The sequence below is a fragment of the Erythrolamprus reginae genome, chromosome 2 (genome assembly GCF_031021105.1).
Source record: "Erythrolamprus reginae isolate rEryReg1 chromosome 2, rEryReg1.hap1, whole genome shotgun sequence".
In the NCBI taxonomy this organism is placed as follows: Eukaryota; Metazoa; Chordata; class Lepidosauria; order Squamata; family Dipsadidae; genus Erythrolamprus; species Erythrolamprus reginae.
In genome coordinates this window covers 183103001-183154250 of record NC_091951.1, presented here as the reverse complement: position 1 = coordinate 183154250, position 51250 = coordinate 183103001, and the positions used below count along the sequence as shown (strand labels likewise).

General features: G+C 40.9%; 1 protein-coding gene across 1 annotated transcript; it reads right to left on the bottom strand.

Moving 5' to 3' along the window:
- Positions 1-10143: 10143 nt before the first annotated feature.
- Positions 10144-33319, bottom strand: AQP2 (aquaporin 2). The gene is made up of 4 exons (XM_070740698.1): positions 32772-33319; positions 19420-19584; positions 18284-18364; positions 10144-11937 (listed from the first exon to the last, which is right to left on the bottom strand). Exons 1-4 carry the CDS (start codon positions 33132-33134, stop codon positions 11722-11724), a joined length of 825 nt encoding a protein of 274 aa, XP_070596799.1. The 5' UTR covers positions 33135-33319; the 3' UTR covers positions 10144-11721.
- Between the last annotated feature and the right edge of the window lie 17931 nt (positions 33320-51250).

Here is a 51250-nt window from a genome sequence, read left to right as displayed (position 1 = left end):
TGAATGTGGGGGGGAGGGAATAAATCCCAGGTCTCTGCAAATCTGAGATGGTGCTTATTTTCAGGAGGAATTTTGCGGCGAGGGTAGGATTGTCAAGGGAAATTGTCAAGTGCCAGGGAAATTAGGAAATTAAGGCAGTCCAAATGAAAACAACAACATCATCAACATCATCATCAACAACAACAGAGTTGGAAGGGATCTTGGAGGTCTTCTAGTCCAGTGATTTTCAACCTTTTTTGAGCCGCGGCACATTTTTTACATTTACGAAACCCTGGGGCACATTGAGCAGGGAGGGGGCGGCGGCTATAAAAAGTTTGGACAAAAAAATCCTCTCTCTCTCTCTCTTCCTCCCCTTCACTCTATTTCTTTCTCCCTCCCTCTTTCTCTCCCTTCCTTCCTCTTTCTTTCTCTCTCTCTCCATTCCTCGTTCTTTCTCTTCCTTCCTTCCTCTCTTTTTTGCTCTCTTTCTCCCTCCCTACCTCCCTCTATGTCTTTCTCTCTCTCTCCTTCCCTCCCTCTCTCTCTCTCTCTCTCTTTCTTTCTTTCTCTTGTTTTCTCTCTCTCTCTTGTTCTCTTTCTAGCTCTCTCGCGCTCTTTCTCTCTTGCTTTCTTTCTCTCTCTCTCTTGCTTTCTTTCTCTCTTGCTTTCTCTCTCTCTTGCTTTCTTTCTCTCTTTTTTTCTCTCTCTTGCTTTTTTTCTCTCTGAGCTTCGCGGCACACCTAACCATGTCTCGCGGCACACTAGTGTGCCCCGGCACACTGGTTGAAAAACACTGTTCTAGTCCAACCCCCTGCTTAGGCAGGAAACTCTATACCATTTCAGACAAATGGTTATCTAACATCTTCTTATAAACTTCCAGTGTTGGAGAATTCACAACTTCTGGAGGCAAGCTGTTCCATTGATTAATTGTTCTAACTGTCAGGAAATGTCTCCTTAATTCTAAATCGCTTCTCTCCTTGTTTAGTTTCCACCCATTGCTTCTGAGTATACAGTTTTGTATACAAATGAGTACACAGTTGTATTGCAATCTTAAATTCTCTACAAGAATCTGAACTACCAGTGGTCAAGGGAAACAAATAGGGGTTAAGGAATTCAAGGCGGGCTGGATTTAGATTTTTATGGTTAGAGTGCAGCACTGCTAGAGTAGCACTGCTAGAGTAGCACTGTTAGAGTACAGCTAACTGCTAGCTGTAGTTCAGCAGTTCAAATCTCACTACCAGCTCAAGGTTGACTCAACCTTCCATCCTTCCGAGGTGGGTAAAATGAGGACCCAGATTGTTGGGGGCAATAGGCTGATTCTGTAAACCGCTTAGAGAGGGCTGTAAAAGCACTATGAAGCGGTATATAAATCTAAATGTTATTGCTATCGCTATTGGGACTGATTATATGTTTGATCCCTCCTCCCTTGGACTCAGCCTGGTCAACAGAAATACAGTGCATGTGTTTTACATACAGTATGTGTACATAGACTCTGTCTTATATACATGCACAAATGATGGAGCTAGGCATTGACCAAATTTAGGTCACTTGGCTTCTAGACCTGTGTTACCAGGCTGCTTCTCTGAGCAGCCTTCCTGTTAGACCTTGTCAGGAATTTGCTGTCACCCATGAAAAATAGCTTTTGCCCCCTTTCTTGGTAACTCTTCAACAGTCCCTTTGCAGAACTGTGAAACTGCAAAAGACTTTAAAGCAGTGGTGGAATTATAATTTTTTACTACCAGTTCTGTGGCTTGGTGGGCGTGACAGGGGAAGGTTACCCCAAAATCTCCATTTCCTCCCAATCAGCTGGGACTCAGAAGGCATAGGTGGGGGCGGGGTGATATTTACTTGTTCTCTGAACTACTCAAAATTTCTGCCATAGGTTCTACAGAACTGGTCAGGACCTGCTGGATTCCACCTCTGCTTTAAATGTTTTGGCTTCCTCTTTCCTTCCTGAAATATAGTGTTGTTCCTTTCCTTGGGCTGAGCTGCTTTGAAGGCTCTGAGAAGCAAAAATCTGCACTGTCCAATCAATCAACTGAACCGATAAATAAGAAATTGTGAAGTCTAAATAATGTATGCTTTAATGAAAAAGGCACTTTCATTATAAATAAATAATGATTTTAAAAAAAATTTCATTATGTGGTTATTTGATTAGTTGAGCAGTGTAGCCTTCTACTCACCAAGTGGCTTTCAGACAGTCTTCATAAATCTAACACATAAAAACCTGCAGTTTGTACTAGCAGGGCTTGAGCTGAATGAAAGCACACAATGGCCTGCTATAAAATTCAGGACAATGTGATTTGTGCCTCAGATGTATAGCCCTGCTCTTTGTTTTACACAGATGCCACAAGAAACAAATACATATATCACCAACATCAATCACCTGCAAGGGGAGAGATGAAGGATACCACATAGGAGCTCACATCATTATACAAATGACCCATCACATCCTGGACACAAACTCTACCCTCAAAACGTCACTACAAAGCACTGCATACTAAGACAACTAGACACAAGAACAGTTTTTTCCCCAAACGCCATCACTCTACTAAACCAATAATTCCCTCAACACTAAGTCTGCACTTCTATGTCTACTAGCTTTTTCTCATCATTCCTATCATCCTTTTCCTCTCACTTAGGACTGTATGACTGTAACTTGTTGCTTGTATCCTAAGATTTTTATTAATATTGATTGTTTCTTCATTGTTTATTTGACCCCTGTGACAATCATTAAGTGTTGTACCACATGATTCTTGACAAATATATCTTTTTCTATTATGTACCCTGAGAGCATAGGCACTAAGACTAAGTTCCTTGTGTGTCCAATCACACTTGGTCAATAAAGAATTATATTCTATTCTATTCCAAATAAAGTAAGGTGTACTTCCATTAGAAGTCAGGATAAAATTGCTTTTTGTGTGCCTTGGGAAAAACACCCTGGCATCACAGATTGTTAGGGATATCGAGTCTTCGGAGAGTCTTCGGAGAGGGGCGGCATACAAATCTAAGTAATAAATAAATAAAAATAAATAAATAAATATCACTTTATCTTTGAATTTTCCTCTTTCTTTCTCACTGTTATTCCAATGTGTCCTCAGGATTACAGGATCTTTTCCTCAACACTGAAGAGATTAAGTCTCTTAAATGAGCTCAAGTATGATGGATGGTCACTTAACCATAAATAACTGTATATACTGTTTACAAAATGTATCCCAATACCCTACTGTCCATCATTGTGCCTACCATTCTTCTTAATCATGGTGAATAACTTGACCAGCAAATCTTATCAGGATGTTCCCTCCATCATTGTTTCTATTATTTCCTCTCCTTTGTTTGCATTATTCTGTTGATTTAAATTTAATTGTAGATAAGAATTGTATAAAAAACAGCATGGTATGCTGTTGAGGGAGCTGAAGAATGCTGAAGAGGGAGATCACTGTGCTATACTTCTCTGAATTCTAGAATTTAAAAAGAAATATAATTGCCTTTTGTTCTATCAGTGAATTTCCTTAATAGCTTCCATTGTCTTCTTGGCCATCTATTTTTCTTTTATCTTGCCTTTTTCCTATTCATTCCATTGACAACAATACTGCAGTTGCAATTCCAGAGAAACCCTAGGCTATAGAATTTGATTACACTAAACTTTTGATAATGATATGTGGTTTTGGCCTGCTTCTTAGACTGACCAAACTTGTTGCTACACTTATCAAAACTATTAAACACTTGTCAAAACTGTTAACAACTTAATATTTATAAACAATACTAGTATATTAGAGATTTTGCTACCAGTATTAAAGTTAAAAAATGTATTTCTTATCTTTTTAATATTATGAAAACAATTCAGTATACTTTGCTTGGTATTTTTTATTTACATTGTATTTGAGCACCAATTGTACAATTCATTGTAGTAACTGTATAGATTTGTAAACATTATCTTTACCTACCTACCTACCTACCTACCTACCTACCTACCTACCTACCTACCTACCTACCTATCTATCTATCTATCTATCTATCTATCTATCTATCTATCTATCTATCTATCTATCTATGTTTTAAATAAAAAAGGGGGGTGGGGTGGAAACCTGTTAGGCATTTTAACTTCTCTTATCCATTGCTGTTTTTGTTATAATTTAAAAAACCCCACAATAAGCGGTCTTCCAAATTCTTGGTGATGCAATCATACATTAAATCAGTCAGTCAATCAATCAAGTCTTGTCCTTAATACTACTGAAACTCTCCACCCTCTGCCTTCGGGCCTTTTTGGTTGTGGTTCAATTCTCTGGTAACTTGAAAACTCCTGCTTCTGATATTCCTGTTGAATGCTACCATATCTTATCCTTTAGAGCAGGGCTCTCCAACCTTGGCAACTTTAAGACTTGTGGACTTCAACTCCTAGAGTTCTTCAGCCATCTGGCTTAGGAATTCTGGGAGTTGAAGTCCACAAGTCTTAAAGTTGCCAAAATTGGAGAGCCCTGCTCTAAGGGAAAGCATTAACATGTTGGAAAGGCTGCAGGGTGTCAGGAGAGATCCCACAGCATAGCCATGTTTCAAAAATCTGCACTTGAACTTCCAGCCTTCTACTGAAAGTTCTAGTGCAGATTCCTCAAAACTCCCACTGTATATCTGGGGATTCTATTTCCTCAAAAAGGCTTTGAGATGAAGGGAAGGTATTCAAATGAATAACCGGGCTATGACATTTTCTTGATATGCTTGTATTTCAGGGATCATCAAGCTTATTCATTTCTGATCTATGAAGCAATTTCCCTTCAGCACATTTGCGTCTTGTGACAGTCCTCAGCTTTAGACCCAACAACTTCCAATTAGTAGAGTCACCTGTCCTTTGTCATTTGTCAGTTTGAGAGTGACATTTTCAAAGTGGATTTGGCACAAGGTAATTCCACTGGCTTTAAGGTCACCATACCTGTCTTTTGGTTTATTTAATATTACAGAACACAATTGATGGCAGAAGATACAGAAGAATTAAAACTCGAACCACACATTTTCTGAACAGTTTTTATCCCAGAGCTATAATTGCCCTTAATAATGTACTAGGGGGTCACCATCAATGAACTGCTGGACAATACTACTTGGTCTGTTGTATGGATACTGGATGGTTCAGGTGGGAAATTGTGGTGGGTTGAGCATGTTCTTTTGGATTGTTATGTAGGTTGAGATTGGTGTTTGGCATCATAGAAATTTTGTTGCATGGGTATACTCTGTATATACATACAATGACAATAAAGTATTTATTTATTATTTATTATTATTTAAATACCATTAGTCTCACAGATTGTGCAAAGATACAATTACCTCAATGTCTAGGATAATGATAAATGGTTCTTTCAATGTCAGTCCAACTTTGGTGTATCTCAAAGCATCACAAAATCGGACAGTATTTTGGAGATCATTTCTATCCTTCCTGCTAAAGAGAGCAGCTGCAATCCGAACTGAAACTATACCATCTATGGGAGAAATTAACATGAGTTAGCAGATAGCTCTAAATTTTGTGGCATTGCTTTGTTTTCATCCAAACATGGCAGTTCATAGTACTGTATAAGAATGTACATGTGTTACATTCTCAGACTGAAGCATATAGGCTTCAGTCAGGTCCTCCATTCTGGAGGGAAAATACTGGCTGATGATTGGCTAGACTGTCTGGCAGCTCCCTATAAAAGGGCTGACCGTCAGACAGAGCCTTTGCTCGGTTGTAAATAATTGCCAAATAAAGAGCTGTTGGTTTGAAGCCACTTCTGTCTGCCTCTTCCATTCACTCTATCTAACAACATGCCACTAGCTTCTTTATAACTACGTTTAGTATGGGTAGTTCTTGACTTACAACAGTTCATTTAGTGACCTGAAAAAAATGACTTATGACAGTTTTTCACACTTATGACCTTTGTAGCACCTCTGTGATTATATGGTCAATATTCAGATGCTTGGCAAGTAACTCATACTTATGATGGTTGTTGTGTCCCAAGGTTATTTGATCAAGTTTTGCAAATTTTTGATGAGCAAAGTCAATGGGAAAGCCAGATTCACTTAACAACCATGCTACTAATCTTTGCTATGGAATAAAAAGCTTAATCTTCAACATTGATGGGGTGATGCAATCTGGTTTCAACTTGCCTGCCAATGGACCTGCTGGTTGAAGAATAGAAAAAAATTATCTGGTGTATACATGTGGTAGGAACTTGGTTTTACTATAGCAACACAGAGATAGTTGCTATGCCTTCTATATTCTTTCTGGCTCTACAGATTTTTAAATATCAAAGATCTCATTTCATTTAACTGAGGGGAGGGAAAATGAAAGCAATGCTAATAGAGATTTCTGAGGAGATTGCAAGTGGAAAAATAACTTGGGAAGAAATATTCAAAGGAGCTAATTTTAAAGCTAGTTTTAAAACGAAGGGGTGTCATATCCTTTTCTATGCACAGGACAAGCTGTGGCTAGGATGTATTTGCAAATCTACACTATCCACAAAAGCCTTCCTTCCTTCCTTCCTTCCTTCCTTCCTTCCTTCCTTCCTTCCTTCCCTCCCTCCCTCCTTCCTTTCTTCCTCCCTCTCTTCCTCATTCCCTCTTTCTTTTTTCTTCTAGCATCTTTGCTGTTGCTTTGTCTGCAAAAGGCTCAAGGTTCAGTAGTTGCTCTTTGGTATCCAGTGACAGCATCGATTTTATCTACTTGATTCCTTTTAGTGTTTGTGGCCTGGCAGTTAAATCCACCCCTTTCTTTAAGGAAGTCAGGGACCCGGCAGGTTCAGGCCTGAATGGACAGCTCCTAGTCTCCAGGAACAACAGTGGATTGATTGCCTCCAATTCTCATTGCCGGCATCCAGTTGCCTTCTCTGCAGCCATGACTGTGGGACTTCAAGTCATTTTTTGATTCCCCTAACTCAGTGTTTCCCAACCTTGGCAACTTGAAGATATCTGGACTTCAACTCCCAGAATTCCCCAAACAGCGAATGCTGGCTGGGGAATTCTGGGAGTTGAAGTCCAAATATCTTCAAGCTGCCAAGGTTGGGAAACACTGCCCTAACTAACCACTAGACCAGGCTGTCTCTCTTTGCAGTCACAGCAGACTTTAAAGTCTTAGAATGTTAAAGAAATGCAGGACTTGAACTGCAGGATGGAGCAAGAAAAAAAGAGAGCCGAGATTTCCTTTAACAAGGCTGGTCCGGTTCCTTGCCTAGCCAGATCCAAGAAGAGAGTCCAAACCAGGCAACCAAAATGGAGGATTATGGGCTGAGATGGGCTTGATTGATGGACAGAATGCAGTTTGTATTACATGAGGGATAGATAACCAGAGATTATCTAGAAGGTTACCACTTCAACTCCCAACAACCTTTCATCTAAATAATAACCCTTATAGTCCAAAATACCAAGAAGTCATCAGGATGCTCACTGATACATAGCACTATATATACCTATATACTACATACCTATATATAGTATACAATAACTATATATACCACTATCAAATTCATATTTAATGAATAAAAATTAACAATGTTTGTTCTAAGTATGGATGACTTCATGAACACATTACTCAGGGATTTTAATTTTTAATTAACTCTGCCTTGTACTTCCAGTATTTGTTTTCTCTCTCTCTATTCTCTCTTTTTCACTTCTCTCTCTCCCCCCCTCTTTATCCCTCTCCCTCCCATCCTCTCCCACTCTCCCTCCCCTTCTCCCTCTTCATTTCTCTCTCTTTCCCTCTCCCTCCCACCCTCTCCCTCTCCCTCTGCCTACCCTTTCTCCCTACCCTTCCCCCTCTTCATCTCTTCCTCTTTCCTTCTCCATCCCTCCCTCCCTTTCCTCCTCTCCATCTCCTCTCTCCTTCCCCCTCTTCCTCTCCCCTTCTCCCTCTCCCTCCCACCCTCTCCCTCCACCTCTCTCCCTCCTCATCTCTCCCTACCCTTCCCCCTCATCTCTCCCTCTCCCTCTCTCACTCCCACCCTGCCCTTCCCCCCTCTCTCTGTCCCTCTCCCGCCCACCCTCTCCCTCCCTTTCTATTTCTCTCTCTTCTCTCTCTCCTCTGAATAATTACACTCAATTATTTTCACTTTCACTGTTACTCCTTCATCACCTTTTGGGGATCAAAGACAGGTTTAGGAATCTGAAACAATTGGTATTAATTGTTATGGAGATAGGTGTCCGTGAACCTATGCCTCCTATTGTACAGAGAAAAAAATTGTCAACTATGGTAGGACAAAAACAGCTTTTTCTCAAGAAGGGTCTGTCATCTCCTTCACTCTCAGAAAGCAAATTGGCTTTTTATTGAACAAATGAAGTTGTTTAAATACCTGGGCTTTTCCTTTCAACTCCTAGGAGTCTGGAAAAAAACAACCAAGGGCTACATTTGTACAGATCCACAGATTTTCTAATGTCATTTTGTATTACATCAACTCTGAGGGTAGCAATTACCGTATGTGCCCTGAACAATAATACTTTTCAGAGTGAAAGTTATTATCTTTCTGTTAGATAGCACATGGGTTTGCAATCAGTGTAATCCATGCCTGTTTTTAAGAATCTTGCTTTGAATATCCAGGTTTGTTCTCAACTCTTGATGACATTGGACAACAAGACTGTTCTCTATAGAGCATGGAGAACCTATGGCACACATGCTCAAGGTGGCATGCAAAGCCCTTTCAGTGGGCATGTGGCTTATGCAGGACGCCCTGCATTTTCTTTCAACATCTTTCAGTGCAAATTGGGTGCTCCAGGGTGGAGCTCCATTTTCGCTACCCCACTGCGTCCTCCCGCCACCCCTCCATCCAGACAGTAGCCCATCCCTGCTACCCACCCAATTATTATTATTATTATTATTATTATTATTATTATTATTATTATTATTATTTATTGGATTTGTATGCCGCCCCTTTCCATAGACTCAGGGCAGCTAACAACAATGATAAATACAGCATGTGACGATCCAATAATAGAACAACTAAAAACCCTTATTATAAAACCAAACATACACACAAACATACCATGCATAACTTGTAATGGCCTAGGGGGAAGGAATATCTCAACTCCCCCATGCCTGGCAGTATAAATGAGTCTTGAGTAGTTTACGAAAGACAGGGAGGTTGGGGGCAATTCTAATCTCCAGGGGGAGTTGGTTCCAGAGGGCCGGGGCCGCCACAGAGAAGGCTCTTCCCCTGGGGCCCACCAAACGACATTGTTTAGTCGACGGGACCCGGAGAAGGCCAACTCTGTGGGACCTTATCGGTCACTGGGATTCGTGCGGTAGCAGGCAGTTCCGGAGGTAATCTGGTCCAATGCCATGTAGGGCTTTAAAGTTTCATGACCAACACTTTGAATTGTGCCCGGAAACTGATTGGCAGCCAATGCAAGCCACGGAATGTTGAGGAAACGTAGGCGAATCTTGGAAGCCCCACGATGGCTCTCGGGGCTGCGTTCTGCACAATCTGAAGTTTCCGAACACTTTTCAGAGGTAGCCCCATGTAGAGAGCGTTGCAGTCATCGAACCTCGAGAATGTCTGCAGTACTAAGACTACCTTAACAGACCATCAAGGCAGTTTTGAAGGTGATGCAAATAAATAGACAGGTTTATATTTCATCAACTGTGTTGGAAATTATTCTTCCAGATCAGAAAGCTTCGCAAATTCATCTGATTGTGCGCCACACCAAATACTGAAGAGCTGATGCTCTGAGCAAGATGTTGCCCAAGCTTTGAGTTCCCAAGCTTATGAGTTATTGTAGTTTCATCCATCCATCCATCCATCCATCCATCCATCCATCCATCCATCCATCCATCCATCCATCCATCCATTTTTTATTTAGTTTATTTAGTTTGTAAAAATATTATATAGCCATCTATTTTACAGGTAGTTCTTGTTATCATGTATGTATGTATGTATGTATGTATGTATGTATGTATGTATGTATTTTATTTATTTATTTATTTGTAAAACATGTATATAGCCGTCCATCTTTCAACCAACTCTGTTCAGGTTCTAATATTAGAGTGCTGGTGGTGAGGATTAAATATAATGAAAATGGAAAAAAATGCAGCAAGATCTTCTTTATCCTTTGGAATTAATTAGAAAACCCCCCCAAACTATCCTTGGTCCAGAAAATGGCTTGTATAGAAAGAAGCATCTGAAATTAATCGCTCACTTTTTTTCAGGGTAATGCTTTTTACAGTATCAATTTTATTGCACAGCTTCTGAGTCATCCTTCCAATAGCTGCACCTTATCTGCAAGGCATTAGGTGTAAGTCACCTGTATTAGGTAGTTTAATACGGGTTAGTGCATATCAATCCACAGCAACAAAGGTACCTTATACCAAACACATGATGAAGTTTTAAAAAAGGGCAATCATGTGAAAAGCGCTGTAATTTTTTTAAAAGAACTCATTTCCTTAAAGAATGTTATATGAAAACAGGAAAGTGATATTTAGCAATACATTTTGAATGATTCATGCGCCCACAGATACACAAATGCTGCTTTGATTAAAACATACCCACCCTGCTCCCAACTGCGTGGAAAAAACGATCCAAGGTGACATGCTTCAAGCTTTGCAAAATGAATTTCACATATACAGAAATGGGAAACAAATCTTGCCAAATAATTAAACCATTTAAGATGACAATATAATTGGGAAAGGCCTAATTTAGCCAGGGTTTATTTCTTCCCCTTTGATTTTGCAGATACTGGTAGATGCTCTCCCACCATCTGAAAGTATTAGTGAAGTTGTAGTTTAAGAAAGCCTGGAGAACCCCCCTCCCCCACAATGATATATCCGAGGTTTGTTACAAACACCTTTGATTTTTTTTTTAATGAATGTGGGTGCAACAAATAGAGCTGATCTCAAGATCTCTGATCTTTGATCTAAAATTTAGCATAAGCATTACACTGTATTTTAATGAAATATATAAAACCATAGACAAGGAAACCATTGTGTACTCCATGAGAAAGTGGATGAGAAATAAAATGATTCTGGGACCATAGGTTGCTGTTTATGTGATGGGCAGAATAATCCTATGCGTGCTCATTCAATTCCTATTTTATTTCATGGTCTTCACTCTTTAGAGCAATGTTTCCCAACCTTGGCAACTTGAAGATATCTGGACTTCAACTCCCAGAATCCCCCAGCCAGCATTCGCTGGCTGGGGAATTCTGGGAGTTGAAGTCCAGATATCTTCAAGTTGCCAAGGTTGGGAAACACTGTATAGAGAGTATATTTAGGATTACAACCTCAAGCTACTATGTAAGCTTGCACACTTTGAAGTAAATAATGACAGTGCAATCTGTTTACTAGACCTAGGAGAGTATTGTTTCAGTTTCCTACATTTTCCCAGCCATCATTACCTCCAGAACCTGCAACTGTAGTGCCTGGAGGGGACAACATACCCAAATTAGATAGAGAGATGATGGACGGAGGCAGGGAGATAAAGAATTTCTGTAAGATTCTAGAAAACTCATGAGACATTTAGCTAGCTTGAATCTGAGAAGGAAAAAAACCAGTGAATTCTTTCCTCAGCGTATACGAACAGCTTCGATGTGCTCCTTTTGTTCTGAGAGAGAAAAAGGTACATCTTTTACAATTTGAGGAGAAAATGGATACACACTTGGATGCCCATAACCAATGCACAGCTGTTCTGACCCAGGAATAGCTTAATACACACTCTGTATCTGGAGCATGTATGGATGCATATTTGCCTCAGAAGAACAGCTATGACCTGCTCCTTTCACTGGCTCTCAGGCTCTTTACACTTTTTCCATCACTCCCCGAGGCAAAGTCTGGGGAGAGTGCAGCTCCATTGACTGCCTCCTGCGAACGTCACGCTCTTCCCAGTCCTCTTCTGGCTCGTAGCCTTTGAAGATTGCTAGCTGCTCCGTCAGAGTCTTTCTATGAGGGAACAAAGCATAATTGTAGAGCAAGGAAGCCACCACTGCTCCAACCATGGGACCCAGCCAGAAGACCTGCGCATGGAAATGACAAAATGAGAGAGACTCAGAAGTTGGTGGATACAATGCTTAATCTCGGGTAACACAAACAAACAAAATAGCAATAGCATATGTTGCAACGTCCTGCCTGTTGGTGACTACTTCAGCTTCAACCACAACAACACAGGAGCACACAACAGATTTAAACTTAATATTAACCGCTCCAAACTTGACTGTAAAAAATATGACTTCAGTAACCGAGTTGTCGAAGCGTGGAACTCATTACTGGACTCCATAGTGTCATCCCCAAACCCCCAACACTTTACCCTTAGATTATCTACGGTTGACCTATCCAGATTCCTAAGAGGTCAGTAAGGGGCGAGTACAAGTGCACTAGAGTGCCTTCCGTCCCCTGTCCTATTGCTCTCCTATATCTCCTATACCTTTCTTCTATTCCTATATCTCTTCTTCTATTCTTTCATTGATATGTTCTATTACTATTTCTTCTTTTCTATTCTTTCATAGATATATTTTACTATGAGTATCTCCTCTATAACCTTCATCATGTATTTTACTATGTGTATATAGATATATACCCACTAAAACCCCCATTGTGTATTGGACAAAATAAATAAATAAATAAATAAATAAATAAATAAATAAATAAAAATAAATAAATAAATAGCAATAGCAATAGCAATAGCACTTACTTACTATCCCACAGGGCTTTACAGTACTGAGTAGTTTACAATAGCAGCACATTGTCCCCAACAATCTGGCTCCTCATTTAACTGATCCCGGAAGAATGGAAAACTGAATCGGTCAGGACTCAGGATTGAACTCATGGCTGTGGGCAGAGTCAGACTGCAATACTGCATTCTAAGCACTTTGCCACCATGACACCACCAAAGACAATTGGTAGTCATCATCTCATCTACATTATATTCTATAGACAGGAATAATTTCATTAAAGTAAATGTAAAGTAATTTTTTTATGCCCATGTTACACCAACACTCCGCAGTCTGCATTGGTTGACGATCAGTTTCTGGTCACAATTCAAAGTGTTGGTTATGACCTATAAAGCCCTTCATGGCACCGGACCAGATTATCTCCGGGACCGCCTTCTGCTGCACGAATCCCAGCGACCAGTTAGGTCCCACGGAGTGGGTCTTCTCCGGGTCCCGTCGACTAAACAATGCCGCTTGGCGGGACCCAGGGGAAGAACCTTCTCTGTGGCGGCCCCAGCCCTCTGGAACCAACTCCCCCCAGAGATTAGAATTGCCCCCACCCTCCTTGCCTTTTGTAAGCTACTTAAAACCCACCTCTGCCACCAGGCATGGGGGAATTGAGATGCTCTTTCCCCCTAGGCCCTTACAATTTTATGCATGGTATGTCTGTATGTATGTTTGGTTTTTATATTAATGGATTTTTAATCGTTTTTAGTATCGGATTATTATTGTACGCTGTTTTATGATTGCTGTTAGCCACCCCGAGTCTTCGGAGAGGGGCGGCATATAAATCCAATAAATAAATAAATAAATTATTGGAGAAGGCAGGAGAAAAAAATGGTAGGTTGCTTCCTTCCCCATTTTCCCTCCCTATGTATATGTGGATTCTGGCCTCAAGAGTCAATTAATGAATTCAGTGCTTCTACACTCCTCTTTTTCTTCTCCTTTTAATTTTTATTTTGTTTTATTAAATATGTTTGCTGCCCATCTCACCATTTTTGAAGGCCACCTTCTTCTTCTCTTCTATTTATCCAAATCAGTTGTCTTCCTAGGTTTCTCCAGCATTTACAAAACTATATACATATTTTTTTGAAACGCCTGATAACCTTTGATCCTTGCATATGGAATTCCTTCTTCTGTGACCTCCAAACCTTCCTGCTTGTCGTGAGGTGTGATTAACTCGATCAGTAATGGCTGGGGATTATTCTTCTCATAGTTCAGCTCTTGGTAACAATGGGCCACTAAACTAATGATTACTAATTATTCCTTAATATATGGTAATTCTAGAATCGGTATACAACTCCTTATCAAAGTGGTTTTCAATCTGTTTCTAATCCAAGAAGCTTCATACATTTGTTGGACATTTCAAGGAAATCAGATATGAAAGCTGCTCCGCGAAGTATTCATGCAACAGGCAACAGGGTTTATAGTTAAGCCCTACACTTGGAAAGCATCAGTTTGAAGAATGTGGACTATAGAGTGCCAAAGTGCATCCAATGTATTACTGGAAAAACAAACAAGGTATTATTTCCTATTATTCAGATGTTAGTGTTGAGCTATTTCATACCTTCCAACTAAGGCAACATAACTAGGAGGCTAACAGTACTGTACAGTTCATCTGGTGGGGAGTTCATGGACAACTGCCAAATGATTTTGCTTCCTTCATTCTTTCACTTCATTGAATATGAATGTTAAAAGTTTCCAAAAAACACAAAACAAGAAACCAAAGCCACGAGTAATAACATACTGGCCTGAAACTGGTTGAAACAAAAGCCTGAAATGTTCACATACAGGTGGATTGCAAAACCATTGAAACTTCTTCTGACTAAAAATGTGTATGTCAATTGCAGCCCTTCTTGGAAGGGGAGGCTCTGTCCTCAGTCATTCATACCTTAGTTCAGAGGTCTTCAAACTTGGCAACTTTAAGGCTTGTGGACTTCAAGTCCCAGAATTCTCCAGGCAGCATAGTTGTATTCAATAATTCTGGTTCATAGCTGGCTGGAGAATTCTGGGAGTTGAAGTCCACAAGTCTTAAAGTTGCCAAATTTGAGGATCTGTGCCTTAGACCCAGGGATGGGCTACTGCCTGGACAGTGGGGTGGGGGGCAGTGGGGTAGAGAAAATGGAGCTCCATCCCAGAGCACCCAATTGCACTGAAAGATGTTGAAAATAAATGCAGGGCCTCCTCCATAAGCCACACCCATAGTGTGGTAGTAAACATTTTGGTAGCCCTTCACTGCTTAGTCCCTTCCTATTTTGACTATTGTAATGTAACCTAAATGGGGCTGTCCTTGAAGAACATTTAGAGGCTGCAGTTGGTCTAGCAGCTAGCTGTCTAGGCGTAACAGTACCGCACCAATTAGAATGCACCTGGTATTGTCAGGTATCATCTCTGCTTCATAAACTGCACTGATTTCCAATATGCTTCTGGATATGTTCTAAATTGTTAGAGATAACCTGTGCAGTCCTATATGGCATTGAGCCAGATTATTCTCAATTATTTCTGCTCATCCCACTGGATATAATAATAATAATAATAATAATAATAATAATAATAATATATTATTATTATTATTATTATTATTATTATTATTATTATTATTATTTATTAGATTTGTATGCCGCCCCTCTCCGAAGACTCGGGGCGGCTCGCAACAATAATAAAACAGTGTGACAAAGTAAACAAATCTAATATTAAAATAGTGTAGGCATACTCTACATCCATGATGGTGAACCTATGGCACGCATGGAGCCATATCATATGAGACATTTCCCTATGTCAGCTCTAACGTGCGTGCATGCGCTGGCCAGCTGATTTTCAGCCTTGGGGAAAATCATTTCTCCCTCCTGATGCTTCAGGGAAGCTTCCCTGAAGCCCCAGAGTACAAAAAAACCATCCAATGGACAAACTGGAAGTTTGGAAAACTCACCTCTGGTTTGTCTATTGGGCTGTTTTTCACACTGCTGGAGGACCACATGCATGTTTCTTTGACTGAAGGAAAAGTCAAGTCTTCAAGACTTTGCAGATGTCTGCAAAGGCATCAGGAAGCTACCCTGAAACCCTCCGGAGGGCAAAAAAAACCAGCAAAAAGGGCAAACCAGAAGTCTGTTTTTTCTGAACATCTGGTTTTTCCATTTGTCTGTTTTTATTACTGTCCCAGGCTTCAGTGAGGCCTGTGCGCATGCGCAGGGACAGGGTGTGTGTGTGTGTGTGTGCATGCATGGAGAGAAGGGAAGGGGTGTGGGCATGTGCATGCATGCTAGCACACCCATACACACCCTTTTGGTGCACAAATAAAAAAAGCTTCACCATCACTGCTCTAGATCCTTTCTCTGAAACAGCGCCATCTAACGGAATCTAGAGAAAAGTACCTATCAGTTGTGGTGCTTGACACTTCCAAGGTCTGGATGGTCCTGAGACTACTAGACATCTGCAAAGTCCCGAAGACTTGACTTTTCCTTCAGTCAAGGAAACACACATGTGTTATGGTCTGCCAGTGGTTTGTGCTGGCAGCAGAGTCATACAACAAGGAGGCTAGGGAGGACCATGGGCCAGGAGTCTGCAGAAGTCTCTGTGCCAGAGGCAGAGATGGGGCCCAGGCCATCTGGGAGTTCTGTGCTGACTCCTGAGCCTCCAGAGGCTGACATGAGCGAGGCAGAGGAACAGGAGGAGCCTGTTCCCAATGTGCGCATGCAAAGAGCTGCCAGAAGGCAACAACAGTTGAAAAGAAAACTCAGGAGTAAGGCTACTTGGGAGTAAGGTTCAGAGGTGATTGGGCCCTCCCAAAGGGCATAAAAGAGGGGCAAAGGGATGTGCTCGTGGCAGGAAGCAACTTGGTTCAGTTCTGGTCAGTGAAATTCAGCATCTCCGTTCTGATTCCATGTTCTGTTTGGCGTTGCAAAGCTCCTTGCCAATTAGGTCTTTGGCAGTGTGTCAGGAGAAATAAAGGTTGGTGCTTATCAGCCTTCTTTTGAAAAACTGGGGCTGACTTCTGTCAGACTAATTATTTATTAGATTTTTTATGCTGCCCCTCTCCGTAGACTCGGGGCGGTATTTATTTATTTATTTATTAGATTTGTATTAACATGGTGTGTGACTTATTACAGCTGAGAATGAACAGAATTCACAGCCGTTGAAATAAAAAAGAGGTTTTTGGGGCGTTTGTGTTTTATGATTTATCAGGGAGCCTAGGTCAGAAGAACAGTATGGTTCTGGCACTGTTATTATTTCTTCTTTCTATGTTTTATTTTGTGAATAGCTGAGATCACAACAGTGAGATAGGCAGCAATATTGTAAGGTCCTCAAGACATGGTTTTGCCAGGGGACCTGTGGATGGAGCCAGTGAAGGGCTACCAATTTGTTTTCTACCACACTGTGGCCGTGGCTTATGCAGGACGCCCTGCATTTTCTTTCAACACCTTTCAGTGCAAATTGGGTGCTCTGGGGTGGAGCTCCATTTTCGCTACTCCACTGTGCCCCCCTCCCGGTCCGGCCAGCAGCCCGCCCCTGAATGGAGCCCATTAAATGGCTGGTTTGAATGTATGTTGCCAGAAAGAGTGCATGTCAGTAGTGGGCTCCTACTGGAATGATAAAGGATGCTGTACCGGTATTAAAAGTTGAGCTGCGCATGCAGTTTTCAGTGTCCTGAATGCGTGTGCGTGCACCCCAGCATGTTTCTGCTTCTGCGCATGCACAGGAAACAAAATCTCGTGTGTGAGATTTCAGCAATTTTTGCGTCTGTGCATTACTGAAATAACTGAAATCTCTCTCGCGGGCACGTCCCCTCACAATATTTTGCTTCCTGTGCATGTGCAGAAGCAAAACCACACTGGGATATGTGGATATGTAATATGGTAAATGATTTAGCTTTACTAGATAAATGGTCAAAGCAATGGAAACTGCAGTTTAATGTTTCCAAATGTAAAATAATGCACTTGAGGAAAAGGAATCCTCAATCTGAGTATTGTATTGGCAGTTCATCCCCTAACCCCCAGCATTTTACCTTGAGATTATCCACGATTGACCTCTCCAGATTTCTTAGAGGTCAGTAAGAGGCGTGCATAAGTGCACCACTGTGCCTTGTGTCCCCTGTCCTATTTATCTTTCCTATTCATCTTATATATCTCTTATTCCTTATCTATATCTTTTCTTCTATTCTCTCACGATATATTGTATTCCTATATATTTCCCTCTATCCTTCATTGTTTCTTCCTACTATGAGTATATCCTCTGTAACCGTCATCATGTTTTGGACAAAAAAATAATAACAATCATCATTTTAAAGTTCTAACAAAGGACCATGCAACTGCCTGCAGATGGGAGAAATGAATCTCTAATGGGACAAATTATGGACATAAGACCTGAGGAATTTCCTCTCTTAGTAAGCCTATGATATGGAGATACCAGACTATAAATGTAATCTGTCTGATTTACCCATTTGCATGGAGTTTTATCTGTCTGAGAAAAGCATTTCCTAAGCTTGGACCAGAAAAGTTGCAATGAGTAGAAATTGCCATTATTGCAAGTGTGATATTGCCATTATTGCATACAGTATGAAGTTTAAAAAAAATGGGGGTGGGATGCTTTTGTTTTTTAAAATCCAGCTGAATCCCTTCCATAGAACCCAGAAGAGAAAGCTGGTCGAGTATCTTACCCAATGGTCGTCAAATTCACCAAGAACCACAGCAGGGGCAAAAGATCTAGCAGGATTCATGGAACAGCCAGTGTAGTAGATCTAGGTAGAAAAATAGGGTGAAATTATTGATATATAGCATATGACTCAAATTATGAAGGGTGGGGACTGGATGAAGGCTGTTACTGAAGGATACAGAACTTTTAAAACTTTTAAAACTTTTAAAAAATTTAAAATTTAATATTTTTTTAAAAAAAATTCCCCAGGCTGGCCAGACCCATCTCAAGATAGGGATATATGCATTGTTTCCATAGAGGATAAGATCACAAAGTATTTTATGAGCTACAGTCCATTTCTGTTGAAATATTTGTGAGGCTTTTCAGTAGGAAAATACACTACTATGGAACTATTACTCTTTTAAGTTGTGCATATTGTCCTGTTGATCACCCCATTAAAACAATTGTGTATAGAAATGGGAAAGGCAATATGTATTAAAGAAATCCATAAAAGAGAGATGTGACATATACAGAAAATTGATGAGAAAATAATATATATACAGTGGTACCTCGACATACGAGTTTAATTCGTTCCAGACCCGAGCTCGTATGTCGATCAACTCGCATCTCGAACGAATGCCTTTAGACTTTGTTTTTCGCGCCGAGATAACTGGAAGCAAGGAATTCTTGCGCCACCTAGTGGAAGCTCGGCTCGTATCCCGAATTTGAGCTCGGGTGTCGAACAGAAATTTTGTTCGAGTCTCGGCTCGTAACTTGAAATACTCGCATGTGGAGCAGCTCGTATCTAGAGGTACTACTGTATATAGAAGAATCAAGTATAAAATATAATATATTTGAAAATATTTATATCATTAGTATATAAAAATATGTGAACTGATACTGAGCTGTAATCAAAATGGGACTTGGGATTCCTGCCATTGTATGATTGTGAGTTATGCAATGTTTTTTGTGTATATAAAATAAAAACCTTTAAAAAGTAGCTCTAATTTTCAGCCACAAAAAACTTCACCTGAAATGGGCCACTTCTTCAAATCCAAAATTTGTGTTTTATTGTCTATAATTAATCATCCATCCTCCCAACATGATTACATTTCAATTTAACATCCTTGCTTAAGTTTGCACAGCAATCTGGTTACACACCCCAATGAGGTGACCCAGCACCACTGAGAAACCAATGGACAAAGCTGGGGATCCCAGATTGTCGGTTCTATGTTCATCAGTGGAGGCAAAAATACACAGGACCAATTGGAAAGTGAGGAAAATCTCCATGGCGACAGCTTGTCCTGACGTTGTGTTATTTTGCACCTAGAAAAAAGCAGAAGAAAATAAAAGCTCCTTTTCTGAAATTGGTTGCTTTTATGAGAAGGGCGGCATAAAAATCAATCAAACAAACAAACAAACAAATAAATAAATAAATACAGCTGAAACACTTTTTAAACCCCTCTTCATTATTTAGATATGTTGGATTGGCTACTGTGGTCTTTAAAATTGAATTTATTTATTCATTTATGATTTGTTTATTTCTCTAACATATATAAAAACCCATCTCACAATTGTGCTTTTGGATGGCTTACAACATTAAAAAAAAAACCCTACAGAAAACCTTAATTCAAAGCCAAAAAAAGGAGGTGAGGAAGCAAACCAAGATATATCAAGTCATAACCAAATCATGAGCTCTCACTAGCATTCTAACCCACATGCCTAGGATCACATCTCCTAGTCTACGGAGAGGGGAGCCATACAAATCTAATAAATAAAATAAAATAAAATAAAATAAAATAAAATAAAATAAAATAAAATAAAATAAAATAAAATAAAATAAAATAAAATAAAATAAAATAAAATAAAATAAAATAAAATAAAATAAAATAAAATAAAATAAAATAAAATAAAATAAAATAAAATAAAATAAAATAAAATAAAATAAAATAAAATAAAATAAAATAAAATAAAATAAAATAAAATAAAATAAAATAAAATAAAATAAAATAAAATAAAATAAAATAAAATAAAATAAAATAAAATAAAATAAAATAAAATAAATAAACATCCAATTCTTTAGAGCCTTCTGAAAAGCCAGCAATCTAACCTTGGGAGAAATCTGGCTCTGCAACAGAAATGCCCTCCTTCCAGTCCCTACCTGTTCAGAAGCACCTGCACGCCACAATCATGGACAGTATTTCACCCTCTCCACATGTGCAGAAGGCTTTGCGCTTCCGCAGAGGGTTAAAAAAAAAGAAAATGGTGACATCTGGAAGGGTGGACAGAGCCTTGGGCCACTGCCACTCCCGGTTCTCCGAGTAACCACTAGCCACTGCTACCAGTTTGGGATGTTGGATTTATGGGATTTATCTGCCGCCCAACTCCAATCAGACTCTGGGCAGCTTACAATGACAATAAATACCATCAATATAAAATACAATAAAACAGTAAAATACATTATAACCCCCACAAGCCATAGATACACTCGCTCAGGCCCACCGGAAAAGTCAGGTATTGATGGCTTTCCGGAAGACCGGTAGGGTGGAGGCAGTTGGTTCCAAAGTGTCGGAACCACCACAGAGAAGGCTCTTCCCCAATATCCCACCAACTGACATTGTTTGGTGGACTCGACCTGGAGAAGGCCAACTCTGTGGGCCTTTATTGGTCGTCGGGAAGTATGATGTAGAAGGCGGTTCCATAAGTCGTCTGGCTTTAAGCCATGTAGAGCTTTAAAGGTAATAACCAACACCTTGAATTGTGCTCAGAGGCCAACCGGCAACCAATTCTGTCTGCGTAGAGTTGGAGTGAAGCAGGTGTATCTTGGTACACCCACTATGGCTCGCTTGGCGGCATTTTTGAACCAACTGGAGTTTCCAAAGGTTTTTGAAGGGTAGCCCCATGTAGAATGTGTTGCAAAAGTCAAGGCATGAGGTGATGAGGGCATGAGTGACTGTATGAAGAGCCTCCTGGTCTAGGTATGCCCGTACTGGGCTGAACTGGTAGCATTTCACTCCTACCTCCTTCCAAGGTCCCACAAGATGACATCCTTTGACAGGTAGAATCAAGTGTCAACCCCTAACCCCCAACATTTCTCCCTTAGACTCTCCACGATTGACCTCTCCAGGTTCCTAAGAGGCCAGTAAGGGATGTACATAAGTGCACTGGTGTGCCTTTCGTCGCCTGTCCAATTATCTTTCCTTTCTTTCACCTATCATATATATTCTCTTCCTTTCATATATCCTCTCCTCTAAGTTCACTTTACCCTTATATATATTACTACATGTCTATTTTTCTTCCTATGTATTTGTGTATTGGACAAATGAATAAATAAATAAAATAAATAAATGGCAGTTGCATCTCATTGATAAATTTTGCTGAAATGTTAAGATTTTTTTAAACAAACTACAGCTGGAGCCTTTGTTCGCAAATAATTTGAGCATTGTATTTATATATTGTAGATGTTTAAAATGGAATACAAGAGGAGGGAAAGGCATACTGTTTCATTTTCTTTGAGTTCCTTACATTTTCCACTAATGATTCGGATGTTCTATATTAAGAAAGGTAAGTGATTAACCTAAAATGAATGGAATTTGATGTACAACATAGGTACTAAAAATAAATACTTGAAGAACAGAACATCTACTCCCTTCTCTCATAAATGAACAAACAAAATAGATTGTTAAAACCATGGTACTATTCTGAAAATTCAATAGGCTGCCACCTTTTTTCTTGTCTGCTATTGGGGTTGACATTTTATGCCAAGCACCATTTTGGTGGCTGCCATTTTCTATGTCCATAGTTCAGTCATATGGACAATGTTTTGCTAGTAAAGATGGAGATGGTAGAGGACACATGGCCACTACCTTTGGGCTATGGATCAGTGTCAACACATGTGGATATAGCAATAATCAAGAGTTAATTTTTATTCTTTCCTCAAATGTTAATAAGGAATTGATCCAGTGGTGAAATCAATTTTTTTTACTACTGGTTCTGTGGATGTGGCAGGGGAAGGATACTGCAAAATCCCCATCTCCCCCCCACTCCAGGGAAAGGATATTGCAAAATCCCCATTCCCACCCATTCTGGGGCCAGTCAGAGATGGTATTTGCCGGTTCTCCGAACTACTCAAAATTTCCACTACCGGTTCTCCGAACTACTCAAAATTTCAGCTACCAGTTCTCTGAACTACTCAAAATTTCCACTACCGGTTCTCTGAACTGCTCAAAACATCCACTAGCGGTTCTCTGAACTACTCAAAATTTCCACTACCAGTTCTCTGAACTACTCAAAAAATCCACTAGCGGTTCTCTGAACTACTCAAAATTTCCACTACCAGTTCTCTGAACTACTCAAAACATCCACTACCAGTTCTCTGAACTACTCAAAATTTCCACTACCAGTTCTCCGAACTACTCAAAACATCCATTACCAGTTCTCTGAACTACTCAAAATTTCCACTACCAGTTCTCTGAACTACTCAAAAAATCCACTAGCGGTTCTCTGAACTACTCAAAACATCCACTACCAGTTCTATGAACTACTCAAAATTTCCACTACCAGTTCTCCGAACTACTCAAAAAATCCACTACCAGTTCTCCGAACTACTCAAAATTTCCACTACCAGTTCTCCAAACTACTCAAAATTCCCGCTACTGGTTCTCCGGACTACTCAAAATTTCAGCTACTGATTCTCCAGAATCTGTCAGAACCTGCTGAATTTCACCCAAATTGATCCCCATAGACTAGGATTACACAAAATGGGCTGCCATGTATTTGCCTGGTTTTCTATTTCCATTACAGAAATACAGTATCTCACTGACATTGATTCAACACTATATGACTTCCCTGAGGACAAATAATTGAAGGGACTGAACAGATAAGATAGCTATTATTTGCTTCTTGGCCATTCCAATTGCAGTTTGATTACGTTTGAATGAATCTATGCCATTGGGGTAGTAGCATTCCAGTAATAGCAGAGATATTTATCTGTGACACACCCAAGCAACTGAATATATCCCTTGTGATCCTAGAACACTTTGAAGTTTCACATTTGGCACCTCCTGGAAATGATGACTCCATAATGTACCAAAGATGCTGTTCAAAAGGCTTCTTGGTTTGAGAAGGGAAAGTTTTCAAGGCAAAAAACCCAAGTAAGTCCAGTTGCCTTTTGAGACAATTATGACTTGGAAGATTGAGAAACTCCATAGAACTGTCTCCAAAATGCAAGCCCGTAAAATCTATGATCCATCAATCTGAATGCAGCTCATCAAACTACTCTGGGTGCTGTAATATACGTTCCAAGGTCCTGATTTGTAGTGCCCCTGCCCAGCACACAGCAAAGAAACCAGTGTTATTTTATCTTTGGTGGTCCAGATATTGTGTTTGATCGTATTTGACTTGTTGGGTTGTGACCTGCATCTGGGCTTTGTTGTAACTTCCATCTGCTTGATCATTGAAGGAAATGGCCTCACAGAAGCATTGCAGTAAACGAATCTCCTTTATTAGGAAGTTTGTAGGAAAAAGAAAATCTGTACTTCTGCTACATTCCCTTAGGATAATCTCTTGGAGGCTGTGTGGTACATGGGCCAAAATTATCAGTAATTTTGTCAAGAGACAATAGGATAGGATAGGATAGGATAAGATAGGATAGAATTCTTTATTGGCCAAGTGTGATTGGACAGACAAGGAATTTGTCTTTAATGCATATGCTCTCAGTGTACATAAAAGAAAAGATACATTTGTCAAGAATCATGAGGTACAACACTTAATGATTGTCATAGGGGTCAAATAAGCAATCAGGAAACAATCAATATTAATATCAATCACTAAGTAAGGATACAAGCAACAAGTTACAGTCATACAGTCATAGTTAGGAGGAGATGGGTGATAGGAACGATGAGAAAAACTAATAGTAATAGTAATGAAGACTTAGTGAATAGTTTGACAGTGGTGAGGGAATTATTTCTTTAGCAGAATGATGGTGCTCAGGAAAAAACTATTCTTATGTCTATTTGTCTTGGTGTGCCGTGCTCTGTAGTGACATTTTGAGGGTAGGAGTTGAAACAATTTATGTCCAGGATGCGAGGGGGTCAGTAAATATTTTCACGGCCCTCTTTTTGATTTGTGCAGTATGCAGGTCCTCAAGGGAAAGCAGGTTGGCAGTAATTGTTTTTTCTGCAATTCTAATTATCCTCTGAAGTCTGTCTGTCTTGCTGGGTTGCAGAACCTAACCAGAGCTGCAGATGACAGACTCAATGATTCCTCTGTTTTAAAATGCAGCATCTGGTCTGCAGGAGGATAAATAAATAAAAAACGAAGATGGTGGGCGGGACTGCAATTAAATCCCTACATACACATTAAAAGAGGCAGGGCTTTGCACAATCATGCCTATCATCTTAATTTTTCAAATCCTCCCTGTGATTGCCCTGATCCAGAGCTCCATAACAAAAACCAGTTGCTCAGATACAGTTGCCTTGCCTAAGATGTCTGCATAATTCATGCTTTCAAGGAGTATTTCTCTCCCTCCTTCAGGTGCAATTCCTGTGGTTGAGTCAGAATCGCATTAGGCAAGTAAACAGAGCCTATGGGGAAGGAAAGGTGACACAGAGCATCACATCAGAATATATATTTTTTTCTCGACATGGTAATCTATCTCGATAGGCATTTTGCATTGGAAGGCTTTTCAAAGCTGCATGCTTTTTTTTGGGGGGGGGGGGCTTCATTTGTCCGAGAAGCACATGAATCTTGAAATGATATCTTTCATCAAAAAGCTGACACGGTGGGTGTAATTAATTATAGCATAGAGTTCTTACTTATGAAGAGGCAATTGGAGGAAGGCCTGCCACATACCCACTTATCAGCTCTGTTTATAATATCTTTGCCTTTTGCACCGGTCAGTTGATTTTTGGATCACATGGAGACTCTGGGAGGGCAATTTCGGCTCCTGGAGGGTCTCCGGGCAGATGGGGGGAGGGAATTTTTGCCCTCCTCAGGCTCCAGGGAAGCTTCTGGAACTTGGGGAGGGTGAAAAATTGGCCTACTAGGCCCTCGAGAAGTTGAGAAACGGGCTGTTTCTGGCCTACAGAAGGTCTCCGGTGGGGGGGAGCAGGGAAGGCAATTTTCACCCTCCCCAGGCATTGAATTATGGGCGTGGGCACTCACGCAAACATGTAAGTGTGTACGCACATGCTTTTGGCACCCGAGGGAAAAAGGGCTCTCCGTCACTGGATTATACCAAATGAACAATATTCCCAAAATTCAGATGAAATATCTAGTTGTTGAGCTGCAATATTAAGGGATCAGGACAGTTATGTTTGAATTAGTCTCCTACCTCTTTGCAAATCAGGCCTAGGTCTATCATACATCCAGTGATGGGCTCGTATGGGTATGGTCAGGTACACAGTGCCGATAAAAAAAAATTGGTCAGGTACACTGTACAGGTAGCAAAATTTTGAATTTTTTTCTTTCTTTCCCTTCTGGGCTCTGGGTATGTTTTTCCTATCACAATAAATGAGGTTGAATGTGTATAATTTTAGAAGAGCTGTGCATGTGTATGTGTGTGTACATACACATACAGTTTATATAGTGGATAATGTATATTTTTGTGTGCCTTTGTGTAATATGTATATACACATATGGCATTTATACATAGAATTAAATAGTATATTTTGGAGGTTCAGTAATAGTAAATAGATAGGGAAATTGTATCTCTTTGAGGCGAGGAGAGGCCAGGCACCCTAACCCAAACCCTTGACGTGAGTGACATCTGGTTGGCCACCTTTAAGCCAGTCACATGACCTTTAAGCCACCCCCCCAGTCACATGATCATCAAGCCACTCCCACCGGGTCACATGGCCGGCAAGCCACACCTACAAAGTAAGCCACACTCACAGTGTGGTAGTAAACTTTTTTGTAGCCCTTCACTGCATACATCTCATGTTTAACATTTTTATTGAGTTATAAAATAAAATAAGACACAAAATATGAAACTAGATATCATACATCTGATCAGATATATTAAAACAAAAGAGCCAGTATCCAAGTAGGTCTTTTTATTATGTTCAGTCTATTAGGCATTTAAGTACAGATAAAAAAATCTGATGGTTATTAAAATGTTACTGGCCTTTACAAATCAGTCTCTTGCCCTGTAGCAGAGATCTATTCTGCTATATCTTACACAAGATTTTGGCATATAAAAATGCAGCTGACAATGCTAAAGAATACTGTCTCATCTTTGAAGAATGCCTGTCAGATTACCTAACTGAATGTGCATGTGCAGTAGATTACACCTGTAAAACCTAATTGTATATAATTAGAGGTATGCAAACATTCCTGTTCTTCTCTTGCTTGTGTGTTGTAAAATCACCAACAATTATGGATTAATTTAATTCCCAACAGGCAACTGTATTTTAATGGTTCCTGGAGGATGCCTTGATAGTCAACACATGTCTCCAGGGGCTTGTAAATGTTTCCTGAGCTTTATGACCTATGAAGTCTTCCTGCAAACAGCTCCAATAAATAAATCTTAGCAATCTTATTAGAGTAAATTGCCTTATTGGCCTTTCCCAAACTGATAAATTCCACATAAATTGAAGGGTTCCCAGAATTCCTAATCAACAAAGTTAAGAAGTCAAGCTAGCAGAACAAATGATTTTCATGGTGATTAATGCAACCTTTTTCAACCACACCTTAAAACACTAGCAATAACAATTAGCAATAGCGCTTAGACTTACAATATATACCACCATACTTTTATAGCTCTCTCTAAGCAGTTTACAGAGTTAGCATATTGCCCCCAACAACCTGAGTCCTCATTTTACCAACTTCGGAAGGCTGAGTCAAATTTGAGCTGGTGGGAATCAAACTGCTAGCAGTCAGCAAACTTAGCCTGTAATTATTCTGCATTCTAACCAGTGTGCCACCATGGTTCCTTTTAATAAATTAGATATTGTTGGATTTCAATAGTTGTTAAAAACACAAGGAGGTTTAACTAGATTAGTTTATGGATAGGCAATTGGAAAGGAAACAATCTTTGTTTATATATAAAAAAATCCACAATGCAGTATAATGATAATAAATATAACCATTAAAATGTTTTCAATTATCTTCAATGTGGATCACATAAATATTTTAAATCATCTTTAAGGTAGAGCTGATTTAACTAACTAAAAAGAGACTCCAGAATAATGGCAGCTTAACCTGCTTCTAACCAACAAAATCAGTTCAAACCTGTTTTTTTGTAGTTAGTTAGTACCCTGTTTTCTCCAAAATAAGGCATCCCCTGATAAGAAGCCCAATTGGGCTTTTGAGTGCATGGCAATAAGATCAAGCGCTTATTTCAAGGTTCAAAAAAATATAAGACAGGGTCTTATTTTTGGGGAAACATGAGTATACAATATGGAAACACAGAAAAGCATTTTGTCCCAGCTTTGGTAATCCTCATCTCCTGGTAGCAGGGAATTACAGTACCAGCATTTTCCCCAAGTTGCTCATGTTGGGTGGGACAAATTTGGTTGGTGGAGGTGATGTTCAGTACCAAGCCATATAGGACTTCATAAATAAGCCCTTGATTGCACCCAGAGACGTACCTGCAGTCAATGCAGGACTTGTAGTAGCCCAAGTATTTTATGTTATCCTGTGCCAGTTAATTTATTTATTGCTGCCCCTCTCCAAGGACTCAGTTAGCACAAAGGATACTGCAATTACAGTTTCTGGGTAGTCTCCACAAAGTACATTGCAATGCATCAATTAGGTGGTGATAACAGCATGAGTTGCAGATGCTAGCTCCTAGTCCAGGTTATAACTGGTATACTAGCTGAAGTTGGGCAAACACCCTTCTGATCACAACATGTATCTGCCTACTCAGCAGTAGCCATGAATTCAGGAGGAGCCTCCAAATCACAGACCCCCAGAGGCAATGCTATCCCTTTAAGAGATATCCCTGGAGTCCATGAAGATCTTCAGTGTACAGTTAACAACTCTGCCATGCATGAATTTAACTCCGTCTGCTTGATCTTATCCACGTCCTAACTGTTGTGGCCTGCCAGCTGCCAGTGAAGCTGGTGGCAGACTTGGAGGGTGGGGAGGAACTTGGGCCAGTTCTGGAATCTGGGAAAGACTCTGATGGATGCTCTGTGTCACATGCAGAGATAGAGCCAGGGCTGTCTGACATTTCCCAGCCACCAGAGACAGCTGCATTTGGAGGCTGATACTGAGTGAAGGGGAAGAACAGCTGGGGCCTGTGCCAGATGCACAGATGTGCAGAGCAGTTAGGAGTGGTGAACAACAGAAGACAAGGAGTCAACTTGGGAAGCAAAGCACATGTGGACACTGAATGGCATCTCCCTGGCTGGGGAATAAATAGAAGGAAAGGGGAGTGGTTGTCATAGGAGACAACAAACAGACTTTTCTCATTGTGTTTCATGCCATAAAGAGTGCTTGCCAGAACTTAATTTGCAGCCTTTCAGCTGGGATCCTACAGCTTTGCAATTATCACAAGGAACTGATAAAGTCTGTTACTGCAGTTAACTCCTTGAAGGACTATTGCCTGGACTTTTCCGTGGATGAATTTAATTTACAAGAGGTAAATAAAGAGGGTTTTTGTGACAAGGAGTCTGTTTCTTGCTTCTGCTAAGGCTGGGTCAGAACACTAACAGCCTTTAAATACTTGGACAAAATCTTGATTGCATTTTGAGTGTTGGCCAGGGTAGCAATGTATAATTGGGTATCATGAACATATTGATGATATCAATCCAAAGTCTCCCATTAGTTTTATGCAGATATACAACAACAGCAGCAGCAGCAGCAGCAGCAGCAGCAGCAACAACAACAACAACAACAACAACAACAACAACAACAACAACAACAACAACAACAGAGTTGGAAGGGACCTTGGAGGTCTTCTAGCCCAACCCCCTGCTTGGGCAGGAAACCCTACACTACTTCAGACAAATGGTTATTCTATTTCTTCTTTAAAATTTCCAGTGTAGGAGCATTCACAACTACACTCAGGTGCTTTGGAGAATAGATTGACTCCCTCTTCTTGTGGCAATTCCTGAGATACTGCTGTCATGTCTTTCCTAGTCCTTCTTTTCATTGAACTAGACTTACCCAGTACCAGCAACCATTCTTCATGTTTTAGACTACAATTCCCTAATCATCTTTATTGCTGTTCTCTGCACTCTTTCTAGAGTCCTTATTACATAGTGGCAACCAAAACTGAATGGAGTATTCCAAGAGTGGCCTTATCAAGGCCTTATAAAGTGGTATTAACACTTCACATGATCTTGATTCTATTCCTCTATTAATGCAGTCTAGAAATGTTTTGGCTTTTTTTTTTGGTAGCTGCTGCACACTGCTGGTTCATATTTAAGTGGTTGTCCACTAGGATTCTAAGATCCCTCTCACAATTACTATTGTTGAGCAAGGTAGTACATATACTGTACCTGTGCATTTTGTTTATCTTGCCTAAATGTAGAACTTTACTTTTTTCACCATTGAATTTCATTCTTTTAGGTAGCACCCAATGTTCAAGTCTGTCAAGCTCCTTCTGTATCTTGATTTTCTGGAGAGCTGGCTATTCCTTCCAGTTTGGTGTAATCTGCAAATTTGATGTTCTTCATCTATCCCCTTGTCCAAGTCATCTATCCCCTTGTCCAAGATGTTGAAGATATTAAAAAGTTAACAGGAGAGGATCAAAGTCTGTTGCATGCCATATATCAAAGGTCACTGAACTGAAATTTCTTACTCTAAAGCATGTCCTAGTCCCCAACCCTTGCAAGTAGTCAAAAAATATTCCATGTTTGATGGTATATGAAAGCTACTAGTCAGGAGCACAAAATTCTAATAAAGGCAGCTGGCTAACAGCTAGCCAACACATTAAGAGATCAGAAGCAACAGTCTTATAACATTACCATTGTATTTATGTTATCTATTTTACTATGATCCCAGGTTTCTATTAATGATCAGCAATTTTAGAAATGGATAACATGATGCCTTTCAGCACTAGGGTGCCCATCTGTCACTCTAGTGACCTTGCATATTTTAATGTTTAAACATTAAACATTAGACTCAAACTCAACCCTGATAAGATAGAGTGGCTGTGGGTTTTGCCTCCCAAGGAAAATTCCATCTGCCCGTCCATCACCCTGGGGGGGGATTATTGACCACCTCAGAGAGGGTCTGCAACTTGGCCGTCCTCCTCGATCCACAGCTCACATTAGAGAAACATCTTTCAGCCGTGGCGAGGGGGGCGTTTGCCCAGGTCCGCCTGGTGCACCAGTTGCGGCACTATTTGGACCGGGAGTCATTGCTCACAGTCACTCATGCCCTCATCACCTCGAGGCCCAACTACTGTAACGCTCTCTACATGGGGCTACCTTTGAAGAGTGTTCGGAAACTTCAGATCGTGCAGAATGCAGCTGCGAGAGCAATCATGGGCTTCCCCAGGTATGCCCATGTTTCACCAACACTCCACAGTCTGCATTGGTTTCCGATCAGTTTCCGGTCACAATTCAAAGTGTTGGTCATTACCTATAAAGCCCTTCATGGCACCGGACCAGGATATCTGCGAGACCGCCTTTTGCCGCATGAATCCCAGCGACCGGTTAGGTCCCACAGAGTTGGTCTTCTCTGGGTCCCGTCAACTAAACAATGTCATCTGGTGGGACCCAGGGGAAGAGCCTTCTCTGTGGCGGCTCCGACCCTCTGGAATCAGCTCCCTCCAGAGATTAGAACTGCACCTACCCTCCTTGCCTTTCGTAAACTCCTTAAAACCCTCCTCTGTCGTCAAGCGTGGGGTAACTATGTAGTTTTGTGCATGATATGACTGTATGTATGTTTTTTATATTGCGGTTCCTTGCTTTTAGATTTTTAAATGTACAATTGTTATTTTGGATTCTAATTATTAGATTTGTCATTATATATTGTTTTTATCACTGTTGTGAGCCACCCCGAGTCTGCGGAGAAGGGCGGCATACAAATCTAATAAATAATAATAATAATAATAATAATAATAATAATAATATAATAATACTATTTCAATTTTATATATTAAAATATATAAAGAAAAATCAGCACACTGCAAAGTGCCTTTATTTGTAAGAAATATCTCTGGCTTTCAGACGGCATTAGAAGAAAATAGATATGATGGCAACTCATTGATGATAAGATCTTTCAGTGTTGGTAAATTGGGAGAACACATCCAATGGGGAGGAGATAGGGGATTATGGGCTCATAGAGAATGCCTTTAAATAATGATTATATCAGCCACATAGATCTTCTAGTATTTGCCACAACATGTCAAAAGATATCAGGCCCTGGAGCTTATGAAATGGGCAAATGGGTATTTACAATGAGAAGGGAGGACTTGCGATATTTAAGCTGGTAAAGTGCTATTCTTTGCAATAATACGTGGCATCAGGAAGTATTTGATTTTTTTCTGAACAAATAAATAACTATATTGGGAATTGGGTAGCAATTTGTCATGCCGGCATAAAGACATAGCAACCTGGGCTTAGTACTGCTTTCACGGAGGAACTGGAATTATGTTATGGAAACAAACTGCTAATCCCTTAAATAGCATATGGCCCTTGTGGGAGAATAGAAACCAGAAAGGTTAAGCAAGTATTGCTATGCTAGAAACATGCAAAAATCTTTGCTAGATTTGGAATCCATATTGATGAGTATCTGATATTTACAATAACTAGCTTGCTCTAAATTGGACTGAGAAATCTGTATTAAAAACTGACATCCTTTTTTGTGATGGAATCTATGTATCTTTAACATCTAGATCAGTGATGGTGAATATAAATAACATAAACATGGGCTTCGATAATTTAGAGCTACTTCTCTTTTGAACTGATCTAAATGTAGTTCATAAAATCATCTATCACATTGTCCTACCTGTCAATGAATACTTCAGCTTCAACTGCAACAACACATGTGTATACAATAGATTCAAACTCAATGTAAAATGCTCCAAACCTGATTGCAGAAAATACAACTTCATCAACAGAGTGATCAATGTCTGAAATGCGCTACCTGACTCTGTGGTTTCTTCCCCAAACCCCAAAATCTTTAACTTTAGACTGTCTACAGTGGACGTCACCCCATTCCTAAGAGGTCTGCAAGGGGCTTGCATAAGCTCACCATTGTGCCTACCATCCCTATCTTATTTTATTATTATTATTATTATTATTAATTTATTATTGTTGTGAGCTGCCCTGAGTCTTCGGATAAATAAATAAATAATAAATTATTATTATTATTATTATTATTATTATTATTATTATTATTATTACTGTCTTATTGTCCAAATTTCCCTATACCTACTTTGTTTTTGTTTATGTCTATACCATACCTGTTATCTTGTACACGTTTTGACAAATAAAATAAATAAATAAAAATAAACATTACTGAATCAGCATGACTAATATTAATATACCTTGTGATGACCCAGAAAGCTGGAGTCCTTCAGCCCTTCCACTCTTAAAGATAGTAAAAATCCTTACCCTGTTGATGGCCAAGCTGCCCCGAACGTGAGGCGGAGTGATTTGATGCAGGAGAGCTGCCCCCGTCACGGCTCCTAGGATCTGTGCCACCATGTAGAAGATGGCCCTGAGGAAGGAGACTTGAGAGCCCACCAGGCAGGCCACTGTCACCGCAGGGTTAATATGGGCTCCGCTGACATGACCCACTGCTTGAACCAAGGTACCAATGGCCAAGCCGAATGCGATGGAGATCTGGAGGACGTTTGGCGGGCAAGCAGGCCAGTTCAGAGCTGAGCCCAGGCCGAAGAAGACAAAGAGGAGTGTGGCTAGGAATTCAGCAAGGATAGCTCGAGTGAAGGCCACCGAGCGGAGTTCCCACATCATGGATAACCACTGTGCAGATCAGGCTGGGTTGAAACCTATAGTTACACTTTTCCTTTTTCAATGATGATATTATATCCTGGAAAGACGGTGGGATAAAATCCGTACGTATGTGTGGATTTAGGCATAGAGAAAGAGAGAAGGGTGTATATGTGTGTATGTTTGTATGTATCTTTACCTGCACAGCAGGTAAAAGTTATTTAAATGGAGGTGGGGTTTGGAAATCTAATGATTTTCATTCCTGTTCCGGCTGAGTTGCTTTAGTTTGCCTTCTCTGATAACCTGAAAAATTAACATTAGATATTATCCTTTTATTTCATACTTTCAAACATATTTGGCAGGGCTTTTTTTGCCATTGTCTTTTTGACCTCTGTTTTCCTTTTTTTAAAAAAAGCTCATAGTTTTTATCTGAATTTATTTCAAGTCATCTATCGGATAGAGGGGGATCGGCTTTGAATTTCTAAGTAATGTCCAACAGTTGCTCTTCTCTTGTATCCTGTACTCTCAACTATTTAGATCTCTCCGTATCTCTGATCATTGGCCATGTTGGAGCAGTGATGGATTCTGGGGACCCATAATCTCTCCAGTCTGATGTGCCTGGAAGTATTACATATAGAGATGCAGGGAAAGGAAGGACTGGAATGTCCTCTTTCAAGGTCACTGACTGTTGTGGTTAGCTCTGGCCCAGCTCCTGCCCCAAGGAATGTGGAGATGGATCCACATGCCGCAGGCCTGTTTTGCTCTCAGTAGAATCTGCCGACGAAGTCTCCTCTGACCAAGGAAGCGTGAATGACAGGGAAGAGGGGAGTTTGGCAGACAGCCCAGGAGGAGATCAGTCATCTGTATCATCCCTGGATTCTACACAAGAATTAATGACACATCCACGCATGCGTAGAGTGATGTATAGGAGACAACAACTGAAGGATTATTACAAGAGAAAATGAGGCCACCTGTGGTTGGATGGTGCTGCTGTAATTAGTGCTACAGATAAAAGTGCAGCCTGGTGTTTTAGCCTCATGGCAGTTTATCTGATTCATTGTTTTGTCAAGATTGTGGTTTTTGATGTTCAGGATTGTGTGTGTAGACTCTCTGGACTTTAGAATTGGACTCAATTTCCCAGTTATTGGGTGAGCAATTGGACTGCCTTTAACCTGTGCCTTGTGTGTACCAGAAAATCCCTTTGACATTTAAAAAGGGAGCTGTTTCTGTTTTTCTGTTTATAAAAACTTTTGAGTTTTCCTTTTATTGTGTGGTATGTGTCTTCCTGGACTAATCACCTGTAATTACGGGCGGTTGAGACACGCCGGCAGAACACTGATCATCTTTGGAATTTTGTAACAAAACCTGTTCTTTCTGGAGCTCTATCACAAATTCCTGCTAAGCTTCTGTATGTGCAACAATATTCTTTGAATGGGAGAAACTTGATTGCTTGGTGCTTATGGCCTATGGCAGTGATAGGCAAAGTTGGCTCTTCTATGACACATGGACTTCAACCACCAGAATTCCTGAGCTAGCATGATTGGCTCAGGAATTCTGGGAGTTGAAGTCCACAAGTCATAGAAGAGCCAACTCTGCCTACCCCTGGCTTATGGCATCAAACAACTACCATTTCAAATTTCCTGCAGTGCAATATTTACAATAGAAAGCCCCCATATATCTGACAGCAACTCAGACCTATTCATAGCAGTTGGGTATCCTTGACCGATTTTGTGATCCCACCACATTGGTACATGCATCTTCATCTGCTATGAATCCACCTTAGGTATGTACAAAATTTGTTCTGCTAGTACTTGCATTTCCACAAAAATACTCTCATGTGGATTGTATTTCATGCCAATAGTAGATAAACCTATAGGAAGATTTGAAAAGGGGATGAAACATGTATGAAGTTATATTGAGGATCTACTCCATGAACAGGCAGGACGCTCAAGGTAACTATAGAACAATGTCCCAGTGAATATTTGTTGGCTCTTTCGTTTCCATCTTTTTCAATTCCATCTCATGGTCCTTGCTGGATCACAATCTACTCTTACAATTGTTAATCTTGGTTAGAATTTTAGTATTTGTAGCTTTAAGCAATGTGCTTTTTATGCTGTCTTAAAATTTGAAAAAAAAATCTAACAAAGTTGTAAGCCCTTGATTTCTAGGCTAACTTCCTGGCTTTGCTACTCAAAGTCTAAGGCTGTTATCCTTGTTTTTTATGTTGTTAACTATTACTCCTTCATTTACTTTAACATGTTGTTAATATCTATCTGTCCCACCTGAGATCTGGCAGGCTTTCTCCATAATCCCTTGATCACGGATGGTCATTTCAGGAAATAGAGATGTTGGTTGACATTCAGGGGTGCAGATAATTGATTATTAACCCAAGATCTTCCTAAGCATTCTATGCTTGCCCCAGAGTCCCTACAATGGAGGGCTCCTGTGTCTATATCAAGGGTGCCCAACCTTGGCAAGATCTATGGCCTTCAGCTCCTAGAATTCCCCAGCCAGCCAAATTTGGCCGCTTAGCAAGTGGCATGTATTTATGATTGTTGTAGTCCTGGGATCAGGTGATCACATTTTGTGCCCTTCTGACAGGCTAGAAAGAATGACCTGGCCCAAAGTCACCCAGCTGTTATTTTATGCCCAAAGTGGGACTAGAACTCACCTTGTCTGTTTTTAACCCAAGTTATGGATTTGAGGGATTGTATGTCCCTTAAATTTAGTTGATTAGAACAATTTACTGTATAAGCCCTGTATTATGTCTGTATAGTTTTTCTATGTAGCTTTCAGTTTTGGATTACTTCTTTTCCAGTATCTCATTCAATAAATTACAATTTTTTCTCGAATATCCAATCATTTTCATATTATTATGAGACTTATCAACAAAATTGGCTTGTCTTCCTATGGATCTTTATCCACTATAATTTTCAATCTATCCTTTCCTACTATAGAACAAATCTATAGTGTTTTTCCCCTATTTATGAGAAAATATTAAGCAACATGAGAAAATATTATTTTACTGAAAGAGTAGTAGATGCTCGGAACAAACTTCCAGCAGATGTGGTTGGTAAATCCGCAGTGACTGAATTTAAACATGCCTGGGATAAACATATATCCATTCTAAGATAAAATACAGGAAGTAGTATAAGGGCAGACTAGATGGACCATGTCAATCTTCTATGTTTCTACAAAATGGTTCTTCTCATCAGAGTCACAACAATTTCCTGGTGATTCCTAAAAACTACTTAGCATTCCAGTTCATATTCAAATAAAGGGCAATTAATTTCAATTACTGCTATTTTCTTGGGATGACAGGCTTAGCTACATGTGGCTAAAGTCAGATAATAAAAGTCCTTGCCTAGATTCTCAACTTGGATGTCCTCAAAGCTGAGCATAATATGGGGCCTGAAGTCCTGTTTCTAATTACAAATCTTCAGTTGGATCATTAAAATAGCAACTTTTGTTCCATTGGAGGGCTTGGGTTTTAATATACATTATTAGCATCCTGGATTCACTGAGAAAGTGAGGAAGGATTTGCTGCTGTTGCTTGGATATCAAAGTCTGGTTGCATAATCTTGGCAAAAAATGCTGCCATTTGGTTGCAGCCATTGCCCTCCAAAGTACTTTTGGAGATTAAATCTGAAGTGTGCTAGTTGGCAATACTAGGTTAGACAGTGTGACTCTACATAAATCTGCTTCCTACAATCTTAAACAGGAAGTAAAAGAGTAGAGTCTGAAGTAGACCCAGAGACAGGGTTTGAGCAATCGGTACTTTTATTCAGCTCAGAGAATAAGTGACAGCTCAGCAAGGTAAAGTGACGATTCAGCGAGTACCGACTGGCTCTGCAGGGAGAAGCCGCTTCTTTTATACTTTTGCGGTTCCCGCCAAAGCGAGAGCCGGCCGCGTCTGAGCCAATCAGGAGCGACTTCCTGCTTGGGCTCAGACAGCGCTGGAAAAGAGGAACAAACTATTTACAGCGTTACAAGGTAGCCATTTCAGGATACAACACCCCTCCCCTCATAGTTGGACCCATCCATCAAGAAAGCCACGTGACGAAGTCGTCCAATCGGTGAGGCCTTCGAGACTCTCGCGCTGACCTGCGCAGTCCATTTTCTCCTTCGCCACTGACTGTGGAGGATGGCTCGCCGCTGTTCTCCCGGTGCGGCGGACTAGGCCTGGCGGGCCCAACGAAGGCCTCGGAGGACGAGGATGGCTCGGCGTCGCTGGATGGTTCCCCCTGGCCCGATAAGTCTCTCTGCGTGTTTCTTAGTTCGGGCAATGTATAAAAGTCTGTTGAGGGGGGAGAGTCCGAGTCAGCGGGTTGTTGTAATTGGTTTTCAGTTCGTTTCCGAATGTGGTCTATGTGTCGTTTCCACAAACGACCATCCTCCAGTTTAACAATATAAGTCTTGGGTGCATTTTGCTTAACAATAATTCCCTTCATCCAGTTTACATTTCCATCAAAGCATTTTACATATACATTTTGACCCAAATACATTTCTCTTTCTGGTTTTATGCACATTTGGTTATTATTCAAACAGAACCTTGGGTTTAACCTGTCTAGTGGTGACCTCAACTTTCTCCCCATCAATAACTCTGCAGGGCTTACATGTGTGTGCGAGTTAGGGGTAATGTGCTGGGTTAATAAGAATTGGTCCAAGTTCTGTTGCACATCTCCAGGGCCTGACCTGTGCAATGCCTCTTTAGCCACCCTTACGTAACGTTCTGCCAACCCGTTAGCCCAGGGCGAGTAAGGCGAGATGAGGGCATGTCTGACCCCCAGGCCATCTAGGAATAATTCGAATTGCCTGGCTGTTAGTTGTGGTCCATTGTCAGACACCAATAGATCAGGGCAACCATGGGATGCAAACAGTCTGCTCAATACCTTGATAGTGGCACTTGTGGTTATGTTGTTCATTGCTATTATTTCCAACCATTTGGAGAAAGCATCAACCACTATTAGGAAATACTGAGACCCCACTGGGCCAGCAAAATCAATGTGGATCCTAGACCAAGGGCCAGCAGGCTGTTCCCACTCAGCCGGAGTTGTTTTGGGGGGATTGGGCCTAGACTCTTGGCACGGGTCACACTTTGAAACCCAACTTTCAATATCAGCATCAAGCCCTGGCCACCATAAATGCCCCCTTGCTAGGCTCTTCATCCTGACAATCCCAGGATGGCCCACGTGTAACATTCTGAGTACCTTTTCCCTTAGGCGTTTGGGGATGATCACTCTATCCCCCCACAGCAAACAACCTTTTACATATGACAATTCAAGCCTTTTGTTCTTAAAATCACACAATTCAGGTTTAACAATATCATTTTGCCATCCCTTTAGAACACAGTTCACTACTTGTTTCAGGATTTGGTCTTGCTGCGTGTGTGCAGCTACCTCTTTTGCTGTGGTTAGTGGGTTTTCCTCGAGTTCTATCATTAGCACGTCTGTGGTTGGAACAGGGTCTTCTACCAAGTCTGCTATGGGGCATCTGCTGAGGCCGTCTGCATGATTGATTTCCTTCCCCCCCTTGTGGGTGAGCTCATACTGATACCCAGAGAGGAAAAGGGCCCATCTGATTAGTCTTGGAGACATAAAAGGTGGAGTGGGCTTGTTGGGGGCTAGCAGGCCTAGTAGGGGTTTGTGGTCAGTGACTAGCTCAAAATTTCTTCCAAAAATGTAATTGTGAAACTTCTTTACCCCTGCCACTAATGCCAGAGCCTCCTTGTCTAACTGGCTATAATTTCTCTCTGTGCTGGTCATGGTTCTTGAAAAAAATGCTATTGGGGCCTCTGTCTGATTAGGTAGAACGTGAGCTAGGACTCCTCCTATGCCGTACGGCGAAGCGTCGCACGTGAGCCTAATGGGTAGTGAGGCACTATATTGGACTACTACACTTTTAGAAGTTAGTAAATTTTTTATTTGAGCAAAGGCTTCACGTTCAATTTTCCCCCATGTCCAGCGGGCTTCCTTCTGGAGTAAACGATGGAGAGGCTCTGCTACTGTTGCCTTCTGCTTTAAAAAAACGGAATAAAAATTAAGGAGGCCCAAAAATGCTTGCAACTCACTCTTATCTCGTGGCTCTGGGGCTTCTCTAATTGCTCTCAGCTTCTCAGTTGTGGGGTGGATACCTTCCTTATCTATTTTATATCCTAGGAATTCAATACTGTTAGTTCCCCAGACACATTTATCAGGCTTGATTCGTAACCCTTTGTCCTGTAGCCTCTTAAGTACTTCCCTTATTCTTTTGTTCACTTGTTCCTGGTTTTCCCCTGCAATTAAGATGTCATCAAAATATGGGATGGCCCCATTTACCCCTGACAATAGGCGTTCCATGATGCTCTGGAATATCCCTGGGGCTATGCTCACCCCAAACTGTAACCTCGTGCATTTGAAAGCCCCCCTGTGCGTTACAATTGTTTGAGCGTTTGCTGTTTGTTCATCGACCGGAAGTTGCTGGTAAGCCTGCGCCAGGTCGATCTTTGCGAACCTTTTCCCCTCCCCCAGGGAGTGTAAGAGTTGTTGCACAACCGGAATGGGGTAGGGGTGGTGTTGGAGTGCCTTATTCAGGGTTGATTTGTAATCAGCGCAAACTCTTAAGGAGCCATCTGGCTTCAGGGGTGTCACTATGGGAGTTTCCCATGGCCCCTGTTCCACAGGGACCAAGATACCTTGACTAATGAGTTTGTCCAGCTGTAAGTCTAGCTTGGGGAGAAGCGGGAGGGGAACCCTGCGAGGTTTCAGTCTAACTGGTGGGACCTTGGGGTCAATAGAGAAAGATATGGGGGTTCCCTTATACAATCCTAAGGTGGGGCTGAACACTTCAGGGAACTCTTTCACAAAGTTAGGCATAATATCACAGTTTACATTACACACACCCGAAATTTCAATCCCCAACGGTTCCATCCATGCTAGCCCTAGCAGGGAGTGTTTGGCCCCCGTCACAATAAGCATGGGAAGGGTACATTTGACATTCTTAAATACAATAGGTACATTTGCAGTTCCCAGGACCGAGATTACCCCCCCTTGGAAGTCTCTGATCACCAAAGAGGTTTGAATTAGGTCAGCCTCAGACACATTAGGCATATATAGCTTAAATTTTTCCCAGGGCATGATGGTATATCTCGAACCCGTATCTAGCTCCATTGAGCAAGGCTGGTTATTTAGCAACAACGAGATAACAATTTTAGCCCCCTTTTTGGTTGCCGTGTTATTCACGGAATATTGAGAGTTACCTCTATTGTAGTCTCGGTTAGCGGTGGGGTAATTCCTTTGACCCGAGTTGCGGAACGGTCTCCTTTCTCGCGATTGGGGGGGGTGGTTTTGGGGTCGCTGGTATTGTTGTGTGGCAAAAGTTTCTTCTGGTGCCGTTGCCCTGCATGCGATGGCGATGTGGCCTCTCCGGTTGCAACGGCGGCAAGTGGTGTCGCGGAACGGGCATCGATGGCGCTGGTGATTTCCCCGGCAGCCCGCGCAGGGGGCTGGATGAGTAGCTCTAGGGTGTCTCGGTTGGTCTTGCAGGAGGAGGCAGTCGTCCCCGTTGCTAGTTAGCTGGCCGCGGACGTCTGTTCCCATGGCGCTGGGAGACTCGGCGTCGATTTTGGCAATGGTTTCTCGCCTTCCGTGCTCTTTTAATTCTCTTGCCGCTGCGTCGGCTGCTTCCGCGGTTTGCGCTAATTTGATTACGGTTTGTAGAGTCGGCTCGTCTTCGGTGAGGAGTTTACTTCTCACTGTGTGGTTCTTCATGCCGAAAATCAAGGCGTCGGTGAGGCGAGCTTCCGGATCTTGAAACTTGCATTGAGCGAGTACCGTTCGAAGCCGCGTTGTGAATTGGCTTATCGACTCGGTTTCTCTCTGAGCCATCATGTGAAATTGATGCCGGTAAACCACGGCTGGTCTGGTTGGTTTAAAATGGCTCGCTAGTTTCTGTTGAAGGACGTCCCACGCTGTGGCTCTTGCTTGTTCTGGTTCGGTGAGAGTTTGGGCAAGTCTACGGATCTCTGCGCCGCAGTAGTTTAGAAAAATAGCCCGTCTGCGATCGGCTCCGGCGTCCTGCATTCCCGCCGCCTCGAGGAATATCTCGAAGGTGGCCATGTACTCGTCCCAAGTCATTTTCTCGGCATCGAAAAGTTCTGGAGCCTGGCCGATCTGGATTTTGTCCATGTTGCACGCGAAGTTCTTCCGTTCGTTCGTCGCCAGTGAAGTAGACCCAGAGACAGGGTTTGAGCAATCGGTACTTTTATTCAGCTCAGAGAATAAGTGACAGCTCAGCAAGGTAAAGTGACGATTCAGCGAGTACCGACTGGCTCTGCAGGGAGAAGCCGCTTCTTTTATACTTTTGCGGTTCCCGCCAAAGCGAGAGCCGGCCGCGTCTGAGCCAATCAGGAGCGACTTCCTGCTTGGGCTCAGACAGCGCTGGAAAAGAGGAACAAACTATTTACAGCGTTACAAGGTAGCCATTTCAGGATACAACAGAGTCATCTGAGGACACTCTGTTACAATTAGCCTGTAAAACAAACATTCTATGATGGAATTAGAGACCAGACATTGCAGGATGCTAAGATATCTGACTGTATTCACAGGTTTATTGCCTTTATATCATTTTCCAAGCAGCAAAAGGTAACAGAGCAACAGCATTTTTAATTGGTGAATTCTCCTCACCAATCCTTAAAAACATCCTATTCATACAACCTAGATGAGATCACATGCCAGCCAGGGATAGTGTCCTACATCATCCTGGCAATGTGAACTGTAAGGGACGACTAGATGGACCATGAGGTCTTTTTCTGCCGTCAACCTTCTATGTTTCTATGTTTCTAACTTGCTCATCATTGATCTCTACATCTGGATGTTAATAATGATTAAACTAATTAGCCACAGAATTGTAGAGATAGAGGTCATGTAGAGGTTGTGTGCAGCAATCTGCCTTATCTCAAGCAGGCCACCTCATGGTCCATCTAGTCGTCCCTTATACTATTTCGTGTATTTTATCTTAGGATGGATATATGTTTATCCCAGGCATGTTTAAATTCGGTTACTGTGGATTTACCAAACATGTCTGCTGGAAGTTTGTTCTAAGAATCTTCAGTAAAATAATATTTTGTCATGTTGCTTTTGATCTTTTCCCCAACTAACTTCAGATTGTGTCCTCTTGTTCTTGTGTTCACTTTCCTATTAAAAACACTTCCCTCCTGGACCTTATTTAACCCTTTAACATATTTAAATGTTTCAATCATGTCCCCCCTTTTCCTTCTGTCCTCCAGCCTATACTATACCTCCAGACTATATGATATGATCCTTCACTAGTCCTGAATGATTTAATTGTCTCTTTAAACAGAAGGGCAGAAATGTATGGGAAACCTACAGCTCTGAGTTTTGCCAACTAACTCTGGTAAGGCTGAACCATTCCTTGGAAATCATAGTGGTTGGGGAAAAAAGCCAATACTGTGAGACTGAATTATAAAAAGATAAAGGTTGTGTGTTCAAGCTAGGTGTAGAAAAAGTGATCAGCTGAGCAAAAGAGGAGGTCTTCTCTCTCACCTTGCTTATGAAATCTTGATCCAAGAGCCTCTCTTTCCTCCCATGGCTATTGCTTTGCCTCATTTAACAATGTTAATTGGGATAGGCAATGCCATTACTTAAATAACATAGTCAAAATGTCCAAAATCACATGAGTGCTGCCAATTTAAGATGGCAATTGTGGTAGTGCCGGTTGACATCATTAAGTGAATCCATTGTCTTTGCAGCATCCTGGTTTGTCATTTGTGATCTCCTGCCAGTTTTCCCATTGACTATGCTTGAGGGAAATTGACTGTGAAGGGTGATTGCGTGGTTGCAAGTAGTGATGGGTGAACCGAACCCGCACAATTCGGGTCCATACTGAATTTTGCGGTGTTTGGTATGCCGAACACGAACATGAAATTTTTCCAAAGTTCGGGGTTGTGTTCGGCGTTCAGAGCTTTGAGGTCACCGGCAGGTTGCTAAGGACGCCAAGGTGATCACTTCCTGGAATCCAGGAAGTGATCACCTTGGCGTCCTTAGCAACCTGCCGGTGACCTCAAAGCTCTGCCCCCGGAATCTCTTCATGGGAGGGATTCCCCGTTCAGGTTCGGGTTCAAGTTCGGTTCAGGTTAGGCCAAATTTTGGGTAAAAATTCGGCTGAACTTGCCGAACCATTGGGTTCGCTCATCACTAGTTGCAAGTTTATTTATTTATTTATTAGATTTGTAAGTTGGTTGTCAAGCATCAAAATTGCTATCAGGTGTCCAGGGAATGAGGTGACAGATACAAATACAAGGATCAATCCTAAGTCTGCCTCTTTCAACACTATTGTAACTTAGACTAGTCATTGAACAGGTGGTCATTTAAGGAGTGTATTGTTTTGTCTCCTACATTGACTATTGTTGGGTTTCAATATTGGAGTGTTGTCTTGTTTTTGACATTATTTTATCTAATATCCCCAGTGACCATTCAACACTGAGCAAATGAGTAGATGGGTGGGTGGATGGATAGATAGAAACATAGAAACATAGAAGACTGACGGCAGAAAAAGACCTCATGATCCATCTAGTCTGCCCTTATATTATTTATTTATTTATTTATTTATTGGATTTGTATGCCGCCCCTCTCCGAAGACTCGTATTCCTGTATTTTATCTTAGGATGGATATATGTTTATCCCAGGCATGTTTAAATTCAGTTACTGTGGATTTACCAACAACGTCTGCTGGAAGTTTGTTCCAAGGATCTACTACTCTTTCAGTAAAATAATATTTTCTCATGTTGCTTTTGATCTTTCCTCCAACTAACTTCAGATTGTGTCCCCTTGTTCTTGTGTTCACTTTCCTATTAAAAACACTTCCCTCCTGGACCTTATTTAACCCTTTGACATATTTAAATGTTTCGATCATGTTCCCCCTTTTCCTTCTGTCCTCCAGACTATACAGATTGAGTTCATTAAGTCTTTCCTGATACGTTTTATGCTTAAGAGTTTCCACCATTCTTGTAGCCCGTCTTTGGACCCGTTCAATTTTATCAATATCTTTTTGTAAGTATTCTCAAAGTACCTTGTTTCGGATCAGATTTCCTCAGTCCCCACAGATAAAACCACTTGGACAGAGTGAATATTCAGTTTTTGCTTTTTCCCATGTTCTCCAAAAATGAGATGTAAAAGAAATCTGAGCCTGTATTGCTTTGCGCACAAGAACAGATAATTCATACCCCTAGAATTTAAACAGTAAATTAGATGAGAATAATTTTTAATAGCAATAGCACTTAGACTCACAGTGCTTTTACAGCTCTCCCTAAGCAGTTTACAGAGTCAGCATATTGCCCCCAATAATCTGGGTCTTCATTTTACCCATCTTGGAGGGATGGAAGGCTGAGTCCACCTTGAGCCTAATTGAGACTCGATCTGCCAAATTGCAGGCAGCAGGCAGGCAGCAGAAATAACATGTAGTACCGCATTCTAACCACTGAGCCACCACGGCTCTTAATCAGAATTTAAAAACAGAAGAAGAAGATGCTGGTAGAAATAGATGCCTTCCTTTTCCTTCTAAGTAGTAATGTTTAGCTACTTAGTTCACAGGAAGTAACACCATTACATTATTGTGATTCCATATTGTGACATCTAATGACGGAAGTCTATGAGAAGATTGAATTATTTTTGCATTATTAAATGCTTTCGGGGCAATTTCTATTCATAAGTACTTCCTTCGATGGTGTTTATTCTCTGGGAAGTATTATACTAAGATGTATGAAGGGAAGGGATGCTTTGAATAAAGCATCACTTCAGAATGGCTTTTCATAGCAACTCTTGGTTGTTAGAAATGCAGTGGCACAATGGCTAGAATGCAGTACTGCAGGCTACTTTTGCTGATTGCTGGCTGCCTGAAGTCTGGCACATTGAATCTCACCAGGCTCAGGGTTGACTCAGCCGTCCATCCTTCCAAAGTCAGTAAAATGAAGACCCAGATTGTTGGGGTCAATAGACTGACTCTTTAAACCAGTGCCATTGCGATTCCTATTTCTGAGGTGATCTGAAGAGAAACCAGAGGCTCCTCAATAAAGACTTCAAGAGCAACAGAAAACATGTTGGTGAGATAATTTCTGTCACTGCTTTCCCTCAATGAGGCACACATTGTAGCCTCCATAATGTGAAGTGACTTTTTTGAGACAAAAATGAGGTGACTCTTGAATAGGACCTCATCCTGACTTGGAAGAAAGGAATGTATTTATTTTATTTATTTATTTATTGGATTTGTATGCCATCCCTCTCCGCAGACTCAGGGCGGCTAACAACAGCAATAAAACAGCATATAATAATAATAATATATAATAACGGAAGAATTAATTATAGATAAGATATATACATGCGGGGAGATGGACGAACTCACTAACTCAATCAAGGGAAACAAAATCACGGAATCAAAACGAACATGGCAAAAATGGCATGAATGGGTTCAAAAGAGAATATAGAAACAATATAATAAGAAGCAACAGTACAAGGGAAACAATCTACAGCTACCTTGTAAAAAGTTTTATTTACCAGTTATTGAATATAACAAATATTAGAATATAAAAGTATGAAATATAATGTATATAATGGAATGTAACAGGTAAAAATCTATTATAAGAATTTTAATAGAGATGGTTTATAATCTGTAAAACAGAATAATGTGTGATTTGAACTATATGTGAAAACTCAATAAAGAATTTTTAAAAAAAATATATAACAATATACTCAGAAGGATATTAAAAAGTTGACATGGAATACAAGACTGATTGAAGCACCACCTCTTTTTGCTCCCTATATGAATAAAGGGTGGGGCCATTTTCATTTTATTTGACTTCTTGGATTCTCCCTCATGAATCCTGCCCCTGAAAGTCTCTGGCTGATTAAACAGGAACATTTTAATTGCAAAAGGATTATTTTTTTTGGTAGAAATTTGAATGTAGTAGGGAGCCTTGTTCAAGAGTATGAACCAGAGGTGGGTTCGTCCCAGTTCAAACTGGTTTGCCTGAACCGGTAGCAAACCGCTGGTGACGTCACAATGACATCACAGAACTAGATCAGTTGGTGCCGGTTCATGGAGGCCACCATTTTTTTAAATCTTTCGGGGATTTTTTTGGGGGGGGGATTTTTTGGAGGCAGGGGAATTTCCCCCAGTCTTTTTTCCCTTTAGCATATGTGCAGAAGCTGGGTTTCTGACACAGTGCATGCGCCATTATTTTGTTTTTGACTTTAAAGGAAAAAAATCTGATTTTTTTGCCACTGCACATACGCACAGATAGCACGCATACACCCATGAGGCACAGCCACATGGTGAGGGAGGAAGTGGACTGACAGCAAGTTAAGTTAGAACCCACCCCTGGTATGAACCAGTGCATTTGTATAGAGTGCTAAAAGAATAACAAGTAATTATGTAGTATATGGTCTCATCCATTAAAAAGAAAAAACATTCTTAGTATTGCTGTCTTGTATTACCCAATTAAGCTTTCAGACATTATTATTTGTAGTAATTAGATTTATTAAGAAATATGTAGAATAGGAAGGCTCCCTTTCTACATTTCTACATCAAGGAGAGAGTAAGAGAGTGTGGGAGAGAGGGAGGTAAGAAGGAAGGAAGGAAGGAAGGAAGGAAGGAAGGAAGGAAGGAAGGAAGGAAGGAAATTTCCTTTGTCTCTTTAAACACATAACATTCATTTGACCAACCATAAGCCATAAGTGACAGACTATAATGGTATGGGAATTGACCTTGGGTGACAAGTGGAAGAGTCACAAACTAGACTGTGGTCAGATAAGAGGCAGCCAAGACTGTAGAAGGAATTTGGGCATGGCAAATATCTCAGAAGGGACCCTCCCTAGTTTCTTGGGCTGTAAATGGTGAGGCAGCAAGGGGGGGGGGAGATACTTTTGAGGCTTGCAAAATTCCTCTTGATGAAACCTTACAATAAAGTTAGAACTGTACTTTTGGATGTGCTAGTTGACCGGAGAACTTTATAAGACTGACAGAGACTGCCGCAAGGACAACCTAGGCAGGCCCTTCCTCTCACTTCTCCCTCTCTCTCTCCATTTGTCCTGTTAATCTGATTCATTGTGTATGGGAGGCAGTCTTGGCCTGGGTGCATGGGAGGTGCGTGCTCCTCCTCGCCGCCTCAGAGTCCCTCTTTTTTTTTTAAAGCTTTAAAGTTTTGGATTTTTTTGATTCCCCTCACCTCACTTTCTTCCTTTGGCAGCGACTGTCCCCCTCCTCCTCCTCCTCATCCCACCCAAATTCTGAGCTTTTATTTCTTTCCTAATGGGTTTGCACACATTATTTGCTTTTACATTGATTCCTATGAGAAAAATTGCTTCTACTTACAAACTTTTCTAACTAAGAACCTGGTCACGGAACGAATTAAGTTCTTAAGTAGAGGTACCACTGTACAATGATATTTTAACCCCGTGATGGTGAACTAGATGACATTCAATCCACTTTCTGATGGCACGCTAGCCGTCGCTCCAGCTCAGCTTCACTACACATGCACACACACACCCTGCTGGTCAACTGATTTCTGCCATGCATGTGGGTGGGGTGGGGTGTATGCAGGAGACATATGGGAATGAATTGCAGATTGGGGAATCACGTGAGCATATGCAGGGGTCAGGAGAGCGTGGGGGTTGCACACACATGCATAGAGGTTTGCAGGAAGCTTGGGGGCCAGGGGGGAGCATGGGGAGGCAGGTGCGCATATGTGGGTGTGTGTGCATGCGAGGGGGGTGTCGCATGCTCATCGCATTGCTTTTGGCAATGTTTTAACTTCTCTTTAAGTTACCTTACATTGCTAATCATCAAAAGCATAAATCACATGACATTTTATTAATAAGGAGAATATTCAGGATTGACATGTGGGGCCCTGGGTGTTCTCCGAGTTTGCTTGCTTTCTTGCAGGCTTTTCATTACCCAAACTAAGTAACACCATCAGTGCTAGTGATATTTTATTTATCAAGTGACCACAAGAAATAATAACAACAACAACAACAACAACAACAACAACAACAACAACAATAACAATAACAACAGTGTTGGAAGAGACCTTGAAGGTCTTCTAGTCCAACCCTCTGCTTATGCAGGAAACCCTACACCACTTCAGACAAAGGGTTATCCAACATCTTCTTAAAAACCTCCAGCGTTGGAGCCTTCACAACTTCTGGAGGCAAGCTGTTCCACTGATCAATTGTTCTAAGTCAGGATTTTCTCCTTAGTTCTAAGTTGCTTCTCTCCTTGATTAGTTTCCACCCATTGCTTCTTGCCCTACACCAGTGATGGCGAACCTTTTTCCCCTCGGGCGCCGAAAATGCATGTGCGCACACTATTACACATGTGCGAGTGCCCACACGCATAATCCAATGCCTGGGGAGGCCGAAAACAGCTTATCCTGTCCCCTTAGAGGCCTTCTTGAGGCCAGAAACGGCCTGTTTCCCAACGTCTGGTGGGTCCAGTGTCTCATGTTTTACCCTCCCCAGCTCCAAAGGGTTCCCTGGAGCCAGGAGAGGGTAAAAATGCCTTCCCGCATCCCCTGGAGGCTCTTTGGAAGCCAAAAATGCCCTCCCAGACCTTCTGCGTGAGCCAAAAATCAGCTGGCGGGCACACATGCCAGCAACAGCTCACATGCCAGCAGATATGGCTCCGCATGCCACCTGTGGCACCCGTGCCATAGGTTCGCCATCACTGCCCTACCCTCAGGTGTTTTGCACCCTCTTCTTTGTGGCAACCCCTGAGATATTGGAACACTGCTATCGTGTCTCCCCTGGTCCTTCTTTCCATTAAACAAGACATACCCTTTTCCTGCAACTGTTCTTCCTATGTTTTATCCTTGAGTCCCCTAATCCTCTTTGTTGCTCTTCTCTGCACCCTTTCTAGAGTAGACCTTCTGTAAAATAGTGTAGGCCTTCTGTAAATTTCCATCATTTGTTTTGTGGGCTCTGAAATGAGGCACATTGGCAGGGCTCCGAGTGGCATTTCCAGTCCTTAGATTGATGCTTGAAAGGAATGTTGGATGTTTTTCAATCTGGAAATCAGGGCCATTAATTGCCTCAGGTAAAGAACTGTATGCAGGCCATTTGACTATTCAATTGGTGAGTCATCATGCTCCGGACTGCCTTGGGTATAACAATGCGATCAGTGCTAGAGGACACTATGCAAAGCTTGCTTATTATTTATTTATTTATTTATTTATTTATTTATCTATCTATCTATCTATCTATCTATCTATCTATCTATCTATCTATCTATCTATCTATCTATCTATCTATCTATCTATCTATCCATTTTTTATTTATTTATTTATTTATTTTTATTTATTTATTTGTTTGTTTGTTTGTTTATTTATTTATTTATTTATTTTTATTTATTTTTATTTATTTATTTGTTTGTTTGTTTGTTTATTTGTTTATTTGTTTATTTATTTATTTATTTATTTATTTATTTATTTATTTATTTATTTATTTAGTTAGTTAGTTAGTTAGTTAGTTAGTTAGTTAGTTAGTTTGTCCAAAACATAATGAAGGTTACAGAGGATATACTCATAGTAAAATATATCAATGAAAGAATAGAAGAAAAGGTATAGGAATAAAAATATATCAGTGAAATAATAAAAGAAAAGATATAAGGAGAGAAGAAAAGATATATAAAGAACTATAAAGAAGCTGCTCCCAAAGTTTCAAATTCTCTCCTCTGTTTCGGAGGGAGGTGGGGATTTTTTCTTCCCTCTTACCACAGAAAATGAAGGAAGTGAGCTAATCTCTAATGTGCTTTTGATGGCGGTTACACAATACTCACTGATCAGAATCAGATCAGGGAGATATCCAGGCAGCTCCAGCTCAAAAGAAAGCATAAACATCGAGGGAAGGGGAGGAAAGGAGAGAGGGGAGAGGAGAAGGAAAGAGGGAAGGAGAGGGAAGGGAAGGGAGGGAAGAAGAAAATATGGAACGAGGTGGACTGTCATGGTAAAATTGAAAATGTGATCTGTTGTAAAGAAAAATGTATAATAAAAACATTTTTTTTAAAAAAAGAAAACATAAACATCCACTGCCTCTAGCTGTGCTCTGCATAAACAGTCTGGAGAACCACATTAATACAGGCAGTCCTTGACTTACGCCCACAATTGAGCCAAAATTTCTGTTGTTAAATGAGATTTAATAACAGAAATTTGTTGTTAAATTTATTAAGCGAGTTTTACCCCATTTTATGACCTTTATTGGATTTGTATGCCGCCCCAAGTCTACGGAGAGGGGCGGCATACAAATTCAATAAATTATTATTATTATTATTATTATTATTATTATTATTATTATTATTATTATTTCTTGCCTCAGTTGTTAAGTGAATCACTGCAGTTAAGTTACTAACATGGCTGTTAAGTGAATGTGAATTCCCCATTGACTTTGCTTGTCAGAAGATCACAAAAGGTGATCACGTGAACTTGGGACACAGCAACGATCATAAATATGAACTGGTTGCTAAGCCTCTGAATCTTGGTCACATATTACCACAAAGGCCGTAACTGTGCAAAATGGTCACAAGAAGTCACATTCTTCAGTGCTGTTGAACGGTCAGTAAACAAACTGTTGTAAGTCGAGGACTACCTGTATTTCACTGTAAGTCACTGCCATTTGAATTTGTCCTTTGAATTTGGGGATCTGTTTTCACCTATTCGGAGGTCGGTGTGGATCCACGGAGTTAGAGACCTGTCACACTAAGCAGCCCAGACACACCAAGATGATGTTATGCTGATTATGGTGATAGTGTTGTTTGAGAGTCGGGCTGAGACAGATAAGATTCCCTTTAAATTCTGCAGTGGTTGAGATGTAAGATTCCAGCGACCTGAGGCAATTAGGCCTTTCAAAGCCAACTAACCTTAAGAAAAGGATGTAAAAAATGGACGGCCCAAGAAAAAAAGGTAACAGATGGAAATGATTCTTCCCTCTAAATCAATGATGGCAAACCTACGGCAGGCGTGCCCCAGGAGCCATATCGGAGGGCACGCGAGGGTTTGCCCTATGTGAGCTCCAACATGTACGCACGTTTCCAAGCTTCCAACTGGCTCATTTTTCACCATCCCTAGGCCTCAGGAGCCTGGAGGCTTCAGTGAGACC

Coding starts and splice junctions, on each gene's coding strand:
- AQP2 (XM_070740698.1), bottom strand. CDS start 33,134: ATGATGTGGGAACTCCGCTCGGTGGCCTTCACTCGAGCTATCCTTGCT. Junction 18,365..19,419: donor TGCTGGGTCACCTCATTGGG/GTGTGTAACCAG, acceptor TTTTCTACCTAG/ATCTACTACACTGGCTGTTC. Junction 11,938..18,283: donor GTGAATTTGACGACCATTGG/GTAAGATACTCG, acceptor TTCCATGCGCAG/GTCTTCTGGCTGGGTCCCAT.